The sequence below is a fragment of the Castanea sativa genome, chromosome 6 (genome assembly GCF_040712315.1).
Source record: "Castanea sativa cultivar Marrone di Chiusa Pesio chromosome 6, ASM4071231v1".
NCBI classification, from domain to species: Eukaryota; Viridiplantae; Streptophyta; class Magnoliopsida; order Fagales; family Fagaceae; genus Castanea; species Castanea sativa.
Genome location: NC_134018.1, coordinates 45606695 through 45676234, shown reverse-complemented (window position 1 = coordinate 45676234; position 69540 = coordinate 45606695). Strand labels below are relative to the sequence as shown.

The 69540-nt window shown below is 36.7% G+C and overlaps 10 protein-coding genes and 1 non-coding gene across 12 annotated transcripts; 7 read left to right on the top strand and 4 right to left on the bottom strand.

Moving 5' to 3' along the window:
• Positions 1 to 3316: 3316 nt before the first annotated feature.
• Positions 3317 to 5414, top strand: LOC142638387 (uncharacterized protein At2g39795, mitochondrial-like). Its single transcript, XM_075812426.1, has 3 exons — positions 3317 to 3662; positions 4588 to 4925; positions 5026 to 5414. The coding sequence occupies exons 1-3, from the start codon at positions 3387 to 3389 to the stop codon at positions 5183 to 5185; spliced, it is 774 nt and encodes a 257-aa protein (XP_075668541.1). The 5' UTR covers positions 3317 to 3386; the 3' UTR covers positions 5186 to 5414.
• A 7398-nt stretch (positions 5415 to 12812) lies between these two features.
• Positions 12813 to 15211, top strand: LOC142641679 (uncharacterized protein At2g39795, mitochondrial-like). The gene is made up of 3 exons (XM_075816154.1): positions 12813 to 13346; positions 14342 to 14739; positions 14837 to 15211. Exons 1-3 carry the CDS (start codon positions 13101 to 13103, stop codon positions 14994 to 14996), a joined length of 804 nt encoding a protein of 267 aa, XP_075672269.1. The 5' UTR covers positions 12813 to 13100; the 3' UTR covers positions 14997 to 15211.
• A 2928-nt stretch (positions 15212 to 18139) lies between these two features.
• Positions 18140 to 20916, top strand: LOC142641678 (putative receptor-like protein kinase At5g24010). The gene has a single exon (XM_075816153.1). It carries the CDS (start codon positions 18282 to 18284, stop codon positions 20754 to 20756), a length of 2475 nt encoding a protein of 824 aa, XP_075672268.1. The 5' UTR covers positions 18140 to 18281; the 3' UTR covers positions 20757 to 20916.
• Positions 20917 to 22002: 1086 nt separating this feature from the next.
• LOC142641677 (delta-1-pyrroline-5-carboxylate synthase) lies at positions 22003 to 31306 on the bottom strand. Of its 2 annotated transcripts, XM_075816151.1 has the most exons (20): positions 31021 to 31306; positions 30095 to 30166; positions 29913 to 30016; positions 29631 to 29733; positions 29351 to 29512; positions 28170 to 28447; positions 27555 to 27705; positions 27278 to 27442; positions 26976 to 27053; positions 26502 to 26591; positions 25464 to 25550; positions 25246 to 25332; positions 25062 to 25158; positions 24837 to 24940; positions 24647 to 24722; positions 23834 to 23984; positions 23645 to 23713; positions 23393 to 23459; positions 23239 to 23309; positions 22003 to 22427 (listed from the first exon to the last, which is right to left on the bottom strand). In XM_075816151.1, the coding sequence occupies exons 1-20, from the start codon at positions 31078 to 31080 to the stop codon at positions 22346 to 22348; spliced, it is 2154 nt and encodes a 717-aa protein (XP_075672266.1). In that variant the 5' UTR covers positions 31081 to 31306; the 3' UTR covers positions 22003 to 22345. The 2 variants fall into 2 exon arrangements, with proteins under 2 accessions (XP_075672266.1, XP_075672267.1); XM_075816152.1 differs by lacking the exon at positions 29913 to 30016 and having other exon boundaries at positions 31021 to 31215.
• Positions 31307 to 39413: 8107 nt separating this feature from the next.
• On the top strand, positions 39414 to 39869 carry LOC142640053 (uncharacterized). The gene has a single exon (XM_075814158.1). The coding sequence runs from the start codon at positions 39414 to 39416 to the stop codon at positions 39867 to 39869; it is 456 nt and encodes a 151-aa protein (XP_075670273.1).
• A 237-nt stretch (positions 39870 to 40106) lies between these two features.
• LOC142640052 (uncharacterized) lies at positions 40107 to 40828 on the top strand. Its single transcript, XM_075814157.1, has 2 exons — positions 40107 to 40328; positions 40565 to 40828. The coding sequence occupies exons 1-2, from the start codon at positions 40107 to 40109 to the stop codon at positions 40826 to 40828; spliced, it is 486 nt and encodes a 161-aa protein (XP_075670272.1).
• A 2680-nt stretch (positions 40829 to 43508) lies between these two features.
• LOC142640051 (uncharacterized) lies at positions 43509 to 43919 on the top strand. The gene has a single exon (XM_075814155.1). It carries the CDS (start codon positions 43509 to 43511, stop codon positions 43917 to 43919), a length of 411 nt encoding a protein of 136 aa, XP_075670270.1.
• Positions 43920 to 46182: 2263 nt separating this feature from the next.
• On the bottom strand, positions 46183 to 48453 carry LOC142640050 (uncharacterized). Its single transcript, XM_075814154.1, has 3 exons — positions 47946 to 48453; positions 46941 to 47854; positions 46183 to 46856 (listed from the first exon to the last, which is right to left on the bottom strand). Exons 1-3 carry the CDS (start codon positions 48451 to 48453, stop codon positions 46569 to 46571), a joined length of 1710 nt encoding a protein of 569 aa, XP_075670269.1. The 3' UTR covers positions 46183 to 46568.
• Positions 48454 to 50674: 2221 nt separating this feature from the next.
• On the bottom strand, positions 50675 to 57226 carry LOC142641321 (uncharacterized). Its single transcript, XM_075815731.1, is given in 7 exon segments — positions 50675 to 51194; positions 51197 to 51259; positions 51599 to 51872; positions 53345 to 53510; positions 55556 to 55648; positions 55780 to 55819; positions 56995 to 57226. Coding segments are annotated over 7 exon segments (822 nt in total). The 5' UTR covers positions 57049 to 57226; the 3' UTR covers positions 50675 to 51062.
• Positions 57227 to 65039: 7813 nt separating this feature from the next.
• On the bottom strand, positions 65040 to 65113 carry TRNAV-CAC (transfer RNA valine (anticodon CAC)). Its single transcript has one exon. It is a non-coding gene; the product is annotated as a tRNA-Val (tRNA).
• A 170-nt stretch (positions 65114 to 65283) lies between these two features.
• Positions 65284 to 66585, top strand: LOC142638899 (putative glycosyltransferase At5g20260). The gene has a single exon (XM_075812966.1). It carries the CDS (start codon positions 65436 to 65438, stop codon positions 66477 to 66479), a length of 1044 nt encoding a protein of 347 aa, XP_075669081.1. The 5' UTR covers positions 65284 to 65435; the 3' UTR covers positions 66480 to 66585.
• Positions 66586 to 69540: the final 2955 nt, after the last annotated feature.

The following is a 69540-nucleotide window of genomic DNA, read 5'->3' as shown; positions in this document are numbered from 1 at the left end:
CTCTAAACCAAGTGTTGGCAATGCTTCATTGTCTGATCGCATTAAAAGTTATAATAATAGGTTTAAGCAACACTTGGCAGACGAGGACAATGTGGAAAGCTAATCTGAGTTGGATAGGTATTTGTTGGAATCTTCTGAGGACCCCTGATATGGAAGATTTGACATCTTGATGCAATGGAAAATGAATTCTTCTAGATATCAAGTCATTTTCCAAATTGCCTGTGATGTGTTGGCTATTCTTGTCTCTACAGTTGCATTCGAGTTTGCTTTTAGTACCGGGGGGGCGTGTTTTGGATTCATTCCGTAGTTCACTATCTCCTAATATAGTTGAAGCCCTTATTTATACCCAAAATTGGTTAAAGGATGCAAATAAAAAAAGACCAATAAAGCTTCAGGAGTGCATAGATAATGTGGAGGATATGGATGGTTTTGAGATTGACACTAGTAGATATATGTTCATTTTGTTTGTTGTATATATTAATTGTTTATTTATTTGCTCAATATTTACAAATCATTTTATTTTGAATGGGATTGTAGAAATTGCATCAGTTTGCCCAATGCCTATGGAGGAGGATCCAAGTACCGTTGTGTTGGATGATGATGAGTGATGTGCTGCTCTTTGCTTGGAGTTAGTTAGTAGTTAGTATTATGTAAGTATACTTGCTATTATCATTCGTTTGTGTTAATAATAAATATTCTATTGTTCATAAACGTTTTATTGTTATTAACACGTGTTTATTTTGTTTTGTTTTTGTAGGAGTTATAGAATGATGCATAGTGCACAGACTTACTGGACAAAGGACTTACGAGAATTAGCATTCTTTTGCCTATATGCTAATTATATCTGTACATGTTATTGGTAGTGGACTTTTCACTAATGGTAGTTATTTAGGTATTCATGGGTGGGATTATTATTGGGGATACAAGCAATTAGCATTCTTTTTCCTAAATGTTAATTTAATTTGTATATCTTTCTTTTGGCATTTGTAGACAGTGACAAATGGTTCTGTAATACGTTATTAAGTGGATACATTAACACTTATTGTTATTGACACTGACACACACAGTGACACTAATGATATTATATACTACATGATAGTATTTTGGGAGTTGAACTTTTATTGAGGCCATTTCAAAATATTTTCGCATGGTGAATGAAATGAAAAAATTTGGATCATTATGTGAACAGATTTTTTGCACAGGTTTTGGAATATGCTTTTGTGTGTTGGCCAGATGTAGAAAAATATTATTTGGCATTTTTACTTTTTTTTTTAAATTTGACTTTTCTTTTGCTTCTGTTTTATGTGTGACTAGGTTGGCACAGGTTTCTTGAACAGGTTGATATATTGATATTGGGCTTGAAAGCCCAATTTTTTTATTATTAAAAATAACTTTTTTTTTTTTTAATATTTCAAACTGACCAAACCGACTAAACCGCATCACTATAGTTCGAAAAACGGACCCTAGGCAGTGTGTATCGATTCCAATTATGAAAAAACTGATCTCTATCGATTCGGTAATAAATTTGGAAAAAAACCGCCCCTACCGAACCGCGCACACCCCTAATTCCAAATGGCGATCTAAGGTGGGTGTGGTTGTTTGTGTGGTAGCGGATTGACTTGGGTTCAAATTTCTGGGAATGCAAAACTATTCCAGATGGCGGTCTATCATATATGTTGATTTTTGGCTATGCTGATCTTTGTTGCAAATCGTGTTTTGTATATGTAAATGTGTATGTAACCAAGTGGGTTTAGAGAAATTTTTTGATTTGGATTTGATTGGAGTTGGGTTTAGATGGAATGGACTTTGATGGTGTTGTCCAAATTTTTATTCTTTCATTTGCTTGGCAACCAAACAATGGCTGAAAAAGAATTGAAAATTTTTTTGTTTTTTAATCTTTTTTTTAAAAAATATGTAAATTTGAGAAATGATTTTTCTTGGGTTTGAGGATGGGGGCTTTGAAATTTATGATTTTTTTTAATGGTGTTTTTTTGCTGAATTTACTAGGTTTATGAATTTGATTTGCTGGAGGTTTCGTTGTTGATTGAAAGATGAGAAGATTTGGGTTTGAGTTGTGATTTTGTATATCTAGGTTTTGTGGTTTGAGAAAATTTGAGAAGATCTGCTGCTTGGTTTGTGTTTTTGTTTTTGTTGGAAATCGATTTGTGTTTGCGTTTTTGTATTTGGTTGATAAGAAAGAGCAAGAAAATCTAGGCATGTGTTCTTATGTTTAAAATCTGGGTTTGTGTTCTTTGGTGTTCTTGTTGGAGATGAACATAGATCTAAATTGATATATTTTTGGATTTTTTTTTTTTCAATTTGTTAAAATTGATAAATTAAAAAAAAAAATTGGTTGTTGATGTGGCATTTTTAATATTATTTTAATGGCCATGTAGGCATTCTGAGTGCCAACAATGCACTCCATTAGCCACGTTGGATATTTACGTTAGGAAACTGATGGTAGGAACTGAAATGGATGGCGTTTTTCGAAATAGGGATTAAAAGCAGTAAAATAAAAATGTAGGGACCAAAATAAAAATAGAGTCAAAATGTAAGGACTAAAAGTGCACTTACGCCTTTATATATTAAATGTATTTTGTCCCTAATGTCTTAAATAAGTGCGCAATTTTCTCAGCGCAAAAAATAATAATAATAAAATAAATAAGTGTGCACTTTGGAAACCAATTAAAAACTAACATTTTGCTTAAATTATTCATTGCTTGTGGGTCCTATATTACTTTTTGTCTCAAACTTTATTTTAAATATTCGAACTTTCGGTTTTTTTTATATAAAACAACCTAACTTTTAACTTTTTGTTTCACGTTATGAAAATAAAAATAAACTATTAGAAATAAGCAATTCTCAAAATGGATACTAAAGTTTAGCAAACTAATGCTATTAATCTATCTAATTACATTATGTTTTCTTGTATATATGGCTAACAAAGCAATGAGATGACTTTGTTTAGTTTTTTTTTTTTGAGGAAAAACTTTGTTTAGTAACTTGGCAGTTGAATTTTTATTAAATAATTACAACATGAAAAAAAAAAAAGAGCCAAATAAATTTTAATTTTTGTTTTAAATTTTAAATTTTCTTACTGGCCCTTGAGTTTCAAAATATTCAGTTTTATGAAGAGCCAAATAAAAAACTGAATCAAATAAAAATGACCAAAATAAAGTATTTAAAAGGTAAAAGGTCAATATCAAGAAAATTCAAATAGGAAGGGTCAAAATAAAAAATTTTGAAACTTAAAGGCCAAAATAAAAATAGCTCCAAACCAAACTTTAAAAAATTACTAAAAGTTAAAACCCTCCGAGAGTCCAAAATCATTGTACCCTTGTCCCTAAAACCCTAAACCCCTTCTCTCTGCAACTCAAGTTAGAGAAATGGCTTTCACTTCCATTCTTCGCAAGTCGGGTTCTTCTTTGTCCCCACTCGCAACTCGACTCGTTCGTGGCCAGAGAAATTACCATCGTGCCCTCTTCACGGCCAAAACCCACTCCAATCTCTCTCACAGCCACAGGATCTCATTTCTGAGCCCTCTTTTGGTTCCCAACCTTCACTACTCTTCTGCTTCGAAGAAGCCCAGCTCTGATGAGACCCTTTTACGAGTGATACTGTCAGAGATCCAGTGCTTGCAGGAGACTGATGATCATGATCGGGTAGGTATTTGTGTTATTTTATTCTATTTTTTATAAATTTTTTTGGGGTTTATGGGCTGTTTGGTTGCTGAGAAAGTGTGGGAAAATGAAAAGACAATGGAACTTATAGGGCTATTTTTTTAGTGTTTTGGGAGAAGATGAAAAACCCACCTCAATGTCATCGAAGGGTTGTGTTTGGGCACGAAAAAATCAATAATAATTTGATATCTAGGATTTTAATTTCTTGAATGTTTACTATCTTTCTAGGCAATAGAAGGCACATGCTGATGCTGCTCGGTTTGCTTGTGGACTAAAGGTTGTCTTTTTACTATTAAAAGCAAAAAAGTGAGGCAAACTTAGTTGCTCCGAGAGGAATGTAGTGGAAGGAAATGAAGCTTTAAATGTTATGACCTTATATGTTTTGAATTGCAGAAACTTGGTAAAAAAAAATGTAGTTAGGCGGGGATGAGTGGTTGCTTCTGTTTTCAGGCCCTGGGACCTGAATTGTGAATAATTTTAGTAAGAATGGGAATTTCATTTTCTTTATTGTCACAAAAAAAGAAAGGCAAGAAATGAAAGAGAAAAATAGAGGTTTGTGCTTAAAGTTTTGATTAAAGCAATTCTTAGTATGCAAGCAGCTAGAGAAGGTTTTTAAAATTTGTAGTTATTCTTTTTATTCTGATAGACAAACAGAATTAAGACTTGTGATAGTTATTGTTGCCTCATACTTGGGTTGTAATTCGGCTGTAATTCTTGGTTTTTAATAAAAAAAAGAGCCAGATGATCCAGAGTTTTCAGATGGATTTTGGAGATCATACTCTGAATAGTGTTGGTTGTGGTTTACTTAGAGAAACATTTATTGGTTTGTTAATGTTCGACGGATATCCTTGTGTACATTTATTAATTGCCTTACTGATAGTGGTGATCACATCTTTTTATTTGATAGGTTGAACAGATTCCAAGTGATTTTCCTTTCGAAATTGTGGATAATCCAGGACTTCAAACTCTAACACTGAAAAGAACTTATCAAGGTGAAGAGATAGAAGTTGAAGTTCACATGCCCGATCTAGTTACTGGTGAAAATGATGATGATCCTGATGGGGATAATAGTGAAAAGGCTAGTCTATCTAGCTTGCCACTGGTTGTTAGTGTCTCTAAGAAGGATGGACCTAGTCTAGAGTTTAGTTGCATTTCTTACCCTGATGAAATTGAGATTGACAGCTTGGCAGCTAAACATCCAGAAATTTCTGATGAGGAGATTGCCTATAAGGGCCCTAGCTTCGTGTAAGAATTTATTGTTCTTACTTTTATATCATCAATTCAATGTCATGGTAAATGTATTTATATATATAATTTATGAGTGTCTTCACGTTTTCTTTTCCAGTGATTTGGATGAGGACCTGCAGAAGGCTTTCAAGAGGTATTTAAATATAAGAGGAATCAAGCCCAGCACAATTAATTTCTTGCATGAGTACATGATCAACAAGAACAGTAAAGAAGAATTGATTTGGATGAAGAAACTTAAGAAGTTTGTTGAAGCCTGAACTTTTGCCCAATACAGCAACTTTGGTAGAAGAGAACTCAAGGACCAAGTTTTGATATTGTATTTTCTTCTGCAGAGATATACATTGCTGCAATTTATTTACAGAGCCTTTTATGCAAGGCCTATGATAGTTACACTTGGTCATTAACAGTTGTGTTAGGTGAGGTTTTTTATTGAGAAGTTGGTTAAGTTGCTTTTGATATAGAATGAATGTGTTGTTTCAATTAGAATTTAGAACCAACTATGATTGAATGGATCTGTTTATAACTCCTGAAGTGTTTCATTAGGAAGTCTAGTACCTAATATAAAGTGTGCAAATTGTAACAGGTGTAAAATAATTAAATTAGATTATCATAATCCAGACCATTAACCATATTTTCCATTCTACATGTACGAGGTGCTATTCTAATATAGAAATGATCATATTTTCTAACATGAAATTTTGAAATGATAGAATGTACCATACCGTTCTTCCTTAAGTTCAACTTCTTTTTGCTTTTTTTGACAAATGAAATGTATTTGCACTCATTAAAAACCAAATCTCATTATAAACAATAACTGCAAAATCTTCTTACATATGATAAAGATAAACTGTAGAGTATGCCATGGGCAGTGAGGCATCAATTGAGGGGGACATGTACGGCTTTGGAGCATTTCTACTAGAATTGTTCCTAGGAAAGAGACCAACCAATGAAATACTTAAAGATGATCTCTATCTCTACAATTTTGTTAATATAGTATTGCTGGGATGGACTTGTTCAAGTTGTGGACCAAACCCTTCTCATTAAATAAGTTGAAGAAATGCCATTGCCAGCAGCAACAGTGGCAGCTAGAGAAGATAATAATGAGAATGAAATTGAAGCAGATGAAGAAACTCAGGGTATTGTGTACATTTGTCAATTGGAAGCCAATGTGTATAAGTGCATAGTCTCGGTCCTTGGGGTTGGACTTGCATGTAGTGTGGAGTAACCAAAAGAAAGAATGCTTTTCTTGGTTCTAGGATCTGAAGACTTGGAAGAATCCAAGTTGAGGTACTTCTACCTTTCAAATTTGAATTCACTCCAGTAAAATTGCACATGACAATTATCTCATAAAATGGTTGAAGATGTCCCAAGTGAAATATACTGGCCATGAAGGGGGTTGAAGATGTCCCAAGTGAAATAAAATGGTTTTTTTCTACTTCTTCTTTTCTTTTCTTTTCTTTATTTTTTATTTTTTTTAACGCTAGTGTGGAGTCGAATCAATTTTTAACCTTTTTACTTCTTCTTTTTGCCAGATGATCTTGATTGTACAACTAAATTTGCAGTATAAAAATGTTGGAGTAACAACTTTGGCCACTATACATTGTTCATCCATAAAATTTACACATTAAACAATTTTTGTCCGCAATGTCTTAAATAAGTGTGCATTTGATGATGGATTAAAAACTAATTTTTTGCTTAAATTACTCACTATTTCCTAAATTACCTTTAGCCTCAAACTCTAAGCTTCATTTCACATAATCTAACTTTTAATTTAAAAAATAAGCTAATTTTTAGCTTTGTCTCACATTATATAAATAAGCTACTAGAAATAAGTAATTTTCAAATAGACATTAAGGTTTAACAAGTGAATGCAATTGATCTCTCTAAGCAGGTTAATTTTTCTTATATATGTGGCTAAGGAAACAATGAAGTGACTTTGTTTAGTGATGTGAACATTGTGGAGTTGAATTTTTATTAAATATAAAGCACCCAAAAAAAAATTTATAAAACTTTTTGTTTTTAGTTTTCAATTTTCTTACTGGCCCTTTAGTTTTGAAATTTTCATTTTTATGAAAGGTAAATAAAGAACTGAATCAAAAAAATAAAAATTTTAAAACGTAAAAAGTTAATATAATTTCAAAATAAAAATTTAAAACTTAAAATCTAAAATAAAAAATAAATCCAAAACCCTAAACCCTAAACCCTTACAAGGCAAATTTTTTTAAATAACTATAAAATCTAAACTATATTATTAGTTAGCCAAGGTTTGAAACAAATTTGGTATATAACAAATCGAGTCCTTTGGACTTGATTTTGGAATGCTAAATCGAGTACACCGAACTCAATTTCAACCTCATTCGTAGCTGATGTGGACACCTGGTCCACTTCAGCATAGAAATCGAGTCCTGTGGACTCGAGTTCTGTGAAATAAAAAACGAGTCCTACGGACTCGATTTCGTACCACCTAAATTGAGAAATCAAAACGCTGAAGAAGAAAATGCTGAAGAACCAAAGATGAAAATCCAGGTAAAAACTCAGAGATCAAAACGCCAAAGAAGAAATCCAGAGATCAAAACACTGAAGCAAAACCCAAAGATCAAAACGCCAAAGCAAAACGCAGAGATCAACAACCAGAGATCAACAACTAGAGATAAACAACGAAGAAGAAAGAAGCAACAATGCAAATCGGATCGGGCGTCGAATCAGTTGATGGAAATCGGATTGGGCGTGTGGTTTCTCGCCACCGCCGCTCCAATGGAGGAGAAGAACACGTACCCAGCAACCCCAGGCGCTGATTCTGACCAAACCCAAGCGGCGAAAACTTCAGGCGATGGAAATCGGATCGTGGTTTCTCGCTGCCGCTCCAGTGGAGGAGAAGAACGCATTGATTTGTTTGATTTGTTTTGGGTTTTGTATTTGGTTTTGTTCATGGGTTTTGGGTTTGGGATTTTCAGAAATGGATTTGGATTTTGAGAAATGGGTTTGGGATTTTGAGAAAAATGGGTTTGGAATTTTTGGAGGCTTGGCAGAAGGGAAGAAGATGTGAACAAGACCTAAAATGGAGAAAGAAGTGAAGAAGAGAACAGGACCTGAAATGGAGAAAAAAAGAAAAGAAAAAAGAACGAAGGGAGAAGATGATGAACAAAATGAAATCGAGTCCTGAGGACTCGATTTCTATTTGACAAAACTCGAGTCCAATGGACTCGAGTTCTATGTCTACGTGGACCACCTTTCCACATCAGTTACGAACGATGTTAAAATTGACTTCAAAACAATCGATTTAGTATTCGAAAATCGAGTCCAAAAGACTCGATTTGTTACATACCAAATTAGTTTCAAACCTTGGCTAACTAATAATATAGTTTGGTTTTTATAGTTATTTAAAAAAATTTGCCCCGTTAGAGGCCAAAACCCATCTCTCTGCAACTCAAACCCAAGTCAGAGAAATGGCTTTCACTTCCATTCTTCGCAAGTCCGGTTCTTCTTTGGCTCCACTCGCAACTCGACTCGTTCGTGGCCAGAGAAATTACCATCGTGCCCTCTTCACTGCCAAAACCCAGTCCAATCTCTCTCACAGTCACAGGCTCTCATTTCTGAGCCCCTTGGTTCCCAACCTTCACTACTCTTCTGCTTCGAAGAAGCCCAGCTCTGATGAGACCCTTTTACGAGTGATTTAGTCGGAGATCCAATGCTTGCAGGAGATTGATGATCATGATCGGGTAGTTTTTTATTTATTTAATAAATATTTTTGTGGTTTAGGGGCTGTTTGGTTGCTGAGAATGTGTGGGAAAATGAAAAGAAAATGGAACTTACAGGCTATTTTTTATAGTTTTTTGGGAGAAGATGAAAAACCCACCTCAATGTCGTCGAATGGTTGTGTTTGGGCACGGAAAAAATAAATAATTTGATATCTAGGATTTTAATTTCTTGAATGTTTACCATCTTTCTAGGCAATAAAAGGCACATGCTGATGCTGCTCGGTTTGCTTGTGGGGTAAAGGTTGTCTTTTTAATATATAAAAATAAATAATAAATAAAAAGTCAGGTGAATTTAGTTGCTCCAAGAGGAATGTAATGGAAGGAAATGAAGCTTTAAATGTTATGACTTTATATGTTCTGAATTGCAGAAACTTGGTAAAAAAAAAAAATGTAGTTAGGCGGGGTTGAGCGGTCACAAAAAACAAAAACAAAAAAGGCAAGAAATGAAAGAAGGATAGAGGTTTGTGCTTTAAGTTTTGATAAAATGCAATTCTTAGTATGCAAGCAGCAATTGGAGGTTTTTTAATAGTCGTAGTTATTCTTTTGATTCTTCTGTCTTTTTAAATAGATAAACAGAATTAAGACTTGTGATAGTAATGAACTTATGATGATAGTTATTGTTGCCTCATACTTGGGTTTTTTATTCAGCTGCACTTCTTGGTTTTAATAAAAAAGAGCCCGATGATCCAGAGTTTTCAGATGGATTTTGGAGATAATACTCTGAATAGTGTTGGTTTTGCATTACTCAGAGAAACATTTTTTGGTTTGTTAATGTTCAATGAAAATCCCTGTATACATTTGTCGATCAATCGTGGAAACTTCCTTTGATGTGGATGTCTTTTAACTATTAATACTGGTAAAGTAGTGCTTTAGGATCTTACCATGTCTTTTTCTTTTTTCTTCTTTTGAAAGTTTTGATGAGTATGCTTATACACTTTTTTATTGCCTTACTGATAGTGGTGATTGCATCTTTCTATTTAATAGGTTGAACAGATTCCAAGTGATTTTCCTTTCAAAATTGTGGATAATCCAGGACTTCAAACTCTAACACTGAAAAGAACTTATCAAGGTGAAGAGATAGAAGTTGAAGTTCACATGCCCGATCTAGTTACTAGTGAAAATGATGATGATCCTGATGGGGATGATAGTGAAAAGGCTAGTCTATCTAGCTTGCCACTGGTTGTTTGTGTCTCTAAGAAGAATAGACGTAGTTTAGAGTTTAGTTGCATTTCTTACCCTGATGAAATTGAGATTGACAGCTTGGCAGTTAAATGTACAGGAATTTCTGAGGATGAGATTACCTATAAGGGCCCTAGCCTCAAGTAAGAATTTATTGTTCATACTTGTATATCATCTACTCAATATCATGGTATATGTATTTTTTTTTTTTTTTATAAATATCTATAATTTATGAGTGCCTTCACATTTTCTTTTCCAGTGATCTGCCTCACCTGCAGAAGCCTTTCGAGAGGTACTTAAAACTAAGAGGAATCAAGCCCAGCACAATTAAGTTCTTGCATGAGTACATGATCAACAAGAACAGTAAAGAAGAATTGATTTGGATGAAGGAACTTAAGAAGTTCATTGAAGCCTGAACTTTTGCCCAATACAGCTATTTTGGTAGTAGAGAAGTCAGGGACCAAGTTTTGATGTTGTATATTTTCTTCAGCATAGAAATATACTGTTGCTGCAATTTATTTACAGAGCCTTTTATGTAAGGCCTATGATAGTTACCCTTGGTCTTTAGCAACTAGTCGTGTTGGGTGAGGTCTTTTATTGAGAAGTTGGTTAGGTTGCTTTTGATATAGAATGAAAGTGTTGTTTCAATTAGAATTTAGAACCAACTATGATCGAATGGATCTGTTTATAAATCCAAAGTGTTCCATAACCTTTTTTTATAGTTCTGATGAAGATCCATATCAATCTCAAATAATTTGGTGAAAAAGGTCATATGAGCTTATAGTAGCTTAAAGCAGAGCCGTGATGTTGCTTAATTTTTGTAGGGGTGGCAATTTTTCTTTAAACCTAGTAATCCATCCACTATCTGCCTAATTTGGTTAAGCCTTAATTCAGCCTAATTAAACATTTGGGTTAAATGGGTAAAGATCCATCGGGTAATTCAATTAAATGGGTTTTGACGGGTAAACTTACTAGATACCAAGTGATAACCATTTAAAAATTTTAATACTTTAAAAAAAATATAAAAATACCCCAAGCCTAACTTAGCTTCTCTACACAACCGCTAGACCCAATCTCCCTCACCTTTCTTCCTATTGACTTTCTTGCCTTTTCCTTCGCATTTTCCTTCGCATTTTCTTAACTACCAAACGTATTCTCTACCCCTCTCTATCTATTGCTCATTTTTCCCAAGAACTTTCAAAATCTCCAAGCCCTTGGAGTTCATTGTCTATATTTCTTGAAAAAATTTCATTTTCCTTTCAATTCGATTGGGAAAAAAGAAAAATATTTTAATGTTGTAGTTCATGAAATCTACGAATCTTAGGAAAATTTTGGTGTTAAAAGTTTTCTTGGGAACAAACGGTGTTTGGAGTTGTGCACTATACAATCGTAGTTCGTTATTTTGTTTGATTTGGTACTAATATGATGTTGTTATGCATATAGGTGTTTTGCTTTTAATTGAATTCCTGGTGATTTTGTGAATCTAACTCAAATTTGATCTAAATTTATTTTGCGTATTTGAGTAAATCAGAATTGTATGTAAGATCATAGTCAAAAGTGAATATTCATCTTGTTTGATTCTCAATTTTCTAAGAAACCAGCGGTGGGTAAATCAATTTCTCAGATACCAAACACTGGTTGGGCTATCTTAGAAACCAAAAGAGGTATTTTGGTAATTTTGTATGCTTTGGGGGTATTTTGGTACTTTTGGAGCTCAAGAGGATATTTGGGTCATTTTAGATTAAATGGGTGGGTCATTTAGGGTGCGTTTGTTTGGAGGTGAAACAGGGTGGATGGAAAACTTTGAAAAGAAAACTTTTTTAGAGTGTGTTTGGTTGGGTGGGAATGATGGAAAATAAATAGTGAGGCCCAAGTATTTTCTCCCTTAGCCCACCAAAATGTTTTCTCTCCAAAATTGAGAGAAAACTGAGTGAGGATAAATTTTATTTTGATTGACAAAAATGTCCAACACATATACACACACTTCTTCAAGTTACCTTTATTTTTTTTCTTCTTCTCAGTAACGTTGCTTTGGCTTATGTCTTTTTTTTTTTTTTTCTAGGCAGCTACGTTGCCTTCCTTCTTCTTTTTTTCTTTTTTTTTTTTTCAAGCCTAGGCGTGCGTGCCTACTTTCTTTTTTTTTTCTTCTACGGGGCAGTTGCCTTTTCTTTTTTTTCTTTTTTTCCTATTCTTTTTTTCTTCTTTTGATTTTCTAGGCTTGGGCGTGATAGTTTTTTTTTTTTTTTAACTAGTTGTAATTTTTTTTTGACATGATTTTTATATTTTTAATATATTTGGGTGATTTTTTTTTTGTGTGTGTGGTTATTTGTCGCTTTTTTGTTTAAATTGGGTATCATTCTTTAATAAAGGTATATGAGTAAATTTATTCAAACTTATTTTTTTCATTCTTCCACTTTTTCATCCCCAACCAAACAAATAGAAGAGAAAATAAAATCTTCTCACTTTTCTATCCTCTCACTTTTCCATCCTCCCACCATTTTCTATCATTTCACTTTTTCATTCGTTCAACCAAACGGACCTTAGAGTTGAGTGGGTAATGAATATTTAATTTATATTTAAATAGATAATAAGTGGGTAAATGAGTAATTATATACCCATCCTATTTATGACTCAACCCACCCCATCCATTTGCCACAAAATATAGTAAGACGACACCCTTGTCCCCCTCAACAAAAAAAAAAAAAGAATGACACCCTTGTAACTCAATTAATTGGCAAATATTGGTATTTTTAAAAGAGAAAAACACGTGGAGTTCAAATTGACATGATAAATGCTTTTTGTCTTTAATTTTTCAAACAAATATTTTTAATCCTTAAAGTTTAACAAAAAAAGGCTATTAGTCTCTCTAATTCTGTTAATTTTTCTTGTGTACGTGGCTAATGAATGAAGCAATGAGGTGATCTAATTTAATGCCAAGCTGAATTTTTATTAAATAATAACATGCAGAGCTTAATAAATTTTCAAACAAAAAATTGAATCAAACCTAAAAATGAAAATTTTGAAAGTCAAAAAAGCAAAAATCAAAAATGAAATCAAAAGGCCAAAATAAAATTATTGAAACATAAAAACTAAAATAAAAACAATTCCAAAACTTTAAACGTGCTAATTAGTCAAAACCCTTAAAAACCCTTCGAGTCCGAGAGCCCAAAATCCTTGTACCCTTGTGACTCTAAAACCCTGAATGGCCTGAACCCCTTCTCTGCAAGTCGGAGAAATGGCTTTCACTTCCATTCTTCGTAAGTCGGCTTCTTCTTTGACCACACTTGCAAGTCAACTCGTTCGCGGCCAGAGAAATTACCACTGTGCCCTCTTCACAGCCATAACCCACTCCTCTTTGAGCCCTTCGGTTCCCAACCTTCACTACTCTTCTGTTTCGAATAAGCACAGCTCTGATGAGTCCCTTCTACCTTTGATTCAGTCTAAGATTCAATGCTTGAAGGAGACTGATGGTCATGACCGGGTAAGTCTTTTTTTTTGGGGGAGTTTTGGGCTGTTTGGTTTCTGAGAAAGTGTGGGAAAATGAAAAGAAAGTGGAACTTATATGGATTTTTTTTGTAGTTTTTTGGGGAGAAGATGAAAAACCCACCTCAATTTCATCGAATGGTTGTGTTTGGGTACGGAAAAATCAATAATTTGATATCTAGGATTTTATCTCCTTGAACGTTTGCTACATGCTGCTCTGTTTGCTTGTGTAGTAAAGGTTTTCTTTCTCAAAAAGAATAAAATTCAGGCGAATTTTGTTGCTCCAAGAGGAATGTAATGGAGGGAAATGAAGCTTCAAAAGTTATGACTTTAGATGTTCTGAATTGCATAAACTTAGTCAAAAAAATGTAGTTAAGTGGGGTTGAGACTTTGCTTCTGTTTTCGGGTCCTGAATTGCCAATAACTTCAGTAAGAATGAGAATTTCATTCTCTGTATTGTCACTGAAAAATGAAAATAAAAAGGTAAGAAAAGAAAGGAGGATAGAGTTTTGATTAATGCAAATCTTAGAATGCGAGCTGCTAGAGGAGGTTTTTTAAAAGTTGAAGTTACTCTTTTTATTCTTGTGACTTTTCAAATAGACAAACAGAATTAAGACTCGTGATAGTTACGGTGATAGCTAGTAACGCCTCTTATATGGGTTGTTATTCAGCTGTACTCATTGGCTTTGTTAAAAGAGCCAGATGATCCAGAGTTTTCAGAGGTAGATTTTGGAGATAATACTCTGAATAGTTTTGATTTTGCAGAACTCATAGAAGCATTTACTGGTTTGTTAATGTTCACTGAACGTTTTTGTATACATTTATCAAATTGCTTGTGAAAACTTCCTATGATGTGGATATCTTTTAAACTATTGATACTCAAGTAAAGTAGTGCTTTAGGATCTTACCATATCATTTTCTTTTTTCTTCTTTTGCTTTTACAATCATTTATTACCTTACTGATGGCAGCGATTGCTTCTTTTTATTTGATAGGTTGAACAGATTACAAGTGATTTTCCTTTTGAAATCATGGATAATCCAGGGCTTCAAACTCTAACACTGAAAAGAAAATACCAAGGTGAAGAGATAGAAGTTGAAGTTCACATGCCTGATATATTTACTGGTGAAAATAATGATCATCATGATGGGAATGATAACAGTGAAAAGCCCAGTCTATCTATCTTGCCACTAGTTGTTAGTGTCTCTAAGCAGATAAAACCTAGTCGAGAAGACCGTTTACTTTTTTACCCATGTAGGCTTGAGGTTAGTGACAGACATAGTCTAGAGTTCAGTTGCATTTCTTACCCTGATGAAATTGAGATTGACAGCTTGGTATTTAAACTTCCTGAAATTTCTGATGATGAGAATACCTATGAGGGCCCTAGCTTCGTGTAAGCATATATTCTTCTTACTTGTATATCATCAATTCATTATCATGGTTTATATATTTTTATGATCAATGAGTGTCTTCCTGTTTTCTTTTTCCAGTGATTTGGATAAGGACCTGCAGAAGGCTTTCAAAAGGTATTTGAGAATAAGAGGAATCAAGCCCAGCACATTTAATTTCTTGCACGAGTACATGATCAATAAGCACAGTAAAGAAGATTTGATTTGGATGAAGAAACTTAAGAAGTTCTTTGAAGCCTGAACTTTTGCCTAATACAGCAACTTTGGTAGAAGAGAACTCGAAGACGAAGTTTGGATTATTTGTTTTCTTATGCATAGAGGTATATTGTTGCTGCAATTTATTTACAGATCCTATCATGTAAAAGAGAATGATAGTTACACACTTGGTCATTAACAAATAGTTGTGGCATGAAAAACTAATCTATTTTAACATTATGGCAGGCTTGTATTTGAAAAGTTGGTTAAGTTGCTTTGATATAAAAATGAAGGTGTTGTTTCAATTAAATTTAGAATTAAATAAGATTGAATGGATCTGTTTATAACTCCTGAAGTGTTCTGTAAACTCTTTCAATGTTCTGATGAAGATCCATATCAATATCAAATTATTTGGGGAAAAAGGTCATATGCTGCTTATAGTAGCTTAAAGCAAAGCTGTGATGTTGTTGTATCATGCTCACATGAATGCATGATTTTTCTGGAGGGAATGTTTAGGCCATTTATGGCCTGTCAGGTTGCAGCTTAGTGGTTAGAGGCTTGGGATAAGCTGTATTCCTAGACATCTTGGATTTGACCCCCAGTAGTTCTCTGGATTGCATGATGTTAGCACTTGTAATGGTGACTGATTCCATGACAAATTTGATCGTATTTTGGGTCTCAACTTTAATTGTTATTATGTAATTTTGTGGGCTTTTTATTTTATTGAGCTTGTGAGTTCAAGTGGTCATAGTGCAAAAAGGGTAGTTGGCTGAGTATTTTTGCTCCTATGATCACAAGGCAAGAAGTCGAAAGAAGATATGGAATTGAAGTTTGAAAATTTGTTGGACTAGTGAGTTCGCGGCTTATTCATTCAAAGTTTGTATTGTATGAAAATCAGAGAACTGAATAGAATCTCATAATTGAATTCTCTACCGCTTAAGCCTCTTAGCCTATATATTTAAGTCCCATTTCCCACGATTTTGACACCTTGAATTACCATAAGAAGATTTGGAGAGATCCCATAAACCCTAGAACAAAACTCAGATCTCTCTCTCTCTCTCTCTCTCAACTACCAAATTCAAGAGAGGAGATCAAATCCATCACTGCCTTTGAGTTGTTAGTGTTGCTTGGAGCTTGGGAAGCATTGCAACCACCACAAATCTACCAAAGTGACTTGGAGATTGCAATTGGAGCTCAATTGCAGATCCGAAGCTAGTGGGGAAAGGAAAGGACTCGTGGAGTCCATTGCTAGCAAGATGATGCCCAACACAGCAGTGCTTCCACATGAGTGCAAAACTCATTTTCTCCATCAAGGTGCTACTGCTAGTCTGCTAACTCCTCTTCCACATAAAACCATAAAACTTGTGAACATTCATCTTTTGAGATACCCTTCTATTAATTTCAGTGGTCCAGTACTATGACAATTTATAAAACGTTTACAGTGTCAATTAGAGTAGCTCTAAGCGCATGTTCCTCCTCTTTTTCCTACTTAATACTTGGTAGGCGCAATAAATCTTTTTTTTTTTTTATATAGCTAAAAAAAAAAAAGGAGGGCTTGCAAGTATGGTCACTCATTAAACCCCACATTGCATTATGGCATAAGACTACTTAAGCACTAATGGGATTTGCCACTTCTCGAAATCACAACTCTGAAACTCATAGGTTTAATGAGTCATAAGGGCTAAAATAGGCCACCCTCTCGAGTGGTAGTTATAAACTGGGAAGACTTTTACATAACAAGACATTAGATAACAAGATGCTTCCTAGCAAAGCTAAACTGTTGTTTCATTTTGAAGGGAACGTATGCATTACAAACGTCCGGGCGCATATATACAATGTAGGATCTAATATTTGTGAGTAAATTTACTTTATGGTGTGGTTCAGTGGCGCTGTGTGAAAGTGCTGATTTGACTGAACAGAGAAACGGTTTCTGCAGAATATTTTCGCAAATTTCTGGTCTCAAACAGCTATAAAACGATTTTTTTTTTTCTTTTTTGCTTAGATGAATCAAAGTAACTCTCTAAGATGTCATTCTCCTCTCTCTCCACTACCTCCCCCATTATACCTTTTCCTCTCCTTTCTTTCCGAACTGCCAAACATACCATAGAAGAAAGAGTTGTTGGGTGAAAAATCTTGAGTAGTTTGAGAAACTGTTGTATTAATGGCAGGTTTTTATTGAGAGGTTAGTTAAGTTGCTTTTAGTATAAAAATGAAAGCGTTTTGAGGGATGATGGTAAAGATACAATATAGCAAAAATGGTGCCCAACACAACATTGCCTCCACATGAAGCTGAAGGAAGAAATCATTTCATCAATCAAGGTGCTACTGTTTTTAACTCCTCTTTCCACGTAAAACTATCAATCCTGTCAGCATTCTTCTATTTATTTCAGTGGTCCACAACTCTGCCCATTTAACACGTAAAGATTTTTACCGAGTAGGTCCCGGTGCATGTTCATCCTCTTTTCCCACTTACTTTTTCTTTCTTTTGTTGAGAAAAGTTTCCCCTACTTACTTTGACTCTTTATCCAATAGAAACAAAAAGCAGACATTACGACATAACAAGATGTTTCCTAGCAATACTTGCATTCACACTAAATTCATATGCATGGTCAAAAAACTAGAAAAATTGATATTACCCTTTAAAACAATTCATATGCTTTTGACTCAAGATCACTTAATAATTATACATACAATATTACCCTTTCTAAATAAAATAAAATATAAAACTAGACAAATCAATATAAATACAAACCGAATGGCATGGAAATACAAAGCCAGTTCTCAAAATTCTAGAAATCAAGATTTTATTTCAGTTTGATTTCTGAACAAATAGGAGTGCTCTTATGATACTATTTTAATTAAAATCCATTTAAGATCATTTTAACTTATAAAATAAATTGAGTTATTTTTTTTCCCTGTTAGATTCCAGAGATCTCTTCCTCATGCATTTAAGGAACCTCTTTATTGATTTAAGAATTTGCGTCTAACTAGAACCAGATTTACTCCTTCCACACGTTCTGGTAGATGCAAATAATTGGGGAGACTTTTCTATCCTTGAAATGTCTTGGACTCTTATTCAACATGACGTCGACATATAAAGTAACAAAACGCATCCTTGGCATTACGTTACTGTAGTCATGTTTAGAAGGGAACGTGGACATTTCAAACGTCAAAGTCAACAATACACTTTCTCCTACACGTCTAATATCATGTGTGTGGTCAATACAAATTATTTCCATCCACCATTAGTTTACTCCATATATGCTGATAAGGTTCTCTTCCATTCTCCCACTGGAACTAACTAAAAAGCAGCAATTCCTACCAATTTTCCATGGAAAAGTTTCCCCTTTTCCCTCTCTTCGTTCTATATTTCCTTTATCTTCTACTTTTCTCATCAGCTTACACCCTTCAAAATAAGTACTTCATCAATTGTGGATCAAAGACCAACGTTACTGTCAATGGTAGGAACTTTGTCGGTGACTCGAATTCAAGCTCACTTTCATTCTCTGTTGGACCAAGCTCTACTGTAAGTGACACCAACTCATCAACAAATAACTCTCTTTATCAAACTGCAAGAATATTCACAAATTCATCTTTGTATGAGTTTGATATCATTGACAAGGGCACCTACTATGTACGTATCCATTTCTTTCCTTTCGTGTCTAGTAGGACTAATCTGGCTGATGCTCTATTTGATGTTTCGGCTTCTGATTTTTATCTGCTATCAAATTTTACTCTTCAAAACAATAGTAATTCACCAGTGATTGAGGAATTCTTACTTACTATCAATGGAAGCAAGTTCAGCATCCACTTCACTCCTCATAAGAACTCCTTTGCTTTCGTTAGCGCCATAGAAGTCTTTCTTACCCCACCGAAGTTCACCACTGATGGTTTCACTCATGTTACTCCTATTGGGCAAAATAGTGATTACTATGGTATACCGTCTCAGGTTTTTCAGACAATTCACAGGGTCAATGTTGGAGGTCCAAAGACTAATGACACACTGTGGAGGAATTGGATACCTGATGATGAGTATCTACTTTCTGCAGGATCTGCAAAAACATGTGCTACTTATAATGGTACGCTTATCTATGATGTTCTTGGAGGAACTAATTATAGTGCCCCGGATCTTGTCTACAGGACTTGCAAAGAATTGAACTTAACTGTCAACAAGGGATCAAATTCTTCTAACATAACTTGGCAATTTGGTGTGAGTAAGAGTTCCAGGCATATGGTTAGGCTGCACTTTTGTGATATCATTAACCAATATCCTGATCTTCTCAAGTTCAATCTCTATATTTATAGCAATTTCAGTCAGATGATATATCCTTCCGAAAAAAAAGATCAGGTGGCAGCTCCATTTTACTGGGACTTTGTGGTTGATTCAGATAATTCAGGATATATGAACATAAGTGTCGGGCCTAGGGAAGATTCTATAACTAAAACTGCATATCTGAATGGGGTGGAGATAATGGAATTTATTAAAGAATCAGACTTTGTCCATATTCCAGGCAATCAAAAGAAACTAATTTTTGTTGTGGTAGGTACAGTTTTTGGTATGACCTTCGTTTTCATTTTGGTAGTACTGTTCTTGTTAAAACGCATGAGAGCAAAGCATGATGATGGGGTGGGTTCAAAGCCAGAGGTTCATCTTGGAAAAGGATCGACGAATGCCTCCCTCGTTCGTAATTTAAATTTGAAGTTGAAGATGCCTCTTCTTGAAGTACAAGGTGCTACTCATAATTTTGATTCCAAACGGTTGGTAGGTGAGGGTGGGTTTGGGAAAGTTTATGAAGGAAGTCTTCAGAATGGCATGAAAGTGGCTGTGAAGCGAAGTGATTCAAAGCATGGCCAGGGCCTTCCAGAATTCAAAACAGAAATCTTGGTTTTATCCAGAATTCGCCATCGCCATCTTGTTTCCTTGATTGGATATTGTGATGAAGGGTCTGAGATGATACTGGTCTATGAATTTATGGAAAAGGGAAGTCTGAGAGAACATTTGTATGATTCCAATGGGAACTCTTCTCAGAGATCAGCTAAAAGGCCCACATTGACCTGGAAGCAAAGGCTTGAGATTTGTATTGGTGCAGCAAAAGGCCTTCATTACCTTCACACTTGCTTACTTGGGGGAATCATCCACCGTGATGTTAAGTCAACAAACATATTGTTGAATGAACATTATGTTGCAAAAGTTGCAGATTTTGGTCTTTCAAGATCTGGTCCTGATGATCCAGAACATTTCAGTGTTGGCATAAAAGGTAGCTTTGGTTATGTGGATCCTGAATATTTTAGGTCCTTTCAGTTCACAGACAAGTCTGATGTCTACTCCTTTGGTGTAGTACTTCTTGAAGTGCTTTGTGCCAGACCTGCTATTATTGACTCACCGAAGAGGGAGGAGGTGAACTTAGCTGAATGGGGGATGTTATGGCAAAAGGAAGGACAACTTGAAAAGATTATCGACCCGCCTTTGGTGGGAGACATTAACCCTAATTCATTGAGAAAATTTGGTGAAACAGCTGTGGGATGTTTGAAGGAAAATGGAGCTGAAAGGCCTACTATGCTTGATGTGCTGTGGGACTTGGAATATGCATTGCAGCTTCAAAAAACTGCAATGCAAGGAGTACCACATGGGGACAGCACAACAAATGCGATTTTGGGATTGCATTTGACTCAAAATTTGGGTTTGCTTCCTGATATCATCCTTGATGAGGGAGGTGTTGAATGTAATGAAGAGCCCTTAAGAGGGGATAATGGTTCGGATATAAGTGGAGTTTTCTCTCAAATAGAGATTGATGGTGCAAGATGATCGAAAGTTGCTTTGTGGTGAGGTCCAGAAAGTATCTCTTGTAACAGGTGTACCAAGTTAACCCATAACAATCAATGAATGAACGTCATGTAATTCAATTTTATACTCTATTATCAAAATTGGTCCCACTAATTTTTCACATATTATTCACTCATTGATTAGTTACATGAATGGCTTGATATTTTATTTTGATTTTCGTTCTTCCCTGTTAGCTTTAGATGTATCTTGATGTGCTGCTTTGTTTACTATCTGTGTTGGAGTGTGCAAGTATATATGCAAGTATGTGGCTGAGAAGCAAGACCGTTGAGAATAATTTTGCTTACTATATGTTTATTTCCTGAAAAATAGAACTAAGGGAAATGAGAGGAGAGTCGAGGAGAACCTTCACTATTGGAGATGCACTCACTTCCTCAAAGCCCTTTGGTTCTGATTTTCAGGCTGAGTTCTGATGAGAGCCTTCTACATGTGACTACGTGATTCTATATTTTGGGCGCTTTATGGGCTGTTTCATATGTGAGGAAGTGAAGAAGAAAAAAGATAATTTAAAAATAAATAAATAAAAGAGGATCTTTTTGCATTAGTGGTAAAAACAGCATTGCCAAACCAGTGCTTGAGAATTGAGATAGAGCCTAGGCATGCGCTGAGATTAATACGTTTGCTCCACTTATTCAAGAGCATTCCGTTGGATGTATGTTCTGAAAAATTAAAAAATAAAAATCAATGGAGATCCTCTTGAATCATTATTTGGGATTCCATGTAACATTGTTTTTTTTTTTTTAAGAGATTATGTGTAGGTGATTACTAGATGAACTAGAAAGTATCTCATGCAAAAGTTATAGACATTATTATTCTCGCTGAATCTACACATGATTATTAAACACCTCAAATATGAGAATATATTATGTATACCTCTTTGTTAAAATGGCTACTATTCATTTCTTTATTTCATTTACTTAAAAATCAAAGCTACTAATTCATTTTTTTATTTCATTTATAAAAAGAGAGAGAGAGAGAGAGAGAGAGAGAGAGAGAGAGACCAGGTCGTTAATTCTTGGGTTGATTGTAACTATATATATCCTACAATAAACTATGGATTATTCAGAGTAAGTTCTGATTATAAATTTTTGCAAATAAATTTTAATACCCTAAATTGAGAGATTCGTGTCAAATTGAAAGATTAGTGCTTGTTTAATTGTAACGCCTATCCCACTCCAATTTTCTAATCTGTAAGTTTTGACCTTAATCAGATGAAAAAATAAATAAACATTACAAATCAATCTCAAATTTAGGTACAAAAATTTATAGTTTGAAAGACATGGTAAATAACCTCATTGTTTATTCTTAATATCTGGGGTCACTAGCAATAAAGTCAATCAATAAACTGCACCAGTAATTATCAGGCCAAAGGACTGATGACATGGTTATGATTTCATCAAGGTCGGCTATTTCTTTGCCAAGTTGAACTAAGAACCTTATATTACACTACTGATATATAGGAAACAACAGCCAACAAAACATTTTTATTCTCACTTCTTTTTATCCCTTCTTTCCAGCTTGTGGGCTGAACAGCTGAAGCTCTTGCCACAAACTCAGGACTCGTTTGTGAGGTCCCTGTGGGTGTAAACTATGTCTTTATCACCATCAACCACTTGTCCACTTCCTTTGAGAATCCTGCATATGCCACAAGTATCATACTTATACCTATGTAGATTCTCCTTGCTAAAACATGTTTCTTGTGATGTTTCATCCTTTACCTTTCGGGAACTAAGGGGTAAATGAAGTCTATGACTAAAGGCATGTGAAAATAGCAGAGGAAAATAAATTGCTCCAACTAAGTGCATTTGGATTAGCTTTTTTTTATTAGCTAATCTACTCGTGTACAACTTTTAAAAAGCTTCACGTTTTGTAGTTATAGCTGTAACTTTCAAAAACTAAGCTTTGTCCAAATACATGCTTAAGTTTCACATGAAAAGATATCAGTTACTTTATCTGATATTTCCTTCTCCGATAATAAAATGGTATAGAAGAAAAGGTCATGAAGTCAAGACCCACTAGATGTATGTACAACTTACAAATTTAAAAAAATGTTAGTTACTTTTTTTTCTTTTTTTGGATAAATAATTGTCAGTAACTTTATAATTTACCTTACAGTTCCTTGTAATGCTAGAGGGATATATTTCTGCATTTAATAATACTTTTCACTAAAATTTTATCCGAAAGTTATACAGTTGAGTCAAAAAGTGACACCTAATCTTTAACAACCAAGGCGCAGGAAATCCTCAAGTTGTCCCCTCTACATCATGTTATAAGAAAATATGCTACAATGTTTATTTCTGAATGAGGCGTGATTTCTTAATCTTTACCAATATTTGCAACACAAACTTTATACTCTCATCAGGGATGCTTCTATAATTTACCAAAGGGCCAAAAAGACAGAATTTTGTTGTCATTAAATATACCAACAGAGATCAGCAGTTCATACCATCGTGTTGTTAACAGTCCTTCAACTCCAACTGGCCCCCGAGCATGAATCCGGCTTGTACTTATCCCAACCTAAACAACCATTAAAGAGAATCAAATACAAGATCAATACCATTTAAGTAAATTTTTGAGCTAACTGCTAAATGATGTTATACCTCGGCACCTAGTCCAAACCGAGCCCCATCACAAAATCTGGTACTTGCATTGTGAAAAACAGCAGCACTGCCAACAAACCATAGTGACTTTATTGTTATCATCACGGATTACAGAATAAATTATTAACAAAGATCAAACTGGTACCATATTGGTATATCAAATTCAACAATTCAGAGAAAAAAAAAATGCAGAAGCAGTGAAAGTAGCAGTAAATAATGTGTGTGTGTTTGTGTGTGTGTGCATGCTCCAACCTGTCAACTTGGTGTAGGAAAACTTCAGCAACTTCCTGGTCTTCTGCAATGATGCAATCAGTATGTGCGCTGCCAAAAAATTTAGAAATAAAATTGATTCATCTCCCAATGTCTTCTGGACAACTTTAGATGTGTGCAGAGAGAGAGGGAATTAATATGATTCTTATCAAAATGGAAATGCTAACATACCTTCCATGTTGATGTATATGATCTATGGCTGCATATACGTCATCCACAATTTCAACAGTGCAAGCCAGTGAATTGTACTCATGATGAAATGACCCGGCATCGGGAAAATTCAGCAGGGAGCTTGCTTGTGGTCCACCATATAAAGTAACACCTACAAAAGATGCACATCAGTTATTTAATCTTAACGATTGTCCTGAAGGTTACTGCATTCCGTAACAGTAGTAAGAATACCAAACTTGAAGACATCTAAAATAGGGTGAAGGAGCAGTATCAGTGATAATTTTATTCTACCATTTTGTTTTGAGCTTTTGGTAAGCTATCATATCAGTCATAAAAGATATCAAAATGAAATTTCAACCTTCTAAATTGCTGTCGAATTTGATCTAATTACAGGAATGCAAAACCTAAATGGCATAATTTTGATACTTTCACCATTTCAATTTGAGTGTGTTGGTTTGAAATGATACAAATTTTTAATTAAGAAAGCAAAGTATACAATTTTTACTAAACTGACCAAAGGTGACGCAACTTTTAATTAGTGTCTTAATTGATTTTTTGAATTATTGAGTTATGGGAAACTCAAGCTTTTAAATAAGAGGTGAGGAAAAAGTTTCATGTAAACACAACTTATACCCAAATTGGTCAAAACTAACAAAGACTACCCACAGTTGATGGTACAAGTGTTCTATACAATAATGAGAAATTTAGCATGATTTCAAATACCTTCCAACCTCCCCATCAATAAAAGGGATACAAAACGTATGAAGTTTTTTTCACATGTAAAATAAAAAGGGTTTGCAAGAAAAGTCCAACCTTCAACCCGAAGGTCAACAATAAGCTCAGATAGTCCTTCACTCTGACTCAAATCCTTGTGAACAAGAAGTGTTTCCTGAGCAAAGTAAAAGACAGCAACCAAAAAAAGTTGTAGATCCTCATTTACAGATATACGATATAAGGTCACTCGAAATTGAAATTATCAGCACAAAAGCCTACAATAAATTACCATTGCATTACAGGCTGCTGGATAATCTACTTTTGCATCCACAACGATTCGCTTTGCCATATCCATGTTAGCAGACTTATCAAGGTAAACATGGCAAATTCCATCTGGTAGCAAACAATGCAGCTTTAGTTATCATATTCTTCTCACAGAATGAAGTTATTAATCCTGATCAAGCACACACTGTAGATTATATATGAACAAACAGATATATGTAGCTTGCCTAACCTGCATGACCCAGAACTGGAATTTTAGTAGAATTCTTGATTTGAGATACAAGTTTATTGCTGCCCCTTGGAATTACGAGGTCAATCACATCATCGAGCTGCCACACAAATGTAAATGCTGACTTTTAACTTAGGTCTAAAAATTAACGTCTAGAAAATCAGTTATTGTTATTAGCTCTGTCCACCTTAAGCAGATCAGGAATCTCTTCCCTTGAAGTTACAAGTCCAATAAGTTTTCCACCAACACTATCCGGGATGGCATCAGTGATAATCTACAATTTTCACAAAGAACGATGACTGAACAACAACTAATTTCACCAACAACGAAGTAAAATTTTGATATTACAAACAAATCTATTCCCCCCAAAAAAAAAAAAAAAAAGTCATTTAAGGAGGGAGAAACCTTGTGCAAGATTGCGTTTGAGCGCTTGGCCTCCTTTCCTCCTTTCAGGAGAAGTCCATTCCCACTCCGTATTGCTAATGAAGCAATCTATTCAAATAATAAAAAAAATGCCAGTCTTATAATGATGAAAAAAGGCCAACAGTTATGGTTCAAAACATGTGAGCGTCATGCCTGTTGTCATTCTTGACTAAATCAGCTCATATGACTTAAATAGTTAAATAAATAAGAACAAACCACACAGTAATGCATCATACACAATATTTTTTGCGTTTACATGGTAACAAGTTTACTTGACAATGAATAACCAATGAAACTCGAGCAAGGCACATAAAGTCATAAACAAAATAATTTTTAGTGTCATTACAAACTTCATGGGATAACAATCCCTTTTTTTGTTTTTTTTTTTTTATCAGTAAGTTCCACATGCATCCAATGGGTTTTGAACTCAAAACCTCACTCTCCACCTTGCTCTTACAGGGGTGGGAGGTGCCATTTGAGCTAATGCAAATTGGCTTAATAGGATACTAATCCCTACTCTACAAGTAATCTATAATTCTTTTCTTTTAACTGTCACTGTCTTTTAACCATCAATATCACTTATTAATTTCTTCATATGTCAGTACATATACCCACAATGTCATTTCTAGAATATGAACCATCAGAACTTTAATCTGATTTTTGAAGGGTCTGTTGATTCTTTCAAATATTACACAAACCAGACCACAACTGCAGAGATTTTAACCCATCATACTACCTTGAAAGCACATTTTGTGCAAGGAAACAAACATTTGTAGGTCAGGCAACCCAAAATTGGAGCCCTGCAAACATCATAACCATATATTTGCTTGCTTTTTACTTCATATTCCCAATCGACAATGCCAACAAAGGTTATCATTTTTCTAGATAGGTTATCATATAAATCAATAAAGGAACAATATGCCCCAAAGTTATAACAAAATCAAATTAACTCATTCACAATATCCAGAAAAAAAAAATTTAAAAATGCAAATTTTAGTCCACAATTTAGGTCCTGTATACCTGCACCAGTGCATCAGGACGTGACTCAAAAACAATCAGGAGAACACCCAAGGGAGATGATGTTTTCTCTAATACAAGTCCATCTGCAAGCTGGATGCAAAATTAATCATCAGCAACATCACAGACCTATTATCAAAGATAAGATCTAAATATCTTATTGGAATATAAATTGTAAGACTTTTGTCTGTAATAAATCTGAAAAAAAAATATCTAGCTTGTTTCTCCTATATAGTCCTATCTATAGGTAAAAATTAAACTTGCACACAAGAATTTGAAATGATATTAAAATCCTAATCTATCCATACCCTTAGCATTTTTTTTATTTATTTATAAATTACACACACACCCAATGGGTTTTGAATCACACCACACCCAAACTTGTGAGAGAAGGAAGTGTCGTTTGCGCCAAGGATCATTGGCCTATCTATACCCTTGGAAAAGCCTGAAAATATCATTACAACCTCCCCCGCATACCTCAGTTCTCTTCAGAATGCGACCAATTGGATCTTCCATGTTTGCAAGCACACGTATTGAGTTTGCAAGGCTTGAAATCTGTCAAGTACAATTGATTTGTTGAGAACAAAATATTTAAACTAGCAATGTGCAAGAAAAAGACACGTAATCCAATAGGGCCATTACACCCACATGACACCATTTCTACAGGATCAAAATAAAGATGGACAGAATCCAAAGTGATAAGCAGTAAAAGTAATTTTTAAAGAGAAATATATTAATATTGCAATAGAGTCAAACTTATGTTATTTTGCATGTCTTGCCTTCCCAGGCTTTAGAGCCAGCCGAGCTATCAAGGACTTTTCATATCCTGCCTGTTGTGCAGTAGCAACATCAGTTTCATTTTCTGTTTTAATCAGTTTTTCATTTGCTTGTAGGGCATCAGCTATGTCCAGCAGAATTTTTCTCCTATCATGTGAAGAAATGGCCTGTAGAACAAGATATTACTGTGTAATGATGCTTCTGAATCGCAATGCTTAAATGGAGAATGAGTGACCCAATTTGCAGAAGAACCATAAACATGAAGCAACTTGATGATACCTGAAGCCGCCTGGAGCTTTCCCTTGCTGCAACTGCCATCTCACGTGAACTACATTCTTTAACTGGGGCCCATAAATGTGCATCTTGATGAAAGAGGGTTCCAAGACACTCTCCTTGAAGGACTTTAATTATGTTTTCAGGAGCATACCCACTTCAAAAGAAACAACCAAGAAATCATTGCATAATCATGCAAAGCAGACAGCTTATAAATAAATACTTTCCCTTGACTGAAAAGTTGTACTAGTTATTTAAGTTGTTGGAATAAGATACCAGACATGAGAAAGAGGGTGGGGGAGGAAGTAGAGGGCTATAATTTTTTTAATCTAAACTTGTTAAATAGAAGACGTGTAGTACATGAGCAAGATATGAGTAAAAAAAAAGTAAATGACATTAATATTTTATCAAAAATAGATATTTAATATTGTTTTATATTTCTATAAATTAGAAAGAAAAAAAAATTCAGAAAGTCTTTTTTTTTTCTTGCAATCACATGGCCCAAAAATGTTCTGATAAATTGGACAATCACCTAAATAAGGATATTCCCAGATGTAACATTTGTCCTTGCATTGTGTTTAACCAAGTATTGAAGGACAGGCTTCTAGGACAAAAGCATACCTGGTGATAACAACAGGGATGCCAGCATAAGCTGCATTGACAGCAGCTTTTACTTTTGCGGTCATGCCCCCTCTTCCCACCCTAGACTTGTCTCCAAAGGTAATTCCACCTTGATGTTTTTCCTTAACATATGTATGGATTAACTTTGACTTTGGGTCACTTGGAGGGCCGCTATAGAGACCCTCTACATCACTCAACAAAACAAGAAGATCAGCCTTTAGCTCCAAAGCTAGCAGAGCAGCCAAACTGTCATTATCCCAAAATATACCAGAAGAATCCTGCACAAGAAAGGTCTTAATCAGAACCACGGGTAAATGGCACATTAAATACTGAGATAAGTTGAGAGAGTCTAGGAAACACATTTTTAAACTTGCCCTACATACCAAAAAGATACAATATACTGATTTCCAATAAATCAAGGGTAAATGCCTGAATCTACCATCCTTCCCCCATGGTACCCCAACCCAAAAGTACTCTTGCTGGTAGAGGGGTCAGCGCACACATGCAAGTATATTTGCCTCATATAGTCATATGGCAAAAGCCAAAAAATTTAATGTATAAGAAGATAAGATTACAATCCTAAACATTGTCTCCATTTCTTGACAAGCTAAACTCATCAGGACTATGTACATAAGGTTCCCTCTTTACTCTAGTAAAAAATTTTATTATATAAAATGTAACAGCCTATATTTTTTCTTTTTTATAAGCATAAAGTGTAACAGCCTATACTCAGCACTACTAAGTCTTAAAAGCAACTGAATTGAAATTTGAAACCGATTAAAGGGAAAAACCCTAAGGCAATAAAGTCCAAAAAGACTCATACAAGCAAAAACCAGGACATAATTGATGCCAACCAAAGCAAGTACAGCTCAGAGATGAAAGAGGAGGTCTCCAGAAAATATAAGTATTGTAAGAGTCTTTTTAAACAGCTTGATCATGTTATAGCATTATTGAGTTAGGCTAAATGGCTTCTTACATACATTTTTTATAATAAATACTAATTCAATAGTTGGGGGAGGGGGGATTTGAACCCTAGAAGCCTCCTTTGGAACACCAGGAAGTGCCAGTTGAGCCATTAGGCTCTTGGCTGAATGGCTTCTTATACATACTGCTATTTCTTGACAATAATAGTAAAATTTACTTCCAACCAAGAAACAAAGCAGTTAAAAATGGTAACATACCTCATATGGAGCTCTCCTGGTGCTGACTGCATCATTTTCATTGAAAATTGGAATAACCTTGAGAGCTAATAATGACTGTACAGTTTCACTAAGTTGATTTCTAAAAGCTTTGTCCCTAAAATCATTATCTGTTACAAGAAGCTGAGCTGATGTGACATCCAGCTACAGATGGGGAAAATATACTAATACATTAGATCCAAAACAACCACAAAAAGGAACATGGTAGGAAAGAAAAAAAAAAAATATATATATATATATATAGGTCAAAAATTTTAATTACCTGACTAAACAATGTATCATAGAGAGCCATAAGACTATTTTGTCCAACAGCGGCACATGCCTTTCCATCAAGCTCAACTTGTGGTTTTTGGAGATCAGCAAAGCTGCAAGCAATAAATAATTACCAAGTTCATAAGCAATTTGAACTAGCTCAAAAAGGAAATCACCCCACCCCCCCCCCCAAAAATAATCATGGTAACGCTGTAACACATTCTAAAGCTTGCTTAATTTTTAAGGCTGCATTCCAAAATCTTTTTTCCTTGAATGTGCAGCAATGTCCAACCTGCTGTTAACTAATCTCCTGTATTTAAGCCGTTGGCGGCCAAGGCCGACAGCACCCGATGACACTACAATAACCTCGTAACCTTGAGTGTTCAAATCTTTAATCTGCATCACATTCAAAATTTAATAATATCGTAACATTCCCAATTTGAGAACGGTATAAGGTAATATATAATGGTATACCTGTTCGCATAGTGCTCCTAGTCTTCCTAGCGCTAGTCTTCCATCGGCTCGAGTGACAACAGCAGTCCCTACCTTCATTAGTTAAGAGCACAATATCAACAAATGTGTAAAAAGCATCAAGGTTTCAAATTAGTCATGCATACCAACATGACAATTCCCATAATTACTTGAGAGGAAAAAAGTCATTTTTAGTCTCTTTGATGACATGGCCAAACTAACTTAAAATCATCACTCCACAAGGACTAAAAGCAATCATTTTAAGTTTGTTAGGACTAAAAAATCAATCACTTTAAAAAAAAAAAATTTGGGACCTTAAGTTCGTTAAGAATTAAAAAGCAATATCTTTAAACTTCAGAGACTAAAATCACTCATAGCCTATGGTTAAGGGACCAACAATGTATATTGACCACACACCAAAAAAAAGCAAACTAAAAACACGTTTTGAGAACCTTATGCTTTCTTTAATTGCACAAAAAAAGAAATCCATGAAAACAAAACAACAATGTGTGGAATTTTTAATTAATATTGTGGTGATTGGAAAGAAAAGAAAAGAAAAGAAATGAAATGAAAAGAAAAAAAGCCCATTACTCCATTTAGATTGGATTATAATTAGCTTGCACAATATGCTCTAAATGTCTAACCAAAAGTGAGAAATGACAAAATTAAAACCTTATCTGTACAATTTTCTGGGCTACGAAAACACAGAGCTAGCAAAGCTAAAGCATATATATACATAGAACTGAGAAACAGAGCAATTGAGTATAGGCAACCAAACATTGCTTCGTTTTATTTATAGCCAAAAATGGGACATTATCATCAAGCAAAAACGAATAGGAAGAATATCTCAATTATAGAAAAAATTTGAATGGAAATGTAAATGGAAGAAGAAGAAGAAGAAGATTAAAGAAGGAGAAAATGTGAGAAACCTTGATAACGAGGCGCTTGACTTCTTTCAAGAAAGCTCGAGAGCGATCGAGGCCGTCCATGGCGAACACTGGGCGAGTCCGACTCGGTCAGAAGAACGAGGCGACTCGGACGGCGCAGCCTTGTTGTGTTTTTTGTTTTTGAGAGAGGGTTTTGTTTTAAGAGTAGCTAGCTAGCTTTCAAGTTTTACAAGTTTCAAGTTTTTTTTTTAGTTTAAACTTTAAATACTTCAGATGCCAGATGCCGAATTTTATAACATGAACTGTAAATTGCCTTTCTGTTTCATGCATTGGAATTTGGTCCTGACCACAAAGCTACAGGCTTTTATAGCGAAAATTTAGTACCACCAACTCTTTTTACCATAACCGTTAACGTGGTAAATTATGATTCATTTAGGAAATATAGTTTGTCCATAAAATTTTTAAAAAAACAAAAACAATTATTCACGATTTTTGACATCAAAATTTGTGATCCTAAAATTACTCTTTGCCTTTTGACTTATATTCGGTATTTTTTTTCCTGAAATTTTTTTTTATTTTAATAAAAAATTGTCACATCACACTAACGAAATAAAATATGAAGATTAAAATTCACTACTACTTGTTATTATATATTTAAAATAAAATAACATATCTAATTGAAAAAGTACTAGAGGTAAGTCAAACTTTTTTTTTTCTTCTTCTTCTTATGTTCAATGAAAAATATATAGGATGGACAATGTTTGTGGAAGTAGATGAGGAGGTCCTACTTATATAATTGTAGAACTCAGAGTACGATTTATCTTTCCACACATAGATTAAATGAGCTTTAAACTTTTGATTATAAATAAATTGACTTATACACTCATTTAAATGGATAATCCATTCAATTTCAAATTTAATTTTATATATATATATATATATATGTATATAAAATATCAAAGTGAATACTAAATGATTACCGATTGAATATTCATAATGGACAAAGCTTTCTTCTAAATCATGTTGAAATAGTCTTCTTCATCTATTAGGTGACTCGTAAGACTATTCCAATAATCCAATCTGTGATCATGAAACCACTCTTTTTTTCTTTTTTTTTTACCTTTTCTTTTCCTTCTTCTTTTATTTAATTACAAAATATATAGGTTGGACAAAGTTTGTGGAAGTAGACTAAGAGGTCCTACTCCTACAGGCTACAGCTATGTAATTGTAGACCTTAGAGTAGGATTTATCTGTCCACACATTATTAAAATTTGAAAGTGGGAAAAGGTTAACACGGAACTAATTTAGAAGAATTTTTCTTCGATCCATTACATAGCAATTAAAAAAAATCTAATTATATCATTAGTTATATAATTTTGTTAATAAATCATATAGCCTGTTTAAATAATATATGTGGTGTGGATATTGATTCGTTTAATGATAGATTAAATGAGTATTAAATTTGTGATTATAACAAAATTGAGTTATACACTCATTTAAATGGATAAAATTAACTTAATACTAATATTTTTATTATCTATTTCAATTTTCAAATATCATCCATTCAATTTCAAATTTAATTATATAATATATAATATCAAAGTTAATACTAAATGATTACCGATTGGATATTCATAATAGACAAAGATTTCTTCTAAATCATGTTGAAATAATCTCATTCATCTATTAGGTGACTCATAAGACTATTCTAATCTATGATTATTGGGTGATTCATAAAACTATTCATATGTTTTAATTCATTTTAAAAAATCAAATAAATATTAAATACTAGGCCACTAAAAGTACGCATAAAATTTACTTTTTAAGATAAGTAAATAGTGCAAAGAATGTAGGGTTTCAACATACATACATCAGTCACCATAAAGAATTCAATTACCACTAGTTTACCACTTAGACCCTACATAGGCAGTCTTGTTAAGTTGCTATGTAAGAGCATCAGCATTGAAAATGGTAAATGGGAAATGTAAGGAATATTTTGCCATTAGAGTCAAAAACACCCTGCAATGTAAATTGTAAACTATCAGAATTGTAAAAAAATTTACAATTGAGCTACAGTAGCATCTTATTAATAAGATGCTACTGTAGCTCAATTGTATTTTTAAAAATTAGTATTTAATTGTCTCTCTCCTCTCTCCTCTCTTCCTCATTTTTCCGTTCATTTCTCTATCTTCCTTCTCTCTCTCTCTCATTCTGCTCTCCTCTCTTCAGACTCAACCCAGCCACCACACCATGGCCTGACCCACTGTCACCAGCCATGGCAAGCCACATCCACTCATTATTTCTTTTCTCTCTCTCGTTGCAGATCAGTGTGGTGGCGTGGAGATCGGCGTTTGGGGTTTGGCGTGGAGATCGGTATTTGGGTGTGGTGTGGAGATCGGCGTTGGGTTGTGGGTTTGCCTTGAGTTTTGTTTGGGTTTGTCGTGGGTTGCATGGGTTCGGATCGGCGTGGGTTTTTCTTGGTGGTTGTCGGCGTGGGTTTTGGTGGTTGGAATGGTGCTGGGTACTGTGATTGGGTAGTGGTTGCTAGCTGATGCCGTGGTGGTTTTGCGTGGTGGTGGTTTTGCGTGGTGGTGGCTGGGTTTTTTCGCTGTGGGCGTAGAGATCGGCGTTGGTGGAGTTTTGCGTGGGTTTTTCGCTGTGGGCGTAGAGATGTCGTGCTGGGTTTTGCGTGGGTTTTTCTTGGATTTCTTTGGAGATTGGTGGAGTTATGGCAATTGGGTTGACAGTGGAAGTGGGTTTGGTGTGGTGTGGTGATCGGCGATGGGCGTGGTGATCGGCGTTGGGCGTAGAGATCGGCGTTGGGTGTGGGATGTGGAGATCGCCGTTGGGCATGGAGATTATGGGATGTGGAGATCGGTGTTTTTGCTGGGTTTTTGTTCGTCATGGAGATCGGTGTGGGTTATTGTTAGTTATTTGTGGGTTTTTGTTTTGGCGGTGTGAGATTTTGTTGGTTATTGTTGGAGATCGGTGTGAGATTTTGCTGGGTTTTTGTTGGTTATTTGTGGGTTTTGTTTTGGCGGTGGTGGGTGATGGGCAGTGAAGCAAGTGGAGGTGGAGGTGCTCATGGTTTCAGTGGAAGAGAGACAGAGGAAGAGAGTTAAGAATCAGAGAGAGGAGAGAGATGGGAGAGAATGAAATATATTAATTTATTGGGTAGATATATTATTTTAAAGAGTAGAGTAGAAGAATAAAAGTTTTGATGTTGGGTATGTTGAAAAATGGTATGGTATAAATAATAAAGTAGCTTTTTGATGGTAAAATATGATAGAATTAGGAGAAATGAATGATGATGCTCTAATGGCTTGAAGATGCTACCATTGGTGAACTCCTAACTAATCCACTTATTCAAGTCATCGATCAAGTTGGCAACATAAAAGCACCGCTTTGACTAGTTAAGGTTGCTTGACCTAATATGCAAAACTCATAGCACGGCTCTTAAATTATTGAAGTAGACGCCATTAACTTCAAATAATTTTCATGGATAAGTTGGTATTCCATGAAGGATGTCATTTTGAATTTCTAACTCTAAGATTGAGATCTTTCTCCAAGAGGGTTTATTATTATTATTATTGTAAGGACACAATTTTTGTACCTAAGCCCAAAGTAAGAAAGGGAATAGGCCCAAAAAGCCTAATATAATGAATTTGTAGAGAGTGGATTAGAAAACTAGGTTCTAGTAGGCTTAGACAATGATCATAGTGAGTAGAAAATGACAATAGAATAAAGATGAACTGATGTTATCTAAAGAACATTGTCCTCGAACACAATCCGAGGTGGTTAGTTCTTATACTTGATTCTTTTGGGATTGATTACAAGTATTGTTCTTGACTTTACAGTGTTTTTCTCTTTCTTTTTCTCCGATCCCCCTACCTCTAGATCTTTCCTTCATTTTATACTATCTTCCCCCTCTATCTCTACCCTCCACGTATAAATCAAATTGATGGTGTTTATTCTTATCCCATCAGCACATTCCTAAAGTCTTTGGAAGTAGCTGTAAGGCTGAAATACCACTGTTTAGGTATCATTTCCTCATTAATGTAGTCAGAAAGTTAGGTACAGAGCATTCAATATAGTGGTAGCAATTTTCTCTTAGATATTTCATAACTTTCTTTTGTCCTGCATTCTCACAATGCATATCCTTATCAATAAAATCTCCTATAACGTTGCTTTTGGGTGGCAGACCGTACCTTCTAACCTCTGTTTCGTTCAGCCGAGGAAACATCTCTCCTCAGACCTCTCCTCGGACCATTTGTAACTTGACATCTTTCTTTATTCATCAACGCCGACCTCCCTAATAATGTTTACCCCATCCTCAGACAATTAGGTATCCTCGAATCGAGCCACAATCCAATATAACATTACTGGGCCCATTATCCCTACAGTTATTATTATTATTATCCAACAGGTGTTGGGTGTAAGAGCAATCAAGATTTCCATGATTATTGGTTTTTGTTTTTGTGTCTGAGAATTGAGATTTTTGTTTAATATTATCTTAAATCTTAAATAGTTTTCTAACGGTTTGGTTGCCAAGAAAACAAATGAAATAAGAATAAAAAAAAAAGTTTAATTTTATTGTGTTTATCATAAAACAATAAAATTACCCTTTTTATGAGATAATTTTTTAGTTGATGTAGTTTTTTACTTTTTCTTTTTCTTTTACAATTAAAGAAGTTGTAACTTTTTTTTTTGGTTATAATTAAACCATTTAATGTAACACGTAAGCCTTTCATCAACCATAAAAAAATTTGCGAATCAATGATGGTAATTGAAACACAATAATAACATTGAAACATGTTTGATAAAATAAGAACTAAATTGTCTCACGAAAATTGTTGAGGACTATAAATTCATTTATAAGGATGGGAAAAAATTAGTCAAATTAAGTATAGATATTTAATTAACAAATACTACTAATTAATTTGGTGATTATGTACTACTTCCCCGTTTATCAGCCACCCAAACCGTTTGTTTGTCAGTCCCATGTTGAAAACTTGAAATTATATCATACTTTTCTCAACCAAAATAATAATAATAATAATAATACTTTTTTTTTCTCATTTTCTGCAAGTGTTTAATAGTATTATTATGTGGCTTTTGGGGATTGGATGGCACATGGAATATTTGGTAATACGAACTGGACAGGATTATTTATTATTTTAATAGTATGTTTTTGTAAAACTGTTACAGCAGCGCACGGCGCCTTTCGATTGGTGGCGACGTGGCGTCACGACAAAATTCATATGACTTTTATAGATACAGATCCGTGCATTGGTTAGATGGATATTCACGGTCTACATTTGCCTAATATTAGATCCCTGTCCTTCGCTTTAGCCACAAAAAAAAAAAAAGACCCTGTCTTTTGCGGGCAGAGTCTGTCGAATCCTAGCATAACTTATTGAGAAAATTTAGCAAACACGAGCTTTTGCGTCACATTTTTGGTATAGTCGGCAGATTATGATTGGTGGTAGATTTATATGAAAGCCACAAGTATCATTTTATTGAGACTCGTGTCACTCGTGGGTAAAGTATGTCTGTCCTAGCATCAACTTATTGAGAAAATTTAGCATGGCAAACTTTTGCATCACATTTTTGCCTCATTTTGATAGATTGTGATTGGTAGGTTTATGTGAAAGTGACAAACGTCAATCTATTGAGATTCCCGTCACGTGCAGGCAAAATATGTCAATTCTAGCATTAATTTATTGAGAAAATTCAGCAACATGACATTTTGTGTTGTATTTTTGTCACAATTTGGCCAATTATGGGTAATAAATTCATGTAAAAATGGCAAATTGTTAATTATAACTTGTTGTATAGTTACAAGAAATAGTGTAATAAAGGTTGTCAAAGGCCTTGTTGCTAAATTGATACCTCCCATGTATAAAGTGCTTGAAGGTTTAGGGGGAAAAGGGTTTGAGCTGTAGGGTTAGCAGCATGTTGTAATTATTTCTAAAAAAAAAAAGTCTAATAAAGGTTGTGATTTTGAAATAACTTCAACTTATTTAGCTTTGTTAATTATAATTTTTTTTTTGTTTCTTTAGAAAGTTTACATGATGAAATCTCAAATTATTTTTATAATATTTTTGTTTTGAGTTACTATGGTAAAGTTGATACTTCTGCTTGTTGTTCAAATATTATTAAATTTTTTGTTGTGTCAATTTTTTTTAGTTAAATATATTTCTACTCTAAAGAGATAGAATTTAAAGAAAATTAAATAAACTAAAAGTAACTCTAGATGTAATGTTTTTGTAAGCGCAAAGCTTCATGCACAATAAACTAGTATAATTGATGAGTTCATATGAGAATGTTTCCAACCATAAGTTATAACCTATGATTTTAATTCTTAACCATTTATGAAAAATATTGTGAAAAAATTAAATCTCTAACATTGCTAAAAATGACAAAAGGAATGAGAGTTCAGACTTCGTGGAGAGAGAGAGGTGGTATCCAGGTCTTCCAGGTGCACCTTTTACTTCAATTTATTTTTTTCTCAATTAAAAGGGTAAGCGGTTACATGAACATATACGTGTAGGAAAAGAAATCAAGAGTCCAGACTCCAGAAGTGTTTTACTTGCCTCTTTATGTTGATTGAATAAACATCTACCTAATTGCCCTCAAACCTGTATGTTCCTTGCACTTTGTTTCAGTTCTCATTCCTCAGAAGAAGAAATTAAAAACACTACAAGAAGAGCAACAATAACTCATGCCTTCATGTTCATGCCATCATGTGTTTCTTTTCTTCCACTTGGTTTCACCGTTTCAGTTCTTATTCATAAAAAAAGAAAAACAACAAGAGAGCAACATTTTTTTTATAAAAAGGAGTTGGTTAAGTTACCAATTTTATGGTAATGGTTAAATTACTAAATTAGTCACTAAATATTACGCAAAATTCAAATTGATCCCCAATTGCTTGTTTTGTCAATTTCGTATCTCGCCATAAAAATAAAGTCAAGCTCATCGTTGAGTCACATTATTTTTTGATAGTTACACCTATATCTCTATGCTTGCCATAGCAAGTCACCCTCCACATAAGCACAAAAACAAAAGAGAAGGGATGGTAATTGTGCAGGCGCTCCCCTCTCCAAGGCCCAGATGGTCATGAAGGCCCTTTTATGCTAACGCCACAATGTGGAACCTAGTGCCGGCCAAATGCATGAACTCATTTTGGACAAACTTAGGTGCTCCTTGAAACCTCGAAATCTAGGGATGAGGACGTTTATGACATGGTCGGCAATAGGAGGTCTCATCATCCCCGATGAATAGGCTCCTCGAACAACCATAACTTAGAAAGCACATTTTCACCTCAGGAACATCTCGACCGAGCAACGGACCCAACGGTGGAGCTGGTTCCAATGCCACTATCACCCTCTGCCCACCACCAAACACCCACTCACGAGTAACGGTATTGAACCTCCCTTCCACTACCTAGGTAATATCTCAGCCGAGCAATAGGTTCAACGGTGGAACTAGTTCCAATGCCATTTTCATTTTATCCCATTCGCATTTAAAGCACCCACTCCGGAGTAACAACATTGGGCCGCTTCCTCCACTGACCTGGAAAGCGATCGTGTCGATCCCACTACCTTGTTCTATAAATAGGCAAAAGAAATTTAGGTTTGGGGGTTGGGCAATTCTGGGGTTAGAAGTTGTAGAGCTAAAGAGTCATCACCTGTGAAAAGGAAGGAAGGTCATAGGGGAAGAGTAAGCTACAGAACTGGGCCAGCCGAGCACAGCATCACCCAGAGTAAGAAATTCAAAAGCCCACCATACAAATAGATTGTGAGCCCAAATACCTCTTAGGCCCATTAGTCATATTTGGGTGCGCACAATTGGCACCATCTGTGGGAAATCCTATGTAGTTGTGGTACTGTTTATGCGCGCGCGAGAGAATGTCTAGAAGTAGACATGGAAATCACACAAAGAGTAGCTCTAGAGGGTCGTCACGAGGATCTACATGGCGAGAGAGGAGGCAAAAAAGGCAGGAAGACAGAAGACATAAGGGAGCAGAGGAATCTGGGCCCGAAAAAGGATCGTACCAAACCTTCCGGACGATGTCTGACGCCTTGGGCTGCAGTCACCTTGGCAGAAGGGACAGGGAGCTTAAATAGAGGGTCCAAGTACTCGAGTGCCTACGTAGGGCAGTGAAGGATTTGGAATTGCAAGCGCGGGGTAGACGCAGGAAAAGGGACCATGAGGAACAAAGGGAAAGGTCGGTCAGTGTGAGGAATCACCATGCGGCAAGATCCCATCAATCCGAGTCTCATCGACGCTGCGAGCGTTCACGGGAGTATGCAAACCGTGAGTCTACTTCCCCGAATGGGGGGCGGCCATGAAATGTCGCCATGGATACTATGAGCTGAGCATTACGCCAAGCCGCCTGGTCCCCATTTTCAAGAGACATTGAGGGCGCGCCTATGCCGAGCAAGTTCACAAGGCCTCCGTTCAACTCCTACACTGGAAAGACAGACCTGGTGGAACATGTAAGTCACTATATTCAAATGATGTCTTTACATGCCCATAACAATGCTTTGATGTGTAAGGTTTTCCCCTCGAGCCTCGGCCCCACTGCTTTAAGGTGGTTCAACGGACTGAAGAAAGGCTTGGTCCATAGTTTCTCGGAATTGATTCAGGAGTTTGGAGTGCGGTTCATGACTTGCAGCTGGGTCCTGCAGCTCATAGACGCATTACTATCGATGAAAATGGGGGCTGGAGAAACCCTTCGCAAATATGCCAATCGATACTTGGAGTTGTACAACGAGATCGGCGGGGGAAACGAAAAGATCGTAGCAAGCACCTTTCAGATGGGATTACCCGAAGAGTCCGGGTTAAGGGAATCATTAACCCTGAGGCCTCCCGAAGACATGAGGTAGTTGATGAAGCGTATCGAGGAGTATAAGCACTTAGAAGACGATCGGCTGTAGACCAAGAGGAAGGCCCCTATCACCATTCATCCTCGAAATACTAGCTTCAACCCCAGACACAGGAAGGATTTGAGAATTCAAGAACCCGGCCTGGCAATTGGGGGAGTCAATGCGGCGTTCAAGGAGCCCGTGCACAGAATCATTGACAAGATAAAAAATGAGCCGTATTTCAAGTGGCCGAACAGGATGGCTGGTGACCCATCAAGAAGAAACCAGAATTTGTATTGCACCTACCACAGGGACAAAGGGCACACCATTGAGCAGTGCAGGGTGTTGAAAGATCACTTGGAACAATTGGTGAAGGCAGGGCATTTGAAAGAATTTCTGGTGGAAACAGGTAATCGGGAAGCAGGACAAGAAGATCAGCTGCGTCGCAACCCTCTCCCACCCCTTTTGGGAGTAATAGAGGTCATCCATGCAGTGCCGAGGGGCACTAGAACATTCACAACGAGGGGGGTGTTGGCCGTGTATCGGCAGAAGACAGCACGAGCGAACAATCCCCGAGGAAGAGGCCGAAGTACGCTAGACAACCCATAGCGTTCGACGACGACGACTTGGAAGGCACCACTTAACCGTACCACGATGCTCTAATAGTCACAGCTCGCATAAGGGGTTTCATAGTCAAGAGAATAATGGTGGATCAGGGAAGTGGCGCAGACGTGATGTACCCGGATCTGTACAGGGGGCTTGGCCTGAAAAAAGAGGATTTGTCCAAGTATGATACGCCATTGATGGGGTTCGATGGGCATATGGTGAATCCGGAAGGGAAGATTTCTCTCCCGGTCAATATGGGGGATAAGGAGGTGGTGGTGACGTTCATTGTGGTCGCCTCTTTCTCGCCATACACCGCAATACTCGGAAGGCCGTGGATCCACAACATGGGGCTGTACCGTCCACCTTGCACGTAAAAGTTAAGTTCTGAACTGAAGAAGGGATTACAGTGATAAGAGGGGATCAGCGAGTGGCCAGGCAGTGCTTGGTAGTCGCGGCCAACAAACAAACCGAGCTAAAGGAGTCAGTCGAGAAAAGTCCCCTATAGCAATTACAGTAGCCCCAAGCAGAGGGGACCAACGTTGCCGAGAATTCGATAAGAGTAAAAATCCTTCCGGGTGAAGAAAGGAGTTTCCTGATAGAGGCAAGCTTGGATGATAAAGAAAGGGCGGAGTTGCTATTGTTTCTTATACAGAACATGGATGTATTCGCTTGGAGTCCATACGAAGTGCCCGGGGTAGACCCCAAATTTATAGTTCACAAACTGAATGTGGACCCTCAATGCCCTCCTAAAAAGCAAAAGCCGAAAAGGTCCGCTAAGGAGCATGTGGAGGCAGTTAGACAAGAGGTCGGGAAGCTAAAAGAGGCGGGGGCCATAAAGGAAACGTACTTTTTGAAATGGCTCGCAAACACAGTGGTCGTGAAGAAGAAGAACGGTAAGTGGAGGGTTTGTGTTAATTTCACCGACCTGAATCGAGCATGCCCGAAGGACCCTTTCCCAATGCCGAAAATTGACCAATTGGTAGACGCCACCTGCGGGCACCCGAGAATGAGCTTCCTTGACGCTTTCCAGGGTTATCACCAGATTGCCTTGGCCGCTAAGGATCAGGAGAAAACGACATTCATAACTCCCGATGCTAACTATCACTATACCGTGATGCCGTTCGGATTGAAGAACGCGAGAGCCATTTACCAAAGAATGATGACGAGGATGTTCAGGGATAAGATTGGTCGGACAGTCGAGGTATATATTGATGACATGGTAATAAAAAGCAAGCAAGAAGGGCAACACATCGACGACCTCAGGGAGGTGTTCGAAATACTCCAACCACACCAGCTGCGCCTCAACGCCGATAAGTGTGCTTTTGGCGTAAGGTCCGGCAAGTTCTTAGGTTACTTGATTACCAAACGTGGGATCAAAGTTAACCCTGATCAGATTGAGGCCGTGATGCGACTCAAACCACCGAGCAATCTGAAAGAGGTCCAAAAGCTGATCGGTATGCGAGCTGCTCTCAACCGATTTATTTCCAAATTCGCTGATCGGTGCCGACCACTTTACCAGCTTTTGAAGAAGTGGAAGGGGTTTCAATGGGACGAGGGTTGTGATAGAGCTTTCCAAGACCTTAAGGACTACCTTGGGCGGGCACCAACATTGGCAGCCTCGGAACTAGGAGAAGATCTGTATATGTACCTCTCGGTATCCGAACATGCAGCCAACGTCGTGCTATTGAGGGTTAGTGGTGTGCAGCTGCCGGTTTATTACATCAGCAAGACATTAGTCGATGTCGAGACTAGGTATCTACCACTGGAAAAATTGGTGCTGGCACTAGTGCATTCTACCAGAAAATTGCCTCATTATTTTCAAGCTCACACCGTCCATATTCTGACCGAGTACCCTCTCCAGTCGCTATTAAGAAGATCTGACTTCACGAGAAGGATAGCTAAGTGGGGGACTCATTTGGGCTCATTCGACATTAGATATAGGCTGAGGAACTCGGTGAAAGGACAAATGCTTGCAGACTTTATTGCCGAGTTCTCGCCAAAAAGTGCGGACGTAGTTTGCCTCGTCGAGGTTCGGCCTTGGAAGGTGTTCATGGACGGCGCATCCAACACGGCGGGAGCAAGGGCTGGAATCGTGGTCATCACCATGGAAGTACTAAAGCTAGAGCACTCGTTCAGGCTGGGTTTCAGGGCTTCCAATAATGAGGCCGAATATGAGGCTCTACTTGCCGGACTAAGGGTCGTCATGGGCTGGTGGAAGTCTACTCGGATTCTCTACTGGTGGTTAGCCAGGTGCCAGGGAACTTCGAGGCTAAAGACCCCCGGATGATTGAATATTTGCGATTGGTGAAGCAGACCATGTGTAATTTCTCAAATGTCAGGATTGAACGGGTAGCTTGGGAACAAAATCGGCACGTCGATTCCCTAGCGACGCTAGCATCATCACTAGCCGACGAGGTACCTCAGTTGATCAGGGTGGAGTCGGTGCCGAAACCGAGTATTACCGCCAGGATACCGGTTACACATATCACCACAGCCGAGAGTAGCTGGATGGACCCTATCATTGATTTTCTCGCAGAAGACCGAGCCCCAGAAGATGAAAAAGAGGCAGCCAAGGTACGGCGGACCGCCGCTCGATACTAGTTGTCTACCGACAGGAAGTTATATCGAAGATCATTCGAAGGACTGTATCTGCAGTGTCTTCGTCCTGATCAGGCGAAAGAACTATTGGTTGAGCTGCACGAGGGTGTGTGCGGTAGCCACGTGTGAGGGCGCTCATTGGCTCACCGAGCGATGACTCAAGGGTTTTGGTGGCCGCGGATGAGGGAAGATGCAACCGAACACGCTCGAAAATGTGAGCAGTGTCAAAGGCACGCACCGATGATCTACCAGCCTGCTGGGAACTTGAACCCAGTGAGCAATCCGTGGCCATTCGCCCGCTGGGGGCTAGACGTAATCGAGCCGTTTCCCTGAGCATCGGGCAATAAGAGGTTTGTGCTGGTGGCCGTAAACTACTTCACAAAGTGAGCAAAAGCGGAGGCACTGGCGAACACCCGAGACGTCGATGTCAAGAAATTCGTATGGAGGTGCATCATAATGGGATTTGGAGTGTCGGAGTCCCTTGTGTCAAACAATGGTTTACAGTTTGATAGCAAGGCTTTCCGAGAATTCTGCAACAACCTCGGCATCTGGAACCGGTATTCCACACCGGCATATTCGCAGAGTAGCGGCCAAGCGAAAGCAACTAACAAAGCCATCGTAAGTGGATTAAAAAAGAGGTTAGAGGGCGCCAAAGGCAGGTGGGCCGAAGAGTTGCCAAGTGTCCTATGGGCATACGGAACAACTCCAAGAAGATCCACGGGAGAAACATCATTCTCTCTAACTTATGGGGCGGAGGCTATCATTCCCGCTAAGGTGAACCTTTGCAGCGCCCGAATCACCGATTTCTCTCCGGACGGGAACGAGAAGCTAATGGCGAAGCAGCTGAACTTGCTAGAAGAACACTGAGAGGCGGCCACCATTCGTCTGGCCGAGTATCAGCAACAGCTCGCTCGGAGGTACAACAGAGCTGTAAGGAAGAGAGAATTTGCTGCAGGAGATCTGGTGCTTCGTAAGGTTGTCGGGAATACTTGAGACACTAACGCAAGAAAGCTAGCTCCATCTTGGGAAGGGCCCTTCTAGGTAACTGCTATCGCAGGGACAAGGGCGTACTACTTAGAGGATTTGAAGGAGAAACCGCTTCGCCGGCCATGGAATGTTTACAACTTAAAAAAGTTTTATCATTGACCGGATACCCTCCCAAAATGTAAACTTAATGTTTTTCCGCCTTATTATGTATTCATTAAGACGACGTTTATTCATGCAGATGCATTTTACCCCATTACTGTCTATGTTATTATTGTCAGGCGAGAGACATACATCTATGTTACTATCTTCGAGGGTAAAGACGATTCATGCACTCTAAGGACAGAAATCTGTCATCGGTTCGATCTTTACCACCGAGCAGGTGGAAACCTTAAACTATTTTCACCCTAAGGATAGAAACCTGTCCTCGGTTCAATCTTTATCGCCGAGCAAGTGGAAACCTTCCATTTCGCTCCTTTTTATTATCTAAGAACAGAAACCTTTCCTCGATTCGATCTTTATCACCGAGCAGGTGGAAACCTTCCATTTTAATTTCTTTTTATTATCTAAGGACAGAAACCTGTCCTTGGTTCGATCTTTATCACCGAGCAGGTGGAAACCTCCCTTTTTATTTCTTTTTATTATCTAAGGACAGAAATCTGTCCTCGATTCGATCTTTACCACCGAGCAGGTAGAAACCTTAAACTATTTTCACCCTAAGCACAAAAACTTGTCCTTGATTCGATCTTTATCGCCAAGCAGGTGGAAACCTTCCATTTCACTCATTTTTATTATCTAAGGACAGAAACCTTTCCTCAGTTCGATCTTTATCACTGAGCAGGTGGAAACCTTCCATTTTTATTTCTTTTTATTATCTAAGGACAGAAACTTGTCCTCGGGTCGATCTTTATCACCAAGCAGGTGGAAACCTTAAACTATTTTCACCCTAAGGAGAGAAACATGTTCTCGGTTTAATCTTTATCGCCGAGCAAGTGGAAACCTTCCATTTCACTCCTTTTTATTATCTAAGAACAAAAACCTTTCCTCGGTTCGATCTTTATCACCGAGCAGGTGGAAACCCTCCATTTTATTTCTTTTTATTATCTAAGGACAGAAACCTTTCCTCGGTTCGATCTTTATCATCGAGCAGGTGAAAACCTTCCATTTTTTATTATTATCTAAGGACAGAATCCTGTCCTCGATTCGATCTTTATCACCGAGCAAGTGGAAACCTTCTTTTTTATTTCTTTTTATTATCTAAGGATAGAAACCTGTCCTCGGTTCAATCTTTACCACCGAGCAGGTGGAAACCTTAAACTATTTTCACCCTAAGGACAGAAACTTGTCCTCGGTTCGATCTTTATTGCCGAGCAGGTGGAAACCTTCCATTTCACTCCTTTTTATTATCTAAGGACAGAAATCTTTCCTCGGTTCGATCTTTATCACCGAGCAGGTGGAAACCTTCCATTTTTATTTCTTTTTATTATCTAAGGACAGAAACCTTTCCTCGGTTCGATCTTTATCACCGAGCAGGTGGAAACCTTCCATTTTTATTTCTTTTTATTATCTAAGGACAGAAACCTGTCCTCGGTTCGATCTTTATCACCGAGCAGGTGGAAACCTTCCTTTTTATTTCTTTTTATTATCTAAGGACAGAAACATGTTCTCGGTTCGATCTTTATCACTGAACAGGTGGAAACCTTCCATTTTTTTCTTTTTTTTTTCTAAGGACAGGATCCTACTATCGGTTCGATCACCATCACTGAGCAGATGGAAATCTCGAACTACATCTTCGTTGAGACGGAAGCTCATCCTTGGTGTGGTCCGCGACCGCGAGCTACCAAAAACCTAAACCTTTGCACCCTAGGGGCGAAGGGGCTACACCTTACCCCCAACAATGAGAAAGTAAGGTATGATGAGTAGCATAACCTTAATCATGTAAAAAATTGACAGCTATTAAACAAACAACAGGGAAACACACGGTATTTGAACAATATTAATTAAAACTCTCCAAAGATCGGGAAATTGTTTCGTCACCACTGCCCGACGACTTAGGCTCATCAAACGCAAACCAATAAACAAAAAAAAATATAATAATAATAATAATAATAATAAAAAAAAAAGAGTGCTAAACTTTCAAACGGCAGGATCGGTTGGTGCAGGGAGTATAGCGGGTTGCTCATTTCCGCTTCCAGCGGCGTGGGGAGATGGGGTCTGGTCTTGAACAGCTTCAGCTCTAGTACAGATATTGCTCGTAACCTCCGGGTCAGCTGTCTCCACATGAGCATCAATATCCCGTACGAGATCCCTCATACTCGGGGTCTCCTCCTCATTCGTAGCGTCGGCTCGGCTCTGAACGGGCGGAGGAGGGGGCACTGGGTAGGGGATGTGCCCAGGATTCCACAGCGGAGAGTCCTCTGCTAGGCCCATCGCCTGGAGAGCAGCTAACCACCCCTCCCTGAATCCATGGCGCTGAGCTTGGTGAATAATTGGTTCCGCAGAGTTTTCAGCCTCCGAGAAGTCCACGTTGTATCACTTCTCCTCACAAGCTTCGAGGGATTCTTTCAAATCGGCAATTTGATCGGCTTGGGCTAGATTCAAGCTATCCGCCGTCGCTAACTTAAGCTCTATCTCGCCTAGCTTCGTCTCCAGGATAGTCAGCTTGTTCTCGGCATCTATTGCTTTCCTCTCTGACGCTGCAACAGCCTCCATTTTCTCCCTGGCGGTAACCTCGGCCACGGCTTTCAGCGCCTTCTCCCGCTCAACAGCCTCAATTGCGTCTTTCAACCTCCCATCCATAACGCCGGTTAACTGCGTGGCCTGAGAATAGAACAGTGACAAAAAGTGAGGCTGGGAAGAAAGCTACCCATTCAAACGGGTGCCGTGAAGGGAATAAGAAATTACTGCAATAGTATGCCATTGTAGCCGCCTAACGAGCGTCTCGCCATCCCCTTCCGAAAAATAATGGACATCCTCAGGTAGCATGAGCCCCTTCACCAAACTTTGAGCCACTTTTCCACCTTCGCCCTTATCCCACATCCAAACACTGGCCGTCGCGGGTAAAGGCTGATCACCCAACAAAAAAGCTGGCTGCCAACCAACCTTGGGCTGAGAGGAAAACGCCACGTTCATCCCGACCTGAGCCGCTGGTGGAGTGGCAGCCAACGTCTCTAGGGTCCTCGACCCACCCCGTGCGCAGGGCGGGGTCTTCAATAGGGCGCCGCCTGGGGTTAGGGCGGTCTTCTCGGCTGCTCTTGTCCTCTTCCTATTTTCGTCCACGAGTGGAGCTTGTAAAGTTCTTTTAGGAGGTTGAGGTGGGGCCACAGGTCTGGCACCGGGTATGAACCGTGCGAAGGTCATCTCCCTACGCTTCACCATTTCTCCCCTTAAGTCGGATTTAGTGCCTGAAGTACCTGCTGGTTCAGCCGCTCTTTCCTCGGCTATTGGGGCAGCGTTTTCCGGCTGCTCGATTGCTTCGTGTCTTCTTCGATTTTGGGACACTCGCTCGGCAGACGCGTCCCTAACCAGAGCAATGTCGTCGGCAGTTGTATAACGGGGACCGAGTTCTCGAGCGTCTCTGGTGGTTAGTGCGGGAGGAAGAAACTTTTTGTACTGGACGTCTATGTACGACAGGAGCGGACTGTCTACCAAGAGCGCCTGGCTGAAGTTTTGCCAAGTGTTGTACACCGGGTTAACGCCGAGGATCAAATGAGACGCCCGAAGTTGCCCCTTGTCGTGTACAAAAATCTCTAACCTCAAAACAAAGTTAAGATCCTGCGCGTGTATGACTCGGGAGTTCGGCAGAAACCTTTTTGACTCTGCAACAAATTCGAAAATAAACGGATCAGTTAAGTGCTCAAATAATGAAAAGATGCATGGTCATGTTAGTCAAAGGTTCTCAGTACCGACCAACGTTGCGCGGCGAAAGCTGGCAGAGTAGCTCACTGGCTAGCCAATTGCCACGTACCCGAACAAACTCGTTAGCCGAGTTTTTGTTAGAGTCAGGCAGGCAAGAGATAAGTTGGACTCGCATATCTCTAGTTTTCAAGTAATAGCCACTCGAAAAATTGCCGCATAGTTTATACATAAAATTGATGTTGTGGTGATTTAATTGCAACCCGAACATCTTATTCAACCGGCTGACACAACTGACTACTCTATAAAAGTTCAGGGAAAATTGGTCGGGGCATAGACCGCAGAATCCTAGGGTGCCTATAATGAGAGGGTCTACAGGAAATCTAACCCCACCCTCAAGTATGGACATCAGAGGAAAGAACGACGTGCTTGAATTGGCGGCCCTCTCAAGTTCGATATCACCCATATTGCAATACGCAATGTTGACGTCCTCTGGGACACCAAGGGTCTCTCTAAAACTAGCCAAGGCAGCCCCAGGGGTGAGAAGATGAGAATAACCCATTCTTAGAGTATGAAACGAAGAAGAATTGAAAAAAGAGAGAGACAGAGAAAACTTACTTTGGGCTCTAAGGAGTGAGAAGCTGGAGGAGTGTTTAGACGCAGAGGTGGGAGGCTCAGCAAAGAAAATATTGAGAGTGAAAGACGCAGAAAGTGAAATGAAGACCAAAGGATGACTATATATAGAGACTGGGGCATTTAATGGAGCGAAGAGCGGGAAAAGACCCCTCATAACTTCTCTGAACAACCTCCCCACACGTGTAGCGCGATTTACGAACGGGTCACAGTTATTGATGTGATGATCTGACACAGCGCTACTTTTAAGAGGTCTACATTAATCACCCTGGCCGCACGACGACAACGCTCGGCATGCTTAGGAGGCCGCTGTCGTGATCCTACCCGGGTCCTTGATTCTAATGCTGAGCGCCGAGTATGAATCAAGGGGGGCTATTGTGCGGGCGCTCCCCTCTCCAAGGCCCAGATGGTCATAAAGGCCTTTTATGCTAACACCACAGTGTGGAACCTAGTGCCAGCCAAATGCACAAACTCATTTTGGACAAACTTAGGTGCTCCTTGAAACCCTGAAATCTAGGGATGAGAACGTTTATGACATGGTCGGCAATGAGAAATCTCATCATCCCCGATGAATAGGCTCCTCGAACAGCCATAACTTAGAAAGCACGTTTTCACCTAGGTAATATCTCGACCGAACAACAGACCCAACGGTGGAGCTAGTTCCAATGCCACTATCACCCTCTGCCCACCACCAAACACCCACTCAGGAGCAACAATATTGGACCTCCCTTCCACTACCTAGGTAATATCTCGGCCAAGCAACAAACCCAACGGTGGAACTAGTTCTAATGCCATTTTCATTTTATCCCATTCGTATTTAAAGCACCCACTACAGAGTAACAACATTGGACCGCTTTCTCCACTGACCAGGAAAGCGATTGTGCCGATCCCACTATCTCGTTCTATAAATAGGCGAAGGAAATTTAGGTTTGGGGTTGGGGAATTCTAGGGGGAGAAGTTGTGGAGCTAAAGAATCATCACCTGGGAAAAGGAAGGTACTAGGGGAAGAGTAAGCTACAGAGTTGGGCTAGCCGAGCATAGCATCACCCATAGTAGAAAATTCAAAAGCCCACTATACAAATAAATTGTGAGCCCAAATACCTCTTAGGCCCACTAGTCGTATCTGGGTGCGCACAGTAATGGATGAGGAAACTAAACTTTTGTCCACAAATTATAACCTTAGCTGTGTAGAATTTTACATTAAAAAGAAAAAAAAAATGGAACTATGAAAGAAGATAACATATAGGTGTATATACTGATTAGTTGAAAAAGACCCTTCAAACCTTATCTCCAACTAAACTGATTGTCTCTGAGCCTCGACCTGTCTGCTTTTGCTTGGATGGGTGGAACTAGATTGTGCTAAATCAATTCATGCAAAATACTCGTAAATCAACAATCTCGCTTTTGTATTACCATGTTTCATGGCCATTCTTTCGTTGCCTGTAATATGAGTCTTGCAATTTAGATTGTCACCGACATTCGTCAACTTCTTCGTATATCCATAAATAATAAAGTCTAAATTTACAGCAGCGATGTCCAAATTTCAATTCCCTACCCCCAACTATCAAATTATCTAAAGAAAAATTACCTATGTTTAACCCAAAATAAAGTTGTTGCCACGTGAATGTTCCTTTGCTAGATTTTTCTGGGCTAAATTGGGTGTTCCCAAATTTTTTTTAATATATTTATTTGAATAGGAAGGTGTTCCCATTTCAAATCTCAAGAACTTGGCCTTAACATGGCTCAGATTAAAAATTTTCTGCCTCTTATCGTTTTAGTAATTCTTACATCCAATAGAATGTTCTGTTCCCCATGGGCGATTTGCAGCTTTGGTTACATCGAAATCTCTTCATCTTTCAGAAAGGAATGGTAAACCCTTAACTTTCATTAAGAGTGCTCAAGAAAGGAGCTGAATTCTTTGAGCTAGCAACCAATTCATCTACTAGGCTGGCCCATTATACCATTGCCCTCTTCATTGCGGCAAAATTGAACCCACTCAAAGAGCCACAGTATTCTCTTACGAAATAATTTTTGATAAACAAGTACAACCTTTCGCTTTTCCTTTTTGTGAATATATGCATATGTAGACGCAAAAAACGATGTGGTTCTATTTTTTGTGAAAAAATCTGCCTCGTATGCTGCTCAGAACAGTCACCATAATACAATTCGTGTATTAAAATTGAAGTATATTTACACGAGGTCAAAACAGAATTCAAAGATTTAGTTCTCCCCTTTGCTAGTATTGGTGTTCTTGATACTGTAGGCTGACAACTCCTAAAGCTATTTCGTTCCAACCCATAGAAAAAAACACTAACACTCTCAAAAGCATTAACCTACCTCCTTATAATTCCTTCTCCAAACCGGTATCACAGACTCTTCTCTAAATGACACATCCAACCAAGTCAGTAATTCCAACACACTGGAAACTCATCTTCAAGACAAATTCCACTCCAGCTAATGTTTTGACTAAATGTCCCATAAAAGTAAATGCAACTGGTTATAAGCCTGGACTCTACAGACGGTCACACTGCATGAGGCTCATGGAAAGAACCAGACCTTGATGAAGATTGCCAAAGCCATTTGCAACAAAAATGCAGCAACCACCGTCAATGAAAGATCAGCCCTCCCTTCTATATGAGATTTGAGGTTGAAGGCAACAAAGCAAGCTGAGAGGCAGCACCAGCAAGAATTATGATGATCCACCGTACAATCTCGACAGGGATGAGCAACAGAAACTGAAAAATACACGAGTTTACAAATTATGAAGTGGGGGTTTCTCAGCTTGGGAATCGCAAATGCACAAGTTTTCTGACAATATTAAATTTCCTTCAGTGATCATCAATCTTTTATAATATAAGTTGCCTCCTGGTTTACACCACTCACTAAGAACTAAACAATTAAAGCTTAAACAGAAGCTATACTGGTTCAATGGAGCAACCGGGGTTTAAATACTCCAGAGGGAACATATGCAGTTCAGAGATATGCACCCTCAAAAATCTATATAGTGATGACAAAGAGAAGAGGGGGGGGGGGGGGGGTTGGGGAGGAGCAAAGCAAAGAGCACAGCAACTTACCGAGGCCAAAACAAAAACAAAGAACGAATATCCCCACAAGCACCAAAATTGAACAAGACTGGGCTTTGAACCCAGATACTGAAGCAAGAAGTAAAATGCCAATGGCACCACTATTGCATAACCATAGACTGAACCTGCTGCCACATTCATGTAGTTGACATCGAAGCTCCAGGAAGTAGTGTTATCAGTGTGTTTTTCCATGAGGTAGGTGGCACAATTTCCAAAAGAAGCAAGCACAAATACCAATGTAGTGGAGATCCAGATGAGCCCATATCTACACGTCAGGGAGAAAAAGTCAATGTCAGCTACTCATGAAATCAATGATGTTGTCAACTAACCATCAGATTCAGAACCCAGAGAGAAAACCAAAAAAAAAATGTAATAATTAGATTCTCAAAAAGTTCAGATATTTGTCAGAAAAGTCTCTTTTTATGAGCAATACAGTTTTTCCCAAATGCGTGATTTCTCTAAAAGTCAAATTTTCTTCCCAGAAATTGCACTTGCATATATGTAAACTTATGCAAATGAGAAGAAGACAAACTTAAAACATTCGAAATCCATAAATGTTATCATATCAGCATTCCAATTTTCTTATAGAAAGATCAATTACAGAATTCTAAGAAATCCCTTATGAGAATAGAGAGACTTTGCTTTTGCATAACTTATGAAGAAAAGGAAAAGAATGTGGCGTGCATGCAATTTGAATCTGCAAAGAACAGTACGAGAAAGGGCCATGAAACTGTAAGCATAATGAAAGCTTGAAAGTGCAGCAACCTTTAACCTTCAGAAAATTAAAAATAACTTGTTGCACATTAAACCATCATCCTTCCAAGCAAGAGATTGGAAAATTCATTCCTTGTTATGTAAAGACACGAAAATTTACAGAATCTGATATTTAAGTATGAAATCATGGTTCATCTTCCCCATCAGTCACTGTCTTTAGTTCTTCAAATGTTGTTATGTGAATTCACAGACAAAATAAAGGAGCATGGAAAATATTTGCAGATAGATATCAAACATCCTCTACTTGGCTCATATCATATCAAAAGATACAAATATTTCTTTTACTTCCAGGGTAGAAGGAAAAATAAAAAAAATAAAGACCCTGAAAAGACAAGCCACCTACCCACTTTCTGTTTCTCTTTTTTTCTTGTCAACATATTCTGATAGTCCCAAATCATTTCAAACAAGGAAACAATCTCTTAGACTTGGTAAGTTTGTTGACCTGAATAGGTTTGTCTGCTTTACCATAAATCATGTTTTTTGTTGAAGGAATTTCTTAGTTCTTAAATATCTTTAATCCAACTATTTATCCTGAATATATTTAGTTCCAGTTTATGTTAATTTAATTCATAGTGTCCTAACTCTGTATGAATGGATGTCTATCCAAAGCAATGTTCATTTCACTTTTTTTTTTGGGGTAGAATTTGTTTATATAATCCACTGGCCATTGGAGTTGCTCTAGTATACTTCCCGTGTACTATAGCATTCTCCTCTTTTTAGTAAAATGCTTATTTACTTAATACATATTTTTTTTCCAGAAAGTACTTTTATAAAATTATTTATAACTTTGTAGCGGATGTTAGAATATCAAAGGGCTTTATCTTCAAACATGGTTTTGTACAGACACAAACTGTCTATTAGTTTCAAATAATCGTTTTGAATGAATATATTAGGACCAATATTTAGATAAAGGAGAACCAAAAGGGGGAAAAGGAAAAAAAGAAAAGAAGCAGCAGTACTCACAGATCAGGGTTAGCTTCAATTTTGCTAAAAAAATCTCCGGCATTTGGATACAAAGAACTTATCAGTCTGTTTACGACAACATCTGTATCAACATCAAAATATTGTGTGTATGATAAGATATTAAACATTCCCTTCCAGCCATTTGCTGGTTGTTGCTCAAATCCTTCTGCAAGGATAGAAAGACAGAGATCATTCTACATGAAGTGAATCTAGCAGCAGTCATTGGAATGACGGATATGCCATAAAAATGACAGCCAAGTCCAACAGCACTGCCAGAAAATATGAATAGAAAAATGACTGAACATTTAAAATTGTATCAACTCAATGTTATAATATATATATATATATATATATATGTATGTATGTATGTATATATCCACTAGGTAGAGAAGAAGCAAGCAAGTTCCAACAAGTCCAAAGAATTGGTTAACCATATATAAATGCAACTATCAGATATGTCACTGAATGAACTACTGTCTGAGCTCTCATTCAATATAACCTTACCCATTAAGATTTCAGTTCAATGCCTTGCATATGTTCAATGGCATCCGAATTTGTGCATACCTGTTCCAGTCAATCCTACGCATCTCAATTTGATATCCATGAATTTTTTTTTTTTTTTTTTTTGGGGGGGGGGGGGGGGGGTTGGAAGGCAAGTAGGACTTGCTGAGTCAAAAGGTCCATCAACCAAGCTAAATAATATAAGTCGAAGATAATTCTATTAGATGAAAACTCTATTTCTCTGATTTTTCTTCTAGTTGAACTTATTCCTGATATTTTGGCCAAAATTTATCTCCGATGTATCCTCTTCTAATGCTAATTTTGAGTAAGTTACAAAACCTTCAAAACAGTCTGCTTAGAATTCAACAAATTTGGCTTTCAAAACTATATATTATATGACCTTGGCGAAATGATCTCTACATGTTTCGTGTCTCAACTACCAAAACAACCTCCTGTCAGAATTTTTTCTTTCTTTTATTATTAATTTTTGTTTGGGAGGGGTTGGGATCGATCCTATGTATCTTGATTTAATTGTGTGAGTGGCCCAGTTGGCTTGATTGAGGTCCTTATTTTTTGGTTCAAAAATGTCCCTACATCCCTATGTTTAAGTAGAAACAAACTAAATGACAATTCGGTAAAAAAACACCTCTAACTCCCACTAAAACATTGCCTAAAAAATAGAGTCACTCTCCTGCTAATTTTCTAATTGCTTTATCCACTTATAAATTAGATTCTCAAAATAAAAATTATAAACAGGTTTTTTTTGTTTTTTTTTGCTACAAAATAAACATGTAATATTTGTTCACTTTTTGAAGCTAACCTCATGACACTCCTGGTTGTACTAGTAATTCTAAATGCGTAATATTAATGAGAAAACGCGTAAACCTCAAATTGGAATGAATGAAAAATTATGACACTATAAAGAAAAATTAAAAAAAAAAGTCTCATCGCATGCACGAAGTGCGTGTGATGAGACTAGTATATATATATATATATATATATATATATATATATAAAGTTGTGTGTGATCCCTTTTAATGTGTAATAGTTGGTGGGAAAAAAACTCCCCATAATGGCAGGCCCAGAAATTCAATCAGCCAAGCAATCAATTGTATGAAAAGATAATAGTGGTTATGAAGAGCCCCTTTTCCTTAATTACCACACAAGTCCCAAATCCAAAGTTACCAAGCAATATGATGATACATCCATGAAGCTACAAATCCAGAATAAAACCAATAGATGTCCCAGATAGATCACTGTAATTGAATCCAAATGTCCTACAGATATTGCCTCTTTCCTATATAGCAGGGTTTCTTAAAGAGAAGAATCCCACATTGAAACTACGAGTTTTATGACCATAAAGGAGAGGGGGGGGGGGGGGGGTTGCTTATGATGACATTAAATGATAACTGAACTGCACTCTCTACAGATATTGAACAAAACAATAAAGATATCTCATTATAAGTGGAGGAGTGAATAGAAGATGAAATATTCATCAATTAGCATTTTCAATAAAGAGCCTTGAAGTTCTTATACATATAAAGGATCCTTCAAGCTTAGTGGCATTGTCTAATCTCCTTTATGAGGATAGCCAAGGTTCAAATCTACCCTTCCCTACTTGTTGTAACAAATTGCTCATGTTCCTTAAAAAACTGTGTAGTTATCCTATAAGCTCCAAAAGTCTGGGAAAGAGAGAGTTAAGAACCATACCAGCTGTACTTCCAAGAGTTTGATAACCCCGCCCTCCTCCTCCTCCTCCTCCTCCATTGTTTGGAGGGAATATTTGCAAATTTGCTTCAGGAACTTCATATGAGTTCAGAAACAAGTTTTAGGGGAAGAAAAGGAGAATGATTCAGATTCAGCAGTAACTATGAACAAAAAATAAAAAAATCGTTGTATCACAAAGCAAAAATTTTGACAATAGAATCTCATACCGTCATAGTGTGAAGTGCTCTTTTCATCCTTGATGACAGCCTATGCACCAAAAAACAGTTTTAAGAGAATATTCATTAATGATAACAACAGCAACAACAACAATTCAAGATTATATAGAATTTTACAACTCAAAACAACTTCAAAATATATATACCATTTTGGGCATTTTGGCACATGAGAATTATAGCTCGAGAACAAAATGTTATGAAAAATTTTAAATTAAAAAATTTGCAAACAGATTAATCTTTACCACAAAAAAAAGGGTAAACCTAACTTAGGAATTTACAGCACAAGTAAATATTTGGTAACCTTGGATAAGAAGTTTCTTTTGGCATTAGCTAACAAGTTGCTTCCTATAGTCATAGATTGGTGTTGAATGTAACCTACTTTAAACATTAGGTCAGGAGGTTGACACATAAATTACGACGGTCCATTAAAACCTCCCAAGTCCCAACAAAGGGAAAATTATTATGAGATTTCTTCAACTGCAGGGCAAAACATTCCTCATTAGGTTACTTTCCAGTATTGCCTCTAGAAGTTCTAAATTTCCAATCCATATATAGTTAAGCGAATGGTTCAGATTTCATCGCGTCACCAACATTTACACAAACCTAGACTAGCACTACTTTTGGCAACTATTGAAGATAGCAAAATCAGAAGCATTCATTTCACTACGAACAGTTCGAATTTCAAGAACTCTGCAGTGGATTTACCTTAGGAAATTTAGAGGATCCTAATTGGTAAAGTCTCTAGGTTTTTACTCAACTTAACTAAAAGCTAATATATATAAACATAATGTAATAAACTCAACCATATACAGAAATTATAATCGATCATTATCCATTTATTAATCATTTTGAAATAGAGCTCTAGCTTCTACTAATGCGAAATTTGCTTTGTAGAACCATTTCGCTGACTTCAGTTTTTGACTTTTGTTCTCTTAAAAGGCACAATACTTGAAATTACACGAAATTTGAAAATCTTTTTCCTTTTCCTCAGCTTTCTCAGGAAACAAACAAAACGGAGAAAATAAAAATAGAAGCACAAGTGATCGATCTCGATTACTACATGCAGTAGATCAATTTGCTCCCAAATCAAAATACAGAAAATGAAAAACCAAAAAAAAAAAAAAAAAGAACATCAAATTAGTAAAATTACAGAGAAGTAAACACAAAATTGATCAGAAAGAGAAATAATAGAAAATCAGAACATACAGGAACTGAGCCGAGCAAATGGCTGGTAGGGAGGCTTGTGTAGGACTCGTCCATGGCAGAGAGAGAGAGAGAGAGAGAGACAATGCGTTATGAATATGTGTGAGAATCTGAGAATTTGATGAAAGAAATGAAATGAACGAGAGGTGAAACGAGAGAGCCCTAAGACGACGTCGCTTTTCGTAGCTTGGAAGGAACACACAGAGGACGAGACGAGAGAAGGAAGACTGGACTTACCGGTACTTACAATAAAGAGCTCTCTGAAAGAGGAGGGAAAGAGGGGAGGAATTGTAGTACGCGCCTATATGGCGTGTGAGGTAACGCGCAGTTTTATTTTATTCGTTTTCTACTTTACAGCGACGGACACGTGGGTGTATGAGTGCTTTGTTTTGCTTTTTTTGATGTAACCTGGGCTCCACATGGGCCTACTGGGCCTTCATGTTTTTATTTTTAATTATTAATGGGCCGGGTTATCAGAAACTCGAATCCACTTCTGCCCATGAAGCTACCTTAATGGAACTCCTACACTTGGATTGGGCTTGGTTTTGAGTGATTCTTAACACACTCATTTTAATTTGTAAATCGTTCATATTCCTAAACAATTTACCTTTCATGTTTTAAATATAGACATTTAAAAAAAATGTGATTTTTTTGTGTGAAAAAGACTTTGTTGGTGACTTGCTCAACAAAATGTGTAAGAAATGTGAATATTATCGTGCCTTCAACAACTGTATAAGATTAATATTTTGGTTATGAATCTTCCTTAACATATTAATTAGTTATATTCAGTGACATAGATCCATTTATAATAAAATGATTAAATTTTACAATAGCAGCCAACCTACTACAATCCTCCTCATTTTCTCGAACTATGATCGAAAAGCATGGAGACTTGCTCATGGTTTATTAATATTTGATGACAGCCAACCAAGTTAGAAAAGTAATATTTGAATACACTTCATTAATTGCATTACCTTAATTACATTATTAAATTCAATTCAATTATATAATTGCATACTTTCATTTATAATAAAAATTCACAAATAAAAGTTTCAATGAATTTAATTGATTTCATTTTAATAATATAATAACTAAAATTTTAAATTATATATTTTGTTGTTTAAATTTAAAAGTTGACATTCGATTATAAAATTTGTAATAGTTGTATCACACTATTATTACTGAACACACACATAAGATGACGTAATAATAAATACAAATTCAAGTAGGTTAAACATAGTAATACGAGACAAACAACAAAGTTTAGCCGTTCTAAACCAGATAAAATAAAACAGCAGCGAAGCATTATTGTAAACTGAGTAAGAAAAATGTAAAAATGTAAAACTGACCCTTTAACTTTCAGTCTTTTTCATTTCAGTCTTCTAACTTTCAGTTTTATCATTTCAGTCCTCTAACTTTCAATTTTTGTCAATGTAAGTCTCCGTTAGAACTCAATTATGTTCTGCCACTAAATTTTTCCCCCAAAAAATGGCATTTTCCGGCATTATTTTTTACTGTACTTGACTCCATTTTGGTTTTTGGCAAAAGGGTCATTGTCTTTTGTGGTGTTTATGATGAAGGTGCTGTAATTTTGGGCTGGAGATAGAAAGTCACTCCCTCACCAGAAAATTTTTCCTAGAAAAATTGGCGTTTCCTTGAGTTTTCTTTGATTCTACTTGACTCCAATTTAGGTTTTTTTTGGCAAAAAGGTCGTTTTATTTTATGGTATTTGTGGTCAAGAAAGTGCAATTTTGAGCTGGAGAGTTGAAGGGTATTAGATCTTTGAATCCATCATCTGATGATTTTTTGAAGCAAGAGTTTTGTACGTAGCTGAGCTTTGATCGAAATCTTAAAATTAAAAATGGTATGCATTTGCTCGATTTGTTTAAACCTAGTTTGCTGTGGTTTGTACCGTTGGACTCTTTTTTTAAGACTGTAAGTTATAAACATATATGGATTTGGGTCTCAATCTTTCTGTTTTTTTTTTTTTTATACAAGATATAATTTCTACTCTAACCTAATCTAAGTATATATGTGTGTGAAGCTCCCTCCTAGAGACTTGAACCCCGGCCCTTGACCCCCACACCCCACAAGCACTTATACTTGTGGAGTGATCAACGCACCAAGGGTTGCGGTGGTCAATCTTTCTGTTTTGAATTTAGGGTAAGGTCATCGTTTCCCTCATAGAGTATAAAACAAATTTAATGGGACAAAAACAAAAATGATTCACATATTATAAAAGGATATCAAAAAAAAAAAAGATTTTCCCAAATACTAATAAAGTTTCACATCATAAATATAACAAATCCCAAGCCTGAAATTCAAAACCTTAACTTCTCTAAGAATCCCAAACCAAAATCCTATTAATTCCTCCTCAAAAAATCGAAGGAAAAATAAAATATTTAACTCAAATAAACTTAGTGTTTCACTAAGTCCTTAGTGAGGAATATTTTCTAACAAATTTTACATGATAGAGCATGAATAGTCTGGATCATAGAATGGATGAATCTTCATTGGCGACGGTGGCTGTGGAAAGCATTGTGCCGGTGGCTCATACTGCAGGTAATAAGGGTGCTGTGCCCAAGGCTCATAGCGTGAAGGCTCAATGCGTGACCCATAGTAGCGTGGCTCATGATGATTAGATGGGTAATAAGGATACTGATGTAAAGGCAAAGGCTCCACCCTTCCATAATTCTGATAATTACAAGAAGGATAGTCATGGTAAGACTCATAACCATGGTCATAGTTATACATCATCATATTCATATCGCTATTCCTATAGGTATAGGGATCATCATCAGAATGAACTTCAATGAGTTCTGCCTTTTTCCCAGCTTTTCGTAGCTTCTTCAAAAGTACTTTTGGATCTACCTTACCATAAATACGTGCAACCCCTTCTGCTACATCAACATCATAAGATAGTCCTAACAAGAAAAATAATAATAGATTATAAGAAACAGCCCATTAGGCCAAAAAAAAAAAAACTCCTAGCTATATCAAAAGTGAAAGAGAGCAAATTGAACCTCTAACACCCTTCAATACTTTGATCAATGTCGTGTGCCACTCGGAAGCTTTGGTATCAACTCTCAGAGAACAACTCTGCAAAACGTAATATGAAAAGCACTATATTATGTTAAGAAAAAGATATAAAACGCACAAACAAAAAGGCTGAGGATGAATGATCAAAATGATGACTAACCATGTATCCGGGGATAGCCATTGAAAACAAGCTTGCTATAACAGGAGACAAAAAGTTTGCTTCTAAAACCTTAAACTTGAACGCAGAATGTTGTAAGAAAATGACTTTCTAAAGTTATAGGGTAACATATGTAGGGTTGGTTCGTTTATATAGGTGAAGCCGTACGTGAAGGCCAAGTAACTAAAAAAATTCTAGGGTTAGGTTTCAGTTATGGAAGTTTTACACGTAATAAAGTGTGTCAACCGTAAATCACAATTTAATTCTGGTAAGAATATTTGGTATACATGTTCTTAATCATGTCACGTGATTCGTGAAGGTTTAATTTCTCCGTATAAAAATCAGAAGATTTTATTTTCCCATTATAAACTAATGGATTTTTTGAGAATCCTGTAAAATAGATTTCAATTCCAAATTTTTTTTTTTTTTTTTGAGAATCCAATTCCAAATAAACCAATCATGAAATTAAGGATTCCAAAACCTTATTTGTAGCTAATTAAGGTTTTTTTCTCGTGACCAATAAATTAGACTAAACCCATTCAACCACTTATGAGATCCCATCCTTTAGTGCATTTTGAGTTATGTGGACGGGAGATATATGTCCTCGGACATTTCTGTAAATTCACTTATAAAGATCGGCATTAGGTTATCAACCATTTACAATAACAATGTAAATCACCCTAAATTGATTAGACTGATTATTAACCTCAAAAGCTAGACTGAAGGCCAAATCAATCAGTTTCGCATTAGTTACTTTCATAGTTTTGAAATTCAGACTGTTCATTGAATGGTAAAAAAAAGAGATTCAAGGTTTTTGAGGTCAAACCGAAGTAGAACCGGGGTCGAACCATAATAATGTCATAATTAATTTAATAATTAATTAAAACTTAAATATAGATACTAAATTTAAAAAACTAGCAAAATTAACTAATATATCTATATATGTGAGGGAAAATTAATGATTCTCAAGCATATATTTAATAATTAAATAAGAAAGTTAATAAAATAAAATAATAACCATGAAAACATTAAAATTTATTATTAATTTTTGAAATAAAGTTGAATATCTTTGAAGGATTTTAATTTTTTTTTATTCCTTCTAAGAGATGGATAATTTAATTAAGTAGAATAAAATTGTATTAAGTTATTTTTATTAAAAAAAAATTGCTAAGGGGTTGGACTGCAAGAACCAGTGGCAATTTTTTAGGGGTTTTAGGAGTTCACGGAATTAACAAAAAAACCGGTTCTTTATGCTTAAAAAATCGGTTTTCATCCCGGTCCGGATCTGAAAACAGTTAACCCCAAGTACCCACTCAGACCTTCCACTCAAGAATTAATGCGATCTAACTTATTTTCAAGCGAGACTCCAATCAATTGAGAAGAGCATGTAGTTCAACAAAATTGACATGAAGTTGTCACATTTAACAGGCGCACACATGAGAACGAAAAATACTCATAGGAGAAATCTTTTTCCACTTCTATTTTCTCTAACTTAAGCTTCCAAATGTTTATTCATTATTGCCACTCATTGCACACTTCTATATATGTAAGAACATGAGATGTCGAACTTCTCTAAGATCTTTGAATCTCAATCCTTAATTATTAAGTTACCCCACTCAAATTATCACCACTAAAAGTTCTATATGGACCTAATATATATTCACCAACGCATGATCCAATCAGTGGCAGAGCCACATGTATGCTTGGGGGCCTTGGCCCCTCCAAAATTTTTATTTTTTTATTATATGATTTAGGTATATTTTATAAATATTTAAAGGTTATATGAATAAAAATAGGTGTGGGGGGACGAGGATCCTAGAACAGGTGAATAGGCGGTTAGGATTATTTCCAAGGAGCTAAAGTTCAAAAAGGTAATTTAGGGCGATGATATTGTGGTAGTATGGGGGATTGGGGTAACTTACTTGATAAAGACTCCGAAGACATACCTCGGACCTCGGACCTCGGAGGAGCTAGCATTAGTTGTATAAAGGGGGCAAAGCTAAACCGCCAAAAATGGAGGAAGGTTGACTTGACATGGAGTACGAGAAAGATGAAGGAAGAAGGATGTAGAAGCCATTTCCTCTGCATTAAATACTGGACAACCACTCCTCTGGCCGCATTAATGAGGAAGTGACCATAAACAATGACGACATAGCTAATATTTTAGTGTAAAGCTTACTGGTATGTTCTAGATGGGACAAGAGTTCTAAGTGTGCGATCCCAGCCCTCCAAGTGTAAGATCCAGATACCTTGTAACTTGATATATAAAGCAAGAAGAAAATCTAAATGAGGAGGAGACTAAAAAAAGAGTGAAAAAAATAAGAAAGAGAGAATTCATCCATTTTGTAACCTTATCCTCGGACTAGACTCGAGGACCAACACTTTTTTTCTTAATCAGTTTTCAAGCTATAAACTAATGGAATAAATACCGTTTCTCATTCAATTCTATGACATAAGCCTTCTTAGTCTTTGCATTGGATATTATAAAACAAACTTGACTTCCCATCCCTAAAAAAATTTATTGTGATAGCAAACAGTAAAATCATCATTTAATACTAAAAAGTTGATTTCTCATTTATTCGCCGTTACAATAGGAGTTGGCCCCCCAAAAGAAAGCATCAATCAAATAATTTAGTAATTTTTCCCCAAAAAAAAAAGATTTTAGAGTTGATATACAATTGCAATAGAATAAATTAATTAGATAATAAGTTTTGTGAGTAAATAGTGAAAGTGTGGAACCCCTAATTTTTAGCTCAATTTCAAATCCTATTAATGCGTTCAAATCATTCAACATTGATAATATATGCAATTTGGTTGAAATTTCATATTCTCAATATTTTATTAAGAAAAAAAGAAGAAGCTCATATGAGACTTCAATTATAACATTATGATTTTGATTTGTCAAACATGGTTGAAGTTTTGCAAACAATTTATATATTTTATATTTTTAGACACACATATATATTATGTGGATTTTTTTCGGGAGTGTCTATTTGTGATTTGAGTTTGTTTTAACTGAATAGTTTGGCTCTCCCAATTAAAAATTCCTGGCTCCACCACTAAATCCAATAGGAAGTGTTGGAATGACTACTACCATACTAATCACCCATGACTGAGAGCAAGCTGAAAAGGATAAGAAACAGAATGCCAAAGCATACTTCACAAAATTATTCAATAATTTAGTACCATAAGTAATTAGAATGAACAAACTATACTAGGTGAACATGCTTTGAGTTATCTTAATTACTCCAACCTAATTACTATGTGATAATGAAAAAATCATTTATATGTTGTTTTAGTCACATGATTTTGTTGAATCAAGTGATTTCTTTAAATAATACACATTTTTTGTCATATAATTTATCATGTAATGAGTTGAACAAGATAGTTTCAAACACAGTCAAACTTTGTATAAAAGCAAAACAAAGATGGGCTCACTCACATCGAAAGATCACAACTTCGTGGCTGCTTATAGTTCACTTGCACCGAAGTGCACAAAATTCCTCATTGAGAACATATTCATGCGTGCCATCAAATTAGGCGTTTTAGGCTATGTTTGGTAAGATGTAAATTATTTTCCGAATGTAAAATAATTTCAGATGAAAATATTTTCGGGAAAAGAAAATATTTTCTCGTGTTTGGTTGCGTTTTAAAAATTATATTAAAAAATAATTTCAAGTGTTTAGTAACATTTTGAAAATGCAAATTTTCTACTAGTTTCTCACATTTTCTCAACCATTTTCTCAACTTCCAAATAAATTTTACAATAGAAAATTTCAATATATACAGTTAACAAAACAAAAATCCATTAGCTCGATTCATTCACAAGCTGAACTCGATCAAACTAAGAGAGAGGGAGGAAGAAAGAGTGAGAGATTGAGGGAAAGAGAGATAGATTGGGAAAGAGATGGAGATCGAGTCAACAAGATCGGTCTTCAGCAGCGGCAACGAGATCGGTCTTGGGTGGATTGAGTACTGTAGAGGGTGGGTTTGAGAAAAGTGTTTCACCAACGCCGTGGGAGCGACGGATCAGAGATGTTGGAGGTCAGATGGGCTTCACTGGTGTGAGGGAGAGTTTTGCCTTGGCGGATTGGGTACATGCAGAGCTTGAAGTGGGCGGAGGTGAGGTTGAGTGAGAGAAGAGAAGAAAAGGGAGAAAACCCAAAGGCGCGGAGGGGAAAACGGCAACGCTACTCGTCGAAGTGTGGGTGAACCTTGGATCGGCTTCAGCATGTGGGGTGGAGCTCTGTCTCCATCTTGTTGGTGCGTGGGGTGGAGCTGAAGAGCTTGACGAGTCGGATCATGTGGAGTGAAGAATTTCGAAAATGTTTTGAAAGTAAAATAACCCCTGCAATTTTTTTCCGGGTCTGAGGGCTTTATTTTACGGTTAACGTAAATGTTTTCCATTTGACCAAATTTTCCATGCGCAACCAAACACACAACCGGATGTAAAATATTTTCCCAAATATATTTTCAGCCGAAACAAACGCAGCTTTAAAGTTTGGGTGAAGAACATTGACAGCAAATGAGAACCCATATCACTGAAAGGTAAAACATAAATTGGTTGGGCAAAGTTCATAAAATTAATTTAACATTTCCTAGTATGGATTTACCAATAAGGGCAATGGTAGTAATTAACTAGTAACTAATGATTGGAGGACAGCCAAAACTTTGTTTGCAAAAAAATGTATATCATATTAAAAAAAAAATCAACAATAATAATAAAGGAAGCTAACAATTCCGGTAACAAAAGGAACAACAACAACAACAACAACAACGTACTTCTTTCTCTATCTTGTTTGGTTAAAGCATGTATTTTAATTGAGGGGAAAAAAAAATAATGATAAATTGATGTCTGAGCCCGGGTTCGAACCGTGGACCTCTAGTGTGTGAGACTAGCGTGATAACCAACTACACCACCCAGACGATCTGTTAACTTCACTCAAAATATTTTTCTTCTTCTTTGCTAAAAGGAATATTTACTCTTTTTAACACAAGACATGAAAAAATCCAAAAAATGGGAAAAAAAAAAAAAAAAAAAAAAGACAAAAACTTAATCTAACCAATCATTGTCTCATAACAGGCATTAAAATCAAGGTTGTTGAAACTAGCCATTTCCTATTTTAGTTTTCAACCTCCAAAGCTCCTTTTTGTTCCATCTTCCAAGTCAACAGTCTCAATTTGATCTCAAAGGCTGAACAATCGATCAAACTAGCCTTAAGGTTTTGTTTGTTTGATCATTCAAAAAATGTCCACCGCCTGCTTCTCCCTCCTCCTCCTCTGCCTCTCTCTCTTCAGCACCACCATCCACACCAAACCACTCACCTCACCGTACCTCTCATCCGCCACACTCTTCCCCAACTACCAAAAAATGCTCAAATCTTTCAAAATCTTCATCTACAAACCAAACGAGGCCTTAACTTTCAACTCCCCAGCTGAATCACTCTTCTACTCCTCTCTTCAAAACAGCCCTTTCGTCACTCAGAACCCCGAAGAAGCTCACCTCTTCTTCGTCCCTTTCCGCTCCACTATCTCCACGCGCTCCATCGCGCGTGTCGTCAAACGCCACAAAGAAGAGCTCCCATATTGGAACCGAACTCTCGGCGCCGACCATTTCTACCTCTCGTGTGCCGGTTTGGGCTACGAATCGGACCGAAATCTCGTCGAGTTGAAGAAAAACTCGGTCCAGATCACTTGCTTCCCCGCTTCGCAAGGCAAGTTTGTCCCTCACAAAGACATAGCTCTACCTCCAGTTTCAACCTCCCACGCGCCTCACGCGCCGGAAAACAAAACCACGAAGTTTCTCGGTTATTTCAGACGAGTAAAACTAAAAGAGTCAAGCTTGATAAATGAGTTGGTCAACGATCCCAACTTTCTGATAGAATCTGAGCCGTCAGATCAGCTGACTTATACGATGAGACTAGCGAGCAGTAAATTTTGTTTGTTTGAATATGAAGGCGACGTTTCGGGAATAGGTGAGGCCTTGAGTTTTGGGTGCGTGCCAGTGGTGATTACTGACCGTCCGATTCAGGACCTGCCGTTCATGGACGTGCTGAGGTGGCAGGAGATCGTGGTGTTCGTGAATAACAACGGTGGGGCCAAGGAGCTGAAGCTTGTGTTGGGTGACAGTGACACGTGGGGCGAACGGTATGAGCAAATGAAGGGGCTGGGCGTAAAAGCGAGTCAACACTTTGTGTGGAACGAGCTGCCACAACCGTTGGATTCGTTTCATACGGTGATGTATCAGCTGTGGCTGAGACGGCACACCATCAGATACGCACGGTGGGGTTAGGGAACTGTGGGTTCCACCCTTGGTGTGTACGTGGCCCCACTGTGATTGTTATATAATTGTTGTTAACCTGACTTACATAATGGAGAATTGGAGATCACTTGAACTCGACTGTGGTACACCAACAAAGTTTTTGAAGCAATGAACACTTTTCATTTTTTTAGATGTGTATGTCATCTAGAAATTGAAGTAATTCTTCCTTGAGATTTATTTTTCTGGTCTTGCTATTGTCATGGAAAACGAATCGAGTCAAGCTAAATGCTCAGTTTAATATTAGTTCATTTAATTTGATTTTAAATATGTGCTAAGCTTGAATTTGAGTTTATTGCCAAGCCAGATTATATTTAACCCTTTTTTTTTTAAATGCTTTTGAAGTTGTACAGTAGCTATTTGATTAATTTATTCTTTTAGTTCATATCAAGTTACACTTGTGGTAATTTTAAGTCATTTTACATCACTTAATAATTTTTTATTTGATTAATAATTTGAAAATCTCATAGTTTGATTACACGTTCTTTATGATCTTAACATACATACTATATTTATTTTTAATCATGTATTATTTAATATTTGATCTATAAACTCATATTTTATGCATAATTTTAAAATACAAAAACTTGATATCTAATTAGTTTGAAATTTGCAAGCATGAATAATATAAGAATAATATGTAATTTAATGGTAAATTTGTCAAAAATCATATTGAATAACAAATATTTAGTGGTATAACATTGTTTGGAGTTAAACCATCTATAATTTTAAGCAAGCCCTATTCCTTTTCCATATATAGTAGTAACTACAATTGCTTACTCCTTTATGAATCTATTCTAAAAATAAACAACTAAAGTTTAATTGAAATTATACTGTTTGAATTAATTAGAAAAAAAAATTGTTTTCATTTGTAAATTTATAAAAATTTAGATTCGTCAACCTTGCATTGTTAAACGTTATGTGTGATTTTTATTACAAAATGAAATATTTATATTATCAATAAATTATAAGTAATAATTTGATATCTTACAAACTTATTCATATTCTAATTTCAAGCCGATACAAGTATATTTTCATACATGTATACATATAAACATATTGTGTGTACTTATAATCACACCTTATACTTACGTTCTTGTTCATAAACATGTTATTAAAGTTTGATTCATTAACAGTCAATCATAATCCCGAGCTTGAGCTTTATTCGCTTGCTAAGTAAACAAACATAAATGAATTGTTTTTGAGTCAAACTTAAGTTGTCCATGAACAACTCAATTCATTTACAACCCTACTTTCATATAGACTTATATAAATTGCATTATTATGCCCTCATGTGTATTTGAGAAATGAGTCATCGTATACATATTCAAGTATGACCTAATTGAATACATGTCAGATATAAGTAATGGATTAAAATCGGGTTGGGGATATATTTGATGGTGGACTAAAAATTGGACCAACTCCAATTCGTCCATAAGAGTCATCTAGACTAGAAAGACTATCCTAGCATAAGAAGGTCGTCCCAAGTAGGACGGATGTCCATAAACATGAAGGTCGTCCGTGAGGACAACCCTCAACACTTGGAAAATTTCCAGGTGTTAGATCTATCTACAAGAGCTTAGGAATCAAACCACATGTAACCATTTTGATACATGAGCAAGATCCTGACTCATCACTATAACTTCCTACTAGGTTCTTAACTTCCAATGACAGTTGTAGAAGATAAGATTGAACACTCTAACTTCTATAACGGTTATGGAAGTTAAGTTTGAACTTTCGGACTTCCACAAATATTGTGGAAGGTATGAGACAAGTAACCGCTCTGAACACACTATATAAGCACTCAACCTTATCAAATGAAGGTAAGTTTTGACTATTCCTAAAAAGTTTGAATTCTTGAGTTCCAAAGACAAAACTAACTTAAACATCGGAGGGTTCTTGGTCGGTTCAACCCAGTCTCTTTTGATTTTTTCTTTTTCCTTTCAGGTCTTTCGTCACTAGTCCATTGAAGCTCGGAGCATTCAACTTACTGATTTTCCGTGCATCATTAATATTCATTCACACAAGGGGGTAGAGTCAATGAAATGGAGGGCATAGGTTGTGTAGGTAAGGTGTTTGTGATTTGATTTAAGGGCGGTTTCAAGTTTAGTGGAAATGGGGTTGTATTTGAATGAAAATGTGTGAAACAGGTTTTTCTCCTTCATATCACAGTTTTCATTGAATGATCGAGTTTTCATCCAACCCAATTTAGGGGAATTTGTTTATAACTTATTATGTTACAACTCATTAGACTATCCACATATATTACATTATATGACTCATTAAATTAATTAAACAAGCCAATCAACTTATTAGATAGATTATGTAAATTAAAGTACAAGTAGATGCTAGTTTAAATCACCACGAAGTGAATTTGAAGAATATTATTCCAAACAAGTTTAGAAGTAAACTCCATCATCTATCAAAACATTTGTCATTTGTCATTTGTCAAAGTAAATTCCAAATTAGGCCATTTTGGATATACACCACTGTTAGTTTTTTTTAAACCTTATTCCTTCTCCCCTTGTGTGGGTGTGTTAAAATACTTAGTATTATAAAAAAAATTCCAAACTAAAACGATAATATTTTTTTTAAATGAAATAAAAAAATCCCACTTCTCACATACCCATTTGCAAAAAACAACAATAACCTCAGAAAATCATTAGAATTTTTGGTGCATGAAATATTGCAATATCTCAAGGATCCAGATATATTTAACGAAAATTATAATAACACATTTGCACTAAAAGATGCTACTGTAAACGCAGGCGACAAAAAACAAATTATTTTAAACATAATAAGTGAACAAAATGAAACGACCCCATTCATAAAAAGAGAAAAAGGGAAAAAAGAAATGCCTAGAGACGTTATAGATACGTTGCCAGATACAATTCAAAAAATTCCACACATTTAACATTAACAATTTCTTAGAATCTTTTGGCTAAATATTGTAAAAAATTGAGTTTTTTGTTGTTATAGGCACTATTCCAAGTTATTTAAGGAATTGAGGAAAGAGAATGAATTTCGGCAACAC

Excerpts from the sequence above, each read along its gene's own strand:
- LOC142638387 (XM_075812426.1), top strand. The coding sequence starts at position 3,387 with ATGGCTTTCACTTCCATTCTTCGCAAGTCGGGTTCTTCTTTGTCCCCA. Across the intron at positions 3,663-4,587 it reads AGACTGATGATCATGATCGG|GTTGAACAGATTCCAAGTGA; the intron begins GTAGGTATTTGT and ends TTTATTTGATAG. Across the intron at positions 4,926-5,025 it reads TATAAGGGCCCTAGCTTCGT|TGATTTGGATGAGGACCTGC; the intron begins GTAAGAATTTAT and ends TTTCTTTTCCAG.
- LOC142641679 (XM_075816154.1), top strand. The coding sequence starts at position 13,101 with ATGGCTTTCACTTCCATTCTTCGTAAGTCGGCTTCTTCTTTGACCACA. Across the intron at positions 13,347-14,341 it reads AGACTGATGGTCATGACCGG|GTTGAACAGATTACAAGTGA; the intron begins GTAAGTCTTTTT and ends TTTATTTGATAG. Across the intron at positions 14,740-14,836 it reads TATGAGGGCCCTAGCTTCGT|TGATTTGGATAAGGACCTGC; the intron begins GTAAGCATATAT and ends TTCTTTTTCCAG.
- LOC142641678 (XM_075816153.1), top strand. The coding sequence starts at position 18,282 with ATGGAAAAGTTTCCCCTTTTCCCTCTCTTCGTTCTATATTTCCTTTAT.
- LOC142641677 (XM_075816151.1), bottom strand. The coding sequence starts at position 31,080 with ATGGACGGCCTCGATCGCTCTCGAGCTTTCTTGAAAGAAGTCAAGCGC. Across the intron at positions 27,706-28,169 it reads ATCCCTGTTGTTATCACCAG|TGGGTATGCTCCTGAAAACA; the intron begins GTATGCTTTTGT and ends TTTCTTTTGAAG. Across the intron at positions 27,054-27,277 it reads TGGCTCTAAAGCCTGGGAAG|ATTTCAAGCCTTGCAAACTC; the intron begins GCAAGACATGCA and ends TGTACTTGACAG.
- LOC142640053 (XM_075814158.1), top strand. The coding sequence starts at position 39,414 with ATGCCGAGCAAGTTCACAAGGCCTCCGTTCAACTCCTACACTGGAAAG.
- LOC142640052 (XM_075814157.1), top strand. The coding sequence starts at position 40,107 with ATGGCTGGTGACCCATCAAGAAGAAACCAGAATTTGTATTGCACCTAC. Across the intron at positions 40,329-40,564 it reads CCCTTTTGGGAGTAATAGAG|GGAAGTGGCGCAGACGTGAT; the intron begins GTCATCCATGCA and ends ATGGTGGATCAG.
- LOC142640051 (XM_075814155.1), top strand. The coding sequence starts at position 43,509 with ATGGGATTTGGAGTGTCGGAGTCCCTTGTGTCAAACAATGGTTTACAG.
- LOC142640050 (XM_075814154.1), bottom strand. The coding sequence starts at position 48,453 with ATGGGTTATTCTCATCTTCTCACCCCTGGGGCTGCCTTGGCTAGTTTT. Across the intron at positions 47,855-47,945 it reads GCTTTCGCCGCGCAACGTTG|AGTCAAAAAGGTTTCTGCCG; the intron begins GTCGGTACTGAG and ends AATTTGTTGCAG. Across the intron at positions 46,857-46,940 it reads TACAATGGCATACTATTGCA|GCCACGCAGTTAACCGGCGT; the intron begins GTAATTTCTTAT and ends TTCTATTCTCAG.
- LOC142638899 (XM_075812966.1), top strand. The coding sequence starts at position 65,436 with ATGTCCACCGCCTGCTTCTCCCTCCTCCTCCTCTGCCTCTCTCTCTTC.